This window comes from Ranitomeya variabilis, chromosome 3 (genome assembly GCF_051348905.1).
Source record: "Ranitomeya variabilis isolate aRanVar5 chromosome 3, aRanVar5.hap1, whole genome shotgun sequence".
Lineage (NCBI taxonomy): Eukaryota > Metazoa > Chordata > Amphibia > Anura > Dendrobatidae > Ranitomeya > Ranitomeya variabilis.
In genome coordinates, this window is record NC_135234.1 from 425816242 (window position 1) to 425888330 (window position 72089).

Here is a 72089-nt window from a genome sequence, read left to right on the forward strand (position 1 = left end):
ATACTTGTCTGCCCTTGCGGATCCATACTTGCCCACAATGCAGTTCCAAACCCAGGGCCGTATTTGCCACAAGGCACGTGAGGACACATGCCGAGGGTGCCAGGATGCGGGGATGGCAGTGTAATAATTATAGGGGATAACTCAGGAGACTCTTTGCGTGGAACAAGACAACTACAGGACACAGTCTTATAAGTGGTAAAATCTATATTATCACACGGTGATTCAAACAGGTGCAGAGAGAAACTCAAGTCTACAACACTTGGTGTAAATATTAAATGCAGCTTAACAGTCTGTAGGGAACTTCAGAGGAAAATGCAATCACGCAGAAAGTCTATGAAGCACAATGATACTTGAGGATACTTGACACGAATAAGTCCTTGTTTAGTCCACACACAGATAGATATGCTTATAAGGCAGTTCAAATAATATCTTAGCTCAACCAGGGAGGCCTGGGTAATAGTCTCAGGTTTTTGCAGAGCAGCAACAGCTTACATGTCCAGCAAATTCAGATGGAAGTAAACACGTGCAGCAGATGAAGGAGGATTACTGGAAACTAGTGCATGCAGCAGGAACTCAGAGCAGAGTAGCAGGATAACCACACAGATTCACAGGAGCATGTATATAGCCAGGGAGCCACCAGAGTCAGGAGCTGGATGCAAGGCAGAATACTCTAGCACAGACTGAAGGCTGGGGTGGAGTTTTATAGCAGTAAGACACAGTGCACATGAGACCAAAGACGCCATCTTGGAAAAGGGCAGTAATGCACAAAAGGTAATAAAAAATGTTCAGAGTCCTGACATTACTCCCTCCTTAGAAGCAGCCTCCGGACGATCCTGGACCTGGTTTCTCTGGGTCATCTCTGATGATAATAACAAGAAATCTTCTGTTGGGCATTGATGTTTTCCACAGGTTCCCAAGAGTCTTCCTCAGGCGGATATCCCTGCCATCTTATCAGATATTGGAGCCAATTCCTGCGAATCCTGGAATCAATAATTTCCTCCACCACAAATTGTTCTTGCCCATCAATCACCACAGGCTGCGGAGGTGGCACAAAACGTCCCTGGAAGGTATTAGGAGATACAGGCTTTAGTAATGATACATGAAAAACTGGGTGTACCTTCATAGTCCTAAGCAGCTTCAGCCGGCAGGTCACAGAGCTCATAATACCGTTGATCTTGAAAGGGCCAATGAATTTCTGTCCAAGTTTTTGTGAAGGAACGTTTAACTTCAGATTCTTAGTTGCTAACCACATGGAATCTCCTACCTTGAACATGGGTGCAGGTTTACGGAATCTATCAGCCGCTCTCTTATAACATTCTTGAGCTGTGGTCAGGGATTCCTTCAGAACCTCAAGATTTTGCCTCATCGCAGTCAGCCTTTCCTCCACTGCCGGAACCGGAGAATTAATTGGAGACCTAGGTAAGATACAAGGATGATAACCCAGATTGGCAAAGAAAGGTGTAAATTTAGTGGAGGCGCTCTGAGAATTGTTAAATGAAAATTCAGCTAACGGCAGCAACTCCAACCAATCATCCTGGAGATGGCTGACATAGCATCTTAGATATTGTTCCAGCGTCTGGTTGGTACGCTCAGTCTGACCATTTGTCTGGGGATGGTAAGCAGAAGAGAGACAGACATTAATATTGAGTGCAGAGCAAAACCCCTTCCAGAATCTTGAAGTGAATTGTACTCCATGGTCAGAGATGAACTCATCCGGGACCCCATGCAACCGAAAGACATTCTGTATAACCAAGTTCACTGTATCTTTAGCTTAGGGGAGGCCGGTGCACGGAACAAAATGAGCGGCTTTAGTCAGGCGATCAACTACCACGATGATTGTATTCATGCCCCCCGTTGTAGGCAGCTCCACAATAAAGTCCACTGATATAGACCCCCAAGGGCGGGATGGAACAGGTAATGGTTGCAGAAGACCCGTAGGTGCCACATGAGGAGTCTTGTAACGAGCACATACCTCGCAAGAGAGAACATAGTCCTTGGTATCCTTCAGGCAAGTTGGTCACCAGAAGAATCGGCTCAGGAACTCTTTTGTCTTCTGTACCCCCATGTGACCAGCCAACTTGGAGTCATGTAGAAACTTGAGGATCTGCAGACGGACGACCTCAGGGACATAGATACGTCGATCTCTGAACCACATGCCACCCTTAAAGACAAGATTAATATCCACAGGTGGGTTGGCCAGAAATACATCACCGTCATAAGCCTCCCTGCACTCCTTCCACAAGTCCTGATAGTGGATAACTCCGATGAAATTGGCATCAGATAGAATGGTCTTGGACAGGGCTCCAGGTACGGAATCCGCAGCATGGATTCGGGATAAAGCATCAGCTTTCCTATTACGAGAACCTGGACGGTACGAGATAACAAAGCTAAATTGATTTAAAAATAAGTTCCAATGAGCCTGACGAGGAGAAAGACATCTAGCGGATCTAAGGAACTCTAAATTGCGATGGTCAGTTAGCACTATGATCTGTTGTGCAGCTTCTTGCAGATTTGCAGATGATGCCTCCATTCTTTGAAAGCCGCAATAATAGCCAGCAATTCCTTGTCTCCCACGTAATAATTCTTCTCTGCTGAGGTTAGTCTACGGGAAAAGAAAGCACAAGGATGTAGCAGACCCTTCTCTCCAGTTCTTTGGGAGAGAATAGCCCCCAAAGCATTATCAGAAGTGTCCACCTCCACAATGAAAGAAAGTGTTGGATCTGGGTGTATCAACAGCGGTGCTGAGGTGAAACAGATCTTAAGCTGATCAAAAGCTTCTTGAGCCTGTGATGACCAGTTAAAGGGCTTTTCCTTCTTTGTCAAGAAAGTAATGGGATGGACAATATCAGAAAACTTTTGAAAAAAGCGTCTATAGAAGTTTGCAAAACCAATAAAACGTTGGACCTCCTTAATGTTCTTGGGTAGGGTTGAGCGACTTTTATTTTTATAGGATCGGGTCGGGTTTCACGAAACCCGACTTTCTCAAAAGTCGGGTCGAGTGAAATCGGCCGATCCTATAAAAAAGTCGGGGTCGGCCGAAACACGAAACGCAATGCAGTGCAATGGGATACTATGGTTCCCAGGGTCTGAAAGAGAGGAAACTCTCCTTCAGGCCCTGGGATCCATATTTAAGTGTAAAATAAAGAATTAAAATAAAAAATATTGATATACTCACCTCTCCGACGCAGCCTGGACATCGCCGCTGGTAACCGGCATCTTCGGTTCCTAAGAATGGCGCTTGAAAGACCTTTCGATGATGTCACGGCTTGTGATTGGTCGCGGCGGCCCACGTGACCGCTCAGCGACCAATCACAAGCCGTGACGTAATTCTCAGGTCCTAAATTCCTCATTCTAGGAATTTAGGACATGAGAATTACGTCACGGCTTGTGATTGGTCGCTGAGCGGTCACGTGGGCGGCCGCGACCAATCACAAGCCGTGACGTCATCGAAAGGTCCTTCACGCGGTCATTCTTAAGAAGGAAGGCTGCCGGAAAGAAGCCGAGGGTGAGTATATTCCTATTAGGTATATACTCACCCTCGGACGCGCCCTGCTTCTTTCCAGCAGCCTTCCTTCTTAAGAATGAGCGCGTGAAGGACCTTTCGATGACGTCACGGCTTGTGATTGGTCGCGGCGGCCCACGTGACCACTCAGCGACCAATCACAAGCCGTGACATAATTCTCATGTCCTAAATTCCTAGAATGAGGAATTTAGGACCTGAAAATTATGTCACGGCTTGTGATTGATTGGTCACTGAGCGGTCACGTGGGCAGCCGCGACCAATCACAAGCCGTGACGTCATCGAAAGGTCTTTCAAGCGCCATTCTTAGGAACGGAAGATGCCGGTTACCAGCGGCGATGTCCAGGCTGCGTCGGAGAGGTGAGTATATCAATATTTTTTATTTTAATTCTTTATTTTACACTTAAATGTGGATTCCGATACCGATTTCCGATATTGCAAACATATCGGAACTCGGTATCGGAATTCCGATACCAGATTCAGAAGATCGCCGACCTCATGGCCGACCCCACACAGGGGTCGGGTCGGGTTTCATGAAACCCAACTTTGCCAAAAGTTGGCGACTTCTGAAAATGGCCGACCCGTTTCGCTCAACCCTATTCTTGGGTACTGGCCAGTCAAGGATAGCCTGAATCTTACCAGAGTCCATGTTCAGCCCCTGGGGAGAGGTGATATAACCTAAGAACTGTATCTCAGAACGATGGAACTCGCATTTCTCTGGCTTAATATACAGATGTTTCTCTTTCAGACATCTTAAAGCAGTTTTGACATGTTCTTCATGTTCCTGTAGAGAGTCAGAAAAGATTAGTATATCATCCAAATAGATCACCACAAACTAGTCCAACAAATCTCTGAAAATGTCATTAGCAAGGTGTTGAAACGTTGCAGGAGTGTTACAAAGCCCGAAGGGCATCACAAGATATTCAAAGTGTCCATACCGGCATCTGAATGCTGTCTTCCACTCATCCCCTGGACGAATATGCACCAAATTATAAGCCCCACGAATATCCAGTTTAGAGAACACCTTAGCATGAAGGACTATTTCCAGTAATTCAGGAATCAGAGGCAAAGGGTAACGGTTTTGTATGGTTACCTTATTGAGTTCCCGATAGTCAACACAGGGTCTCAGGGTCCCATCCTTCTTTTTTACAAAAAATATAGTGCCCCTGCTGGTGAGGAAGAAGGACGTATGAAGCTTTTGGCCAGATTTTCATCAATATATTCCTTTAAGGCTTGAAGCTCAGGTGCCGCCAAAGGGTATACGTTACCAAAAGGAATAGCTGCCCCAGGAAGCAGTTCAATGGGACAGTCATAATGCCTGTGTGGAGGAAGCTGATCTGCATTCTTCTTGTCACAGATGTCAGAGAACTCTTTATATGCTGAAGGAAAAGTAAATACCTGTGCACGTGGTTCCGTAGCTGTGGACTCAGGGACAGCTTCTGTTAACGCTGAGTTGCTCCTTGTTGGAAAGGTAATCTCCTTGGTCTCCCAGTTGATAATTGGGTTCTGAAAACGCAACCAAGGAATGCCTAAAATCACAGGAAAATGAGAAGAAATTAGCAAGAAAGAAAGTTGAAAGTTTCACAAAGCCATGAAATTTGTCGCGATCACCATTAAATCTGAATGGGGGCAACTTAGGTGGGCTAGCTGGTGGTGGTTGCCCAGAGGGTAAAGTCGCTTGTGCAGCTATTTGCGTGCTTATGTCCTGAAAAGCCCGTCCATACTGGGACTCTATGCCAGCAAGTTTGTTTTCTTGGGCTGCCATGTGGGTGCTTAAGTCCTGCAAAGTTTGTCCAAACACTTGTTGATTGTGTTCAATGCTTCCAAACTTCTTTTGCAGACCTTCCACATCTTTCTGCAGTGATCTATTTATGGAAAACACCTGCTCTAATCTGCTTTCTGCAGTCATTGTTCCAGCAGCCTCCTCTTTTCTGGCTAGAGTATCCTGTAATAATTATAGGGGATAACTCAGGAGACTCTTTGCGTGGAACAAGACAACTACAGGACACAGTCTTATAAGTGGTAAAGTCTATATTATCACACGGTGATTCAAACAGGTGCAGAGAGAAACTCAAGTCCACAACACTTGGTGTAAATATTAAACGCAGCTTAACAGTCTATAGGGAACTTCAGAGGAAAATGCAATCACGCAGTCTATGAAGCACAATGATACTTGAGGATACTTGACACGAATAAGTCCTTGTTTAGTCCACACACAGATAGATATGCTTATAAGGCAGTTCAAATAATATCTTAGCTCAACCAGGTAGGCCTGGGTAATAGTCTCAGGTTTTTGCAGAGCAGGAACAGCTTATATGTCCAGCAAATGCAGATGCAAGTAAACACGAGCAGCAGATGAAGGAGGATTACTGGAAACTGGTGTATGCAGCAGGAACTCTGAGCAGAGTAGCAGGATAACCACACAGATTCACAGGAGCATGTATATAGCCAGGGAGCCACCAGAGTCAGGAGCTGGATGCAAGGCAGAATACTCTAGCACAGACTGAAGGCTGGGGTGGAGTTTTATAGCAGGAAGACACAGTGCACATGAGACCAAAGATGCCATCTTGGAAAAGGGCAGTAATGCACAAAAGGTAATAAAAAATGTTCAGAGTCCTGACAGGAAGCTGAGCAAGGTTTTTTTTTTAAGGTCTGGGGTCAACCGCTCACCCACCTCCCCCCGCCCGCCCATACTCACCCTCTTCCAGCGGTGCCTGCAGCTCCCATGGTCTCAGCGCCGGCAGCTCATCCTGTTCTCAGCGGTCACATGGTACCACTCATTAAGGTGATGAGGAGGGTGAGTATGACAGCCCACCACCCGGGGGAGGATGCAGGAGGACGGGGGAGGATGCAGGAGGACAGGGGAGAATGAAGGAGGATGGGGGAGTATGAAGGAGGATGGGGAGGATGCAGGAGGACGAGGGAGAAAGCAGGAGAACGGAAGAGTATGAAGGAGGATGGGGGAGTATGAAGGAGGATGGGGGAGGATGCAGGAGGATGGTGGAGTATGAAGGAGGATGGGGAGGATGCAGGAGGATGGAGGAGTATGAAGGAGGATGGGGTAGGATGCAGGAGGACGGGGAGGATGCGGGAAAATGGGGGAGGATGCAGGAGGACGGGGGAGGATGCAAAAGGACGGGGGAGTATGCAGGAGGACAGTGGAGGATGCAGGCAGATGGGGGAGTATGAAGGAGGATGGGGGAGTATGCAGGAGGATGGGGAGGATGCAGGAGGATGTGGGAGTATGAAGGAGGACGGGGGAGGATGCAGGAGGACGGGGGAGTATGAAGGAGGATGGAAAGGATGTAGGAGGACGGGGGAATATGAAAGAGGACGGGGGAATATGAAGGAGGACAGGGGAGTATGAAGGAGAACGGAGAGGATGCAGGAGGACGGGGGAGTATGAAGGAGGATGGGGGAGCATGCAGGAGGACAGGGGAGGATGCAGAAGGACAGGGGAGTATTATTGAGGATGGGGAGGATGCAGGAGGATGGGGAAGTATGAAGGAGGACGGGGGAAGATGCAGGAGGACGGGGGATTATGGAGGAGGATGGGGGAGGATGCAGGAGGATGGGGGAGTATGAATGAGGATGGGGGAGAATGAAGGAGGACGGGGGAGTATGCAGGATGACCGGGGAGTATGAAGGAGGACGGGGGAGGGTGAAGAATGATGGGGGTGGGTGAAGGAGGATGGGGGAAGGTGAAGGAGGATGGGGGAGTGTGAAGGAGGACGGGGAGGATGAAGGAGGACAGGGGAGCCACGCATATAAGGATGGCAGGGGAAAGCAGAACCACGCATATAAGGATGGGAGGGGGAGCAGAGCCACACATATAAGGATGGGAGCGGGGAGCAGAGCAATGCATATAAGGATGGGAGGGGGAGCAGAGCCACGCATATAAGGGTGGGAGGGGGGAGCAGAGCCACACATATAAGGATGGGAGGAGAGAGCAGAGCCACGCATACACGATGGGAGGGGGGAACAGAGCCACGCGTACAAGATGGGAGGGGGAGCAGAGCCATGCATACAAGATGGGAGGGGGGAGCCATGCATATAACAGGGGATCCACACAGAGCAGGACAAGAGGGGGAGCCACACATGATGGACAGTGATGAGGGGACAATACATACCCGGCTTATACTCGAGTCGATAAGCTTACCCAGGTTTTTGTGGCAAAATCAGGTGCCCCGGCTTATACTCGGGTCGGCTTTTACATGTGATCACACTGCTGACGTCGCTTACTTGTGCTGCAGAGGCAAACACTGGTGGTAAGTGCCCCAGTGGAGCAGAAGACACCAAAGATTAAGTACACGGGAGGGGGGGACAATTTGAGTGGGGATGGGGGGATTTATTATGTGTGGGGAGAATTGGAGTGGAGATGGGGGTGCTTAATGTATGGGGTGAGATTTAAGGGCACAAAATGAAGAGCAAAGGGGAGATGGGGAAACAGTACTGGGGGAATGGGGGCATGTATGAGGAAACAGTATGGGGAGATGGATGCAGACAGTATGGGGAACGAACGGGGGAATGTATGCAGACACAGTATGAGTAGTGATGTGAAAAATGTATGTGGACAGAGTACGGGGAGTGAGGGTGATGGGATATGTGCAGACACAGTATGGGGAGTCAGGTGAGCAGCCAGTATAGAAAGTGAAGGGTTAAATATATGAGGAGACAGTATATTGAACAGGGGGATGTGAGAGGACACAGTATGAGGAGGGAGGGGAATAGTGTGAGGAGACAATATGGGGAGAAAAGTGAGTGGACACAGAATGGAAACTGAGTAGTGGGGGTGTAGCATGGGGGGGACATTGTAAGGGCACAGCCAGGAGGGGACAGTATACCAAGGAGGGGGAGTGTGATGATAGAGTTCAGTATAAATACTGGGCCCTATAGGGGGGACACAGTATGAGTAGACAGTGTGAATAGAGGGCCGGTATGGAAAGGAGAGGTCAGTGTGAAGAGCATGTACCATAAGAGGGACAATGTGAAGTCATATTTTGTGCAGACAATATAGTGAGGGGCAATTTTTTATACAGGAGCATTATAATGACACTTATACCTTTAAGGGCATCGTGGAGATTTTCTGCAAAAGAGCGGAGAAGATGGAAGTCTGCAGAGACGAGCTGTGGATGAGAAAACTCATCATGGGGTCTGGACAAGATGAACAAAAGGAGAACGACTCCAGAGACAACGTCATCTATAAGGTACCTGGATGTAAATGTGATTTGTGATACTGACTAATTCTCATAATTTTATTTATGTTAGGAGAATTGAAGGGGTTGTTGTTATGATCCTTAGTGGCTGAGGATCACAGAATGAACTAGCTAAGTTACTGAACATAGAACGAGCTCTAGGGAGGTGGTAACTGGACTGACCGCAAACCTGATCCTAACCAAACACACTGAAGGTAGCCGGTGAACGTGCCTAAATTCCTGGACGTCTCGACGCAGCCTGAGAAACTTGCTGGAACAAATAGAGGAGAAAATCCAGCTTCCAAAAATATCAAAATTTATTGAAGATAAAATCCAAGATCCAAAAACATGGTTCACAGGAGAAGAAATGGCAGCATGCTACATGTTTCGAACAATAAGTTATTTTTCAAAGCTGCTCACCATGCACCAGAATGAGGTTTAAATAACAGCTGTGACACATCACAGTGAATCAATCTACCACCTGATGCAACAGTGATTATATACAATAAAAACGCAAAAGTATCACAAAAAAAACAAAACACAAAAAATATATAATGTGCACATATAAAAAACATACAATATAATTAAACAATGTAAATCTCTCAGTAATGAAACATAATTTCCTTGCGAGCATTTAAGCCCATGGGATAGCAAGTGTTAAGGCAGAACATCCAATAAGCTTCACGCGTCATTAGCCGTCTTTTCAGATCTCCTCCTCTGGGTGTCATTCCAAGCTTCTCAATACCAACAACCCGAAGGAATGCAGTGTTTCTTTGGTGACTGGTGATAAAATGCTTAGAGGCATAAGACACATTGCGATTATTATTAGTGAGAACAACAATATCAGTGATGTGTTCAGAAATACGCGTCTTTAACATGCGAGTGGTGCAGCCTATGTAGCTTAATTTACATTTAATGCATGTTATCATGTAAACTACATTCTTACTATTGCAATTAATAAATTGCTGGATTTTATGTTCTTGTTTATCACTGCTATCAGAAAAAGAGTGCGTGACAGCAGAATGGGCACATGTGCGACATTTGGAAGCGCCACAATGATAAAAACCTCTATGATGTAGCCATGTGTGGGAGACTTTACTAGATTTGAATAGGCTGGGTGAAAGAATGTCAGACAAAGTGGTAGCCTTTTTTGCAATCACCTGACAGCCAGAAGACAAAATTTCGGAAAGAATCTCATCCTCATACAAAATGGGAATGTTTTTCAAAATAAGAGACTTTATGTCGTTGTATTGAGGGCTATATTTGATAGAGCAAAAAGTTTTTTGATTTTGATACAATTTATTCTCCTTATTTTTTGGTAACAGCATATCGCTGCGTTTTTTTTTGTTGTACTATGTTTTTAGCTCTATCAAGAGACCACTTAGAATAGCCTCTTTTATCTAATTTTTTACAACACAAGTCAGTCTCTTGCTTTAAGATACTAGTATCATTGCAATTCCTAGTTATTCTGGTGAGCTCGCCCACTGGTATGGACTTTATTGTATGTCCAGGATGGCTACTGGACGCATGTAAGATGCTGTTACCAGATAAGGGTTTATGAAATGTAGAGGTGGTAATAACATGGCCCACAGTGCTGCGCAATGTCAAGTCCAAAAAAGAAATCACATGTGGATTATGACTACATGTAAAGCGAAGATTAAAATTATTAGAATTAAGATGGGTAAGGAACTCTGGTATGGCAGATACATCGCCACTCCATATGATGAGTAAATCGTCGATGTATCTACCATACCAGACTATGTCCATCAGAAATGGGTTACAGTCCGAATAAAAAAACAATTCCTCCCAGTATGACATAACCAAATTTGCAACGGATGGTGAGTGTTTACCTCCCATAGAAACTCCTTTACATTGGAGAAAAAACTGCTGATCAAAGGAAAAGTAATTATGAGTCATTAAGAAAAAAATAACCTGTATAATGTAATTGCACAAATCGCTAGTGTAATTACTGTACTTATGCAGATGAAATTCAAGTGCTTGAATAACAATATTTTGTGGAATACAGGTATACAATGAGATGACATCACAACTTATCCATTGAAATCCATCACGCCATACAGTATTGGAGAGCTGATGTAAAACATCTCTTGAGTCTCTCAGGAAACCTGGAACTCTCACAACCAATGGCTGTAAAAGGGAGTCCACCCATTGACTTAGATGTTCCGTTAGAGAGCCCATCCCTGATAGTATAGGGCGCATAGGTGGAGGTGTAGTACCTTTGTGTACCTTGGGTAAACCATATATAGTAGGTATAGTAGGGCAATCAACCTTTAGGTACTCGATATGTGTTCTGGTTAGAACACCCAAAGCTGCACCATCATCAATCAAGCTGAGCAGTTCCTTTTTATAAACCGATGTGGGATCTGAAGGCAGTTTTCTATACGTTGTACTATCGTTCAAAAGATTATTCATTTGATCTTTATAAGTCAATGTGTCCATGACAACGATCAGGCCACCTTTGTCTGCCTTCTTTATAGTGATCTCATCCATCTTTTTAATTTCTTGGAGAGCCTTGCGCTGTTTCCAATTTAAATTGCCTTTATATGTTTTTTGTTGGACATGTGTGTCTAAAGATCTCAAATCTCGTTCAATGACAGCTTGAAATCTGTCCATACAGTCCACTCTTGATTGAATGGGGTAAAATGATGGATTTTTTGTAATAAATTGGTAATAAAGATGTTACTTCCTGTTGCGGGTAGCCATGCGAGAGTTTCCTGCGGTGTTTGCGGCCCCCGCGCCTCTTGCGTTTTTTGAATTGAATCTTCTTGGTCTACGGTAGAAGTAACATCTTTTTCAGGTGACTTTTCTAATATTTTAAATATTTCTAGTTGTGATCTTTCAGTTGAACAATTGCAAGTGTTGTCCTTGGGACTTAAATATGCACCGGATCAACGGTTTGATTTATTTCATACACTGATGGATATCAACAGATTTATTCGTAATTTGACAGTCAAAAGACATTTTTTTAAACAGGAATCAACTGCCGCTGTGGATACTTCTGTTGTCAGGAATGAATTTTGTGACCTTATGTTTAATGAACAATGTATCTTGAGAAATCTGAATGACCTGAACGGTTCCAATGTATCCTTAATTCGAGATGTAAATCAAGCTGACCAATTTATTACAAAAAATCCATCATTTTACCCCATTCAATCAAGAGTGGACTGTATGGACAGATTTCAAGCTGTCATTGAACGAGATTTGAGATCTTTAGACACACATGTCCAACAAAAAACATATAAAGGCAATTTAAATTGGAAACAGCGCAAGGCTCTCCAAGAAATTAAAAAGATGGATGAGATCACTATAAAGAAGGCAGACAAAGGTGGCCTGATCGTTGTCATGGACACATTGACTTATAAAGATCAAATGAATAATCTTTTGAACGATAGTACAACGTATAGAAAACTGCCTTCAGATCCCACATCGGTTTATAAAAAGGAACTGCTCAGCTTGATTGATGATGGTGCAGCTTTGGGTGTTCTAACCAGAACACATATCGAGTACCTAAAGGTTGATTGCCCTACTATACCTACTATATATGGTTTACCCAAGGTACACAAAGGTACTACACCTCCACCTATGCGCCCTATACTATCAGGGATGGGCTCTCTAACGGAACATCTAAGTCAATGGGTGGACTCCCTTTTACAGCCATTGGTTGTGAGAGTTCCAGGTTTCCTGAGAGACTCAAGAGATGTTTTACATCAGCTCTCCAATACTGTATGGCGTGATGGATTTCAATGGATAAGTTGTGATGTCATCTCATTGTATACCTGTATTCCACAAAATATTGTTATTCAAGCACTTGAATTTCATCTGCATAAGTACAGTAATTACACTAGCGATTTGTGCAATTACATTATACAGGTTATCTTTTTCTTAATGACTCATAATTACTTTTCCTTTGATCAGCAGTTTTTTCTCCAATGTAAAGGAGTTTCTATGGGAGGTAAACACTCACCATCCGTTGCAAATTTGGTTATGTCATACTGGGAGGAATTGTTTTTTTATTCGGACTGTAACCCATTTCTGATGGACATAGTCTGGTATGGTAGATACATCGATGATTTACTCATCATATGGAGTGGCGATGTATCTGCCATACCAGAGTTCCTTACCCATCTTAATTCTAATAATTTTAATCTTCGCTTTACATGTAGTCATAATCCACATGTGATTTCTTTTTTGGACTTGACATTGCGCAGCACTGTGGGCCATGTTATTACCACCTCTACATTTCATAAACCCTTATCTGGTAACAGCATCTTACATGCGTCCAGTAGCCATCCTGGACATACAATAAAGTCCATACCAGTGGGCGAGCTCACCAGAATAACTAGGAATTGCAATGATACTAGTATCTTAAAGCAAGAGACTGACTTGTGTTGTAAAAAATTAGATAAAAGAGGCTATTCTAAGTGGTCTCTTGATAGAGCTAAAAACATAGTACAACAAAAAAAAACGCAGCGATATGCTGTTACCAAAAAATAAGGAGAATAAATTGTATCAAAATCAAAAAACGTTTTGCTCTATCAAATATAGCCCTCAATACAACGACATAAAGTCTCTTATTTTGAAAAACATTCCCATTTTGTATGAGGATGAGATTCTTTCCGAAATTTTGTCTTCTGGCTGTCAGGTGATTGCAAAAAAGGCTACCACTTTGTCTGACATTCTTTCACCCAGCCTATTCAAATCTAGTAAAGTCTCCCACACATGGCTACATCATAGAGGTTTTTATCATTGTGGCGCTTCCAAATGTCGCACATGTGCCCATTCTGCTGTCACGCACTCTTTTTCTGATAGCAGTGATAAACAAGAACATAAAATCCAGCAATTTATTAATTGCAATAGTAAGAATGTAGTTTACATGATAACATGCATTAAATGTAAATTAAGCTACATAGGCTGCACCACTCGCATGTTAAAGACGCGTATTTCTGAACACATCACTGATATTGTTGTTCTCACTAATAATAATCGCAATGTGTCTTATGCCTCTAAGCATTTTATCACCAGTCACCAAAGAAACACTGCATTCCTTCGGGTTGTTGGTATTGAGAAGCTTGGAATGACACCCAGAGGAGGAGATCTGAAAAGACGGCTAATGACGCGTGAAGCTTATTGGATGTTCTGCCTTAACACTTGCTATCCCATGGGCTTAAATGCTCGCAAGGAAATTATGATTCATTACTGAGAGATTTACATTGTTTAATTATATTGTATGTTTTTTATATGTGCACATTATATATTTTTTGTGTTTTGTTTTTTTTGTGATACTTTTGCGTTTTTATTGTATATAATCACTGTTGCATCAGGTGGTAGATTGATTCACTGTGATGTGTCACAGCTGTTATTTAAACCTCATTCTGGTGCATGGTGAGCAGCTTTGAAAAAGAACTTATTGTTCGAAACATGTAGCATGCTGCCATTTCTTCTCCTGTGAACCATGTTTTTGGATCTTGGATTTTATCTTCAATAAATTTTGATATTTTTGGAAGCTGGATTTTCTCCTCTATTTGTTCCACTGCCTTACGTGAAGACTGCACGTTATCCGGGCTTCCCCACAACAAATGCCTAGTAGGTGAGCTGGTTTTGTCACATTTTTTTTTTTCTTTTGAGAAACTTGCTACCCCTATAGAGAAAGTAAGACCTCACTTGCCTCAGAGAAATGACCCCAAAGATATAGTAAGCCCCCAACAAATATTAACGGTGAGGTAAGGGGAAAATACAAAACGTAGAAATGAAAACAGATTCAGCAAATGAGGCCCACTAATACTAGATAGCAGAAGACAGGCAGGGAACTGTGCGGTCAGTAAAAAACCCTATACAAAATATCCACGCTGAGAATACAAGAACCCCCACACCAACTAACGGTGTGAGGGGAGAAACTCAGCCCCCTAGAGCTACCAGCAAGCAAGGAAATCACATATTAGCAAGCTGGACAAGGACGAGTAAATAACCAAGAAACATATTGAACACTAATGAGCAAAAAATAACCAAACAGAAAACTTAGCTTCTCTTGGAGAGACTGATAGCGAAGGAATTCAGGAGAGATCAAGATAGCACTGAATACATCGACAGCAGGCAAACACTGAAAGTCCAGGTGAGCTAAATAGGAAACCAGCTAACAGATAATGAGACAGCTGATCCGCCTCAGACCTGCAGAAAGACACAAAGAGCCACCAGAGGGAGCCCAAAGACAGCACTCACACAGTACCACTTGTGACCACAAGAGGGAGCCCAAAAACAGAGTTCACAACAGTACCCCCCCATTGAGGAGGGGTCACCGAACCCTCATCAAAACCCCCAGGGCGATCAGGATGAGCCACATGGAAGGCATGAACCAAATCGGCCGCATGAACATCAGAGGCAACAACCCAGGAATTATCCTCCTGACCATAGCCCTTCCACTTAACCAAATACTGAAGCCTCCGTCTAGAAATACGAGAATCCAAGATCTTCTCCACCAAGTACTCCAATTCGCCCTCAACCAGCACCGGGGCAGGGGGCTCAACAGAAGGAACCACAGGCACCACATACCTCCGCAACAAAGACCTATGGAACACGTTATGAATGGCAAACGACGCTGGGAGGTCCAAACGAAATGACACCGGGTTAAGGATTTCCAAAATCCTATAAGGACCGATGAAGCGAGGCTTGAACTTAGGAGAGGAGACCTTCATAGGAACATACCGAGAAGACAGCCATACCAAATCCCCAACACGAAGTCGGGGACCCACACAGCGACGGCGGTTGGCAAAGCGCTGAGCCTTCTCCTGTGACAACTTCAAATTGTCCACCACATGGTTCCAAATCTGCTGCAACCTATCCACCACAGAATCCACCCCAGGACAGTCAGAAGGCTCAACCTGACCCAAGGAAAAACGAGAATGGAAACCAGAATTGCAGAAAAAAGGCGAAACCAAAGTAGCAGAACTAGCCCGATTATTAAGGGAAAACTCGGCCAATGGCAAAAAAGTCACCCAATCATCCTGATCAGCAGAAACAAAACATCTTAAATAAGTTTCCAAGGTCTGATTAGTTCGCTCGGTTTGGCCATTCGTCTGAGGATGGAAGGCCGACGAAAAAGACAAATCAATGCCCACCTTAGCACAAAAGATCTGCCAAAATCTGGACACAAACGGGGATCCTCTGTCAGACACAATATTTTCAGGGATGCCGTGCAAGCGAACCACATTCTGAAAAAACAGAGGAACCAAATCGGAGGAGGAAGGCAACTTAGGCAAGGGCACCAAATGGACCATTTTGGAAAAACGATCACACACCACCCAGATGACAGACATTCTCTGAGAGACTGGAAGATCCGAAATAAAATCCATGGAAATGTGCGTCCAAGGCCTCTTCGGGACAGGCAAAGGCAAAAGCAAACCGCTGGCACGAGAACAGCAAGGCTTAGCCTGAGCACAAATCCCACAGGACTGCACAAAGGAACGCACATCCCGTGACAAGGAAGGCCACCAGAAGGACCTAGCCACCAAATCTCTGGTACCAAAAATCCCAGGATGGCCTGCCAACACCGAAGAATGGACCTCGGAAATAACTCTGCTAGTCCATCTATCTGGGACAAACAGTCTCTCTGGTGGGCAACGGTCAGGTCTATCCACCTGAAATTTTTGCAGCACTCGTCGCAAATCTGGGGAAATGGCAGACAAAATCACTCCCTCTCTGAGGATACCAGCCGGCTCTGAAACTCCCGGAGAGTCAGGCACAAAACTCCTAGAAAGAGCATCAGCCTTCACGTTCTTCGAACCAGGCAGGTACGAGACCACGAAATCGAAACGGGAGAAAAACAACGACCAACGAGCCTGTCTAGGATTCAGCCGCTTGGCAGACTCGAGATAAATCAGATTTTTGTGATCAGTCAAGACCACCACACGATGCTTAGCTCCCTCGAGCCAATATCGCCACTCCTCAAATGCCCACTTCATAGCCAACAACTCCCGATTACCAACATCATAATTCCGCTCGGCAGGCGAAAACTTTCTTGAAAGGAAAGCACAAGGTTTCATCACAGAGCAATCAGAGCTTCTCTGCGACAAAACAGCCCCTGCTCCAATCTCAGAAGCATCAACCGCGACCTGAAAAGGAAGAGAGACATCATGCTGACACAAAACTGGAGCCGAAGAAAACCGGCGCTTCAGCTCCCGAAAGGCTTCCACGGCCGCAGGAGACCAATTAGTCACATCAGAACCCTTCTTGGTCAAATCCGTCAAGGGATTAACCACGCCAGAAAAATTAGCAATGAAGCGACGGTAAAAATTAGCAAAACCCAAGAACTTCTGAAGACTCTTAACAGATGTAGGCTGAGTCCAGTCATGAATAGCCTGGACCTTGACTGGGTCCATCTCAATAGTAGAAGGAGAAAAAATAAAACCCAAAAAGGAAACCTTCTGTACTCCGAAGAGACATTTTGAGCCCTTCACAAATAAGGCATTAGCACGCAGGACCTGAAATACCATCCTGACCTGCTTCACATGGGACTCCCAGTCCTCAGAAAAGACCAAAATGTCATCCAGATACACAATCATAAATGTATCCAGATATTCTCGGAAGATGTCATGCATGAAGGACTGGAACACAGAAGGAGCATTAGAGAGTCCAAAAGGCATCACCAAGTACTCAAAATGGCCTTAGGGCGTATTAAATGCTGTTTTCCATTCATCCCCCTGCTTAATACGCACAAGGTTATACGCACCACGAAGATCTATCTTGGTGAACCAACTGGACCCCTTAATCCGAGCAAACAGATCAGATAATAATGGCAAAGGATACTGAAATTTGACCGTGATTTTATTTAGAAGACGATAATCTATACAAGGTCTCAGAGAACCATCCTTTTTGGCCACAAAAAAGAATCCTGCACCAAGAGGGGAGGAGGACGGGCGAATATGTCCCTTCTCTAAAGACTCCTTTATATAACTCCGCATCGCGGCATGTTCTGGTACAGACAAATTAAAAAGTCGTCCCTTAGGGAACTTACTACCAGGAATCAAATTTATAGCACAATCACAATCCCTGTGAGGAGGCAGGGCACCGGATCTGGGCTCATCAAATACATCCTGGTAGTCCGACAAAAACTCAGGGACCTCAGAAGGAGTGGAAGAAGCAATTGACACCAAAGGAGCATCGCCATGAATTCCCTGGCAACCCCAACTTGAAACAGACATAGCTTTCCAATCCAGAACTGGATTATGGGCCTGCAGCCATGGTAGACCCAAAACGACAACATCATGCAAATTATGCAGCACAAGAAAGCGAATCACCTCCTGATGTACAGGAGTCATGCACATGGTCACTTGAGTCCAATACTGAGGCTTATTCTCAGCCAATGGGGTAGCATCAATTCCCCTCAGTGGAATAGGGAATTCTAAAGGCTCCAGAACAAAACCACAGCGCCTGGCAAACGACAAATCCATCAGGTTCAGGGCAGCACCTGAATCCACAAAAGCTATAACTGAGTAGGATGACAAAGAACAAATTAAAGTAACAGACAAAATGAATTTAGGCTGTATAGTACCAACGGTGACAGATTTAGCGATTTTTTTACGCGCTTAGAGCATGCTGAGATAACATGAGTTGAATCACCACAGTAAAAGCACAACCCATTTTGACGTCTATGATTTTGCCGCTCAATTCTGGTCAGAATTCGGTCACATTGCATAGACTCAGGTCTCTGTTCAGAAAACACCGCCAGATGGTGCGCAGATTTGCGCTCCCGCAAACGCCGATCAATCTGAATGGCCAAAGCCATTAAGTCATTCAGACTTGCAGGCGTGGGGAACCCCACCATAACATTCTTAATGGCTTCAGAAAGACCTTCTCTGAAATTTGCAGCCAGGGCACACTCATTCCATTGAGTAAGCACCGACCATTTCCGAAATTTTTGACAATACACCTCAGCTTCATCCTGGCCCTGAGAGAGAGCCAGCAAGGCCTTTTCTGCCTGGTTCTCAAGATTAGGTTCCTCATAAAGCAAACCAAGCACCAGAAAAAACGCATCCACATTCAGCAATGCAGGATCTCCTGGCGCCAGGGAGAAAGCCCAATCCTGAGGGTCGCCACGTAACAGGGAGATAACAATTCTAACTTGCTGAGCGGAATCACCAGAGGAACGAGGTCTCAAAGAAAGAAATAATTTACAATTATTCTTAAAATTCAGAAACCTAGATCTATCTCCAGAAAACAACTCAGGAATAGGTACTTTTGGCTCAGACATAGGACTGTGAACAACAAAATCCTGAATGCTTTGCACCCTTGCAGCAAGATGATCCACACTAGAAGTCAGACTCTGAATATCCATGTCTGCAGCTGAACTCAAAGCCACCCAGAGATTAAGGGGATGAGAGAAGCTGGACAGACTGCAGCAAAGGGAGAGGAAAAAAAAAATTGTACTCAGGACTTCTCTTATCCCACTTCTGCGATGCATTAAACACTTTTTGGCCTGCTGTACTGTTATGATCCTTAGTGGCTGAGGATCACAGAATGAACTAGCTAAGTTACTGAACATAGAACGAGCTCTAGGGAGGTGGTAACTGGACTGACCGCAAACCTGATCCTAACCAAACACACTGAAGGTAGCCGGTGAACGTGCCTAAATTCCTGGACGTCTTGACGCAGCCTGAGAAACTTGCTACCCCTATAGAGAAAGTAAGACCTCACTTGCCTCAGAGAAGTGACCCCAAAGATATAGTAAGCCCCCAACAAATATTAACGGTGAGGTAAGGGGAAAATACAAAACGTAGAAATGAAAACAGATTCAGCAAATGAGGCCCATTAATACTAGATAGCAGAAGACAGGCAGGGAACTGTGCGGTCAGTAAAAAACCCTATACAAAATATCCACGCTGAGAATACAAGAACCCCCACACCAACTAACGGTGTGAGGGGAGAAACTCAGCCCCCTAGAGCTACCAGCAAGCAAGGAAATCACATATTAGCAAGCTGGACAAGGACGAGTAAATAACCAAGAAACATATTGAACACTAATGAGCAAAAAATAACCAAACAGAAAACTTAGCTTCTCTTGGAGAGACTGATAGCGAAGGAATTCAGGAGAGATCAAGATAGCACTGAATACATCGACAGCAGGCAAACACTGAAAGTCCAGGTGAGCTAAATAGGAAACCAGCTAACAGATAACGAGACAGCTGATCCGCCTCAGACCTGCAGAAAGACACAAAGAGCCACCAGAGGGAGCCCAAAGACAGCACTCACACAGTACCACTTGTGGCCACAAGAGGGAGCCCAAAAACAGAGTTCACAACAGGTTGTCCAGGTTTGTAATGAGTCTGCAGTCATTCTTTGTGACTGCAGACTTCTGAGTTCTCACAGTGCGCACTGCACTCTGTCAGGATTCTCTCATGCTGGCGATTTACATACATGCGGTCACATGCTGACTAGACATGTGTGGCCCCACTCAATGAAAATGAACTGAGCGAGGCCGGACACTTCTAGTTGGAATGTGGTCAGAAGTATACAAATCACATGCTTGTGCTGACATGACTGTTCACCGGCAGGGGAGAATCCTAAAAGTGTGCAGTGCATTAGTTGTGAGAAATCAGAAGCCTGCGATGTCAGGATTCAGCTCTGCAGGTTCCAGTAGTGATCACATGGACACTTCACTCATATACGATTTTCATACTTGTGGTCCAGTGACAACGAGCTTCTCTTCCCACTTCTCTGTTTTTCACTGAACATTGAGAGCATTAGGGAGGCGAGGTCATTGGTACATGACTAAGTGTGCAAATCGCATATGTGCTGGGGGGGTGCCAAAATGAATTCTTTCCCTGGGTGCCAGAAAACCGACATACACCTCTGCCGGTATGCTACTGTGAGCGGTGATTACCGGGTCCAGTGCGGAGAGGTCTGTGCACAGTGCAGCACAGGCAGTGAGGCAGGGACTGAGGGTCTGCACAGAGAGAATGGAGACCCGGACACTGCCCTTCCCAGTCTACGCCATAGCCTGGAACCCACATTATCATAGGAATATGTCAGTTAAAGGGAACCTGTCACCCCAAAAGTCGTATATGAGATAAGGCCACTTGCATCAGGGGCTTATCTACAGCATTCTGTAATGCATTCTGGAATGCTGTAGATAAGCCCCCCGATGTATCCTGAAAAATGAGAAAAAGAGGTTAGATTATACTCACCCAGGGGCGGTTCTGCTGTGGTCCGGTCCGATGGGTGTCGCGGTGCGGGTCCAGCGCCTCCTATCTTCATACGATGACATCCTCTTTTTGTCTTCCTGCCCCTGCTCCGGCGCAGGCGTACTTTGTTTGCCCTGTTGAGGGCAGAGCAAAGTACTGCAGTGCGCAGGTGCAGGGCCTCTCTGACCTTTCCTGGCGCCTGCGCACTGTATTACTTTGCTCTGCCCTCAACAGGGCAAACAAAGTACGCCTGCACTGGAGCAGGGGCAGGAAGACAAGAAGAGGAAAAAAAACCACAAGTTCCGCACATGTCGGCAAGTCCCATAGGGAATGAATGAGGCCGAACACAGTGTTGCCGTAAGTGATCCGTTACGCGGCAGATGCGGAAAAACTGCCAGATCTGCTGCAAAAGGCTACTTTCACATCAGCGATTTTTGCCAAAGTCACTGCCGATAGTGTCATACTTACCAAAGGGGGAGGCAGCACTAAAAGTGCCTAGGGCAGCAGAAACTCTAAATACGGCCCTGTCCATACCAGTCCGCACCTATGGTTCCCTGTCTGTCCGCATCTGTCTGTCCGCATCTGCGGTTCCTTGTCTGCTTGCACCTGTGGTCCTATCCTCCTTTTAACAGTTCCTGTCTGGCCGATTACCCTGGCTCCAGTTCAGGTTCCTTGTCCCTCTGGGGTCAACTGCCATTGCTCTTGGCTCTGCTCTGGAGAAGTACCTGTGCTATTCATATGTTCATGTTTCATCACAAACCTTATTTCTGTGCAAAACTCCTGGAGACATGTCCATCTTTTGCCAATGAAAATTATAAATACAAAATTTACGCGGCCGTAAAAAACGCGTAAAGAACACGGTTGGCGTATTACATCCATGTGCTGTCCATGTTTAACTTTGCAAAGGATAGGAGAAGCTTTGTCATTTATTTGTCCACATGTGAAAACATTAATAACACACAGATGTAAGACTGTACACTGATGACCATACATAGGTGACATGCTGATTCAAAACATTGATGACACCGGAACCATTTTTTTTGCGTACACAAAAAATACTGATGCGTATGAGGCCTTAGGTCACATTTACAGTAGATGCCGTTGATTTTTCAAGTACGCAAAAAATGGTCTGAGTTTCAGCTATGGTTTTTATAAAAGTTTTATCTATTTGGTCAGCGTGTGTGTTTTTACCAGTTTTATCAGTGTTTGGTGAATTGAATCAGTTTTTCTTGGATGAACAAAATTATTAATTGGATTAATAAAAAGATGATGAGGTTTCATACGTTTCTTTTATCAGCCCATGAGTAATAGAAAGCACACGGATTGCATCTGAGTGCTGTCTGATTATTTCACAGACCCATAGGTTTGCATTGGTGAGTTTGATCAGAGATTTGGAACAAAATTGGCATGTCTTCATGATTTTGCTTGGGCCACAAAAATAGATGGACATGTGAACAGCACCATAGATTATAAGGGTATGTGCACACGTTGCGGATTTGCCTGTGGAATTTTCTGCACGGATTCTTCATCTCTTGGCAGAAAACGCAGTTGAAAATTCATGCAGATTTGATTAGTTTTTTATGTGCTTTTGATGCGGATTTTCATGCGTTTTTTTTCAGCAGATTTGTATGTGTTTTTGTAAGGTAAATAAAGATATATTATTTAGCAAAAAAAGAATTGTGATGTCATTTCTTTGTCCAACCTCTCCTTTTACATACTCCATTGAATACCATAATATCATCACATACCATGTTCAAATATAATATTCACACACACAAAACAAATAAGTGAATACGGTATCTATAGATAGACATATCTATAGATAGATATATCTATAGATATATAGATATGTATCTATCTATCTACCTATCTATATATATATATATAGATATATCGATCTATAGATATATCTATCTATCTAGATATATCTATCTATCTATAGATATATCAATCTATTTATAGATATATCTATCTATCTATACATATATCTATCTATAGAAAATAGGAATCCAAAAAACAGGAGCAGCACACCGTTATTTGTGAAAAATATCTATTTTATTTAGCCCATGATAGCAACGTTTCGGTACAAGGAAGTGAACCACAAGGTCTTAAAGGGAACCCATCACCAGTTTGTTAATGTCTGAAAAAATGCCTCCACTCACATGAGCGCCCTTTCTGCATTCCACAAACTTGTATATTATCTCCTGACTCCCTCTTTATAGCCCTTTTGAAATGCTCTCATGCTTTATGCAAATCTGGGCGGTCTTGACTAATGGGCGTCATTGCTGCGCCGTCTGTCCCTGCTGTCTGCTGCTAATCACCGTCATCTGGATTTTGATGGATGTGGATGACACTTCCTGCATCATCCACTTAGCCCAATAAAATCTCATGTCTGTGCAGGCACATTGCCAGCTCTCAAAGGCGCACTTTGCTTTGCCCTGTTGCGGGCACAGCATAAAATATAACAGGCGACACAGCAATGATGTTCATCGGATCGGACCATCTGGATTTACATATAGCTCAGGAGAAATTCAAAGGTATACAGGAGGAGTCAGGAGATAATATACAAGTTTGTGCAATGCAGTACAGGCACTGATAAAGGTAGTCGTATTTTTTCAGACACTAAAAAATTAGTGACAGGCTCCTTTTATTACAGGAACACTCTGATGTTAATTTATTAGTGAGTATAATCATGCTCTGATATGTTTATTTGGGTGATTTTCTCTTTATCCCTGTTAAGTCTTTTGTTATATAAAAAAAAAACTATTTTTAATTAATGATATGATGAAACAGCATGAGAGAGGTTTCTTTATAACTGCACATGTAGAGTTGCTAATAGGCTATGTTTAACATCATATCAGTTGAAGGAAGATACTATCACGCAACTTTTACGCAAGAAGAATAAATTAAAGTTTGCTTTTATAAAAATATGTTCAATACAATTTTCAAGTTTGGCTTAACTGTACTTGTGCCATAACATCATTACATACTAGATCACGAAACACTGGTTAAGAGGCAACATCAAACTTCACTCAATACAGAAAGGTTTGACTAGGGTCGGCTTCAAACTTAACTTCAAATAAAGAAAAAGTATGCAGTACTCACCAAGGCATGTGAAATTTCAGTCCTTTATTGTGTGACTTTCATATCAGATGGTCAGGTCATAGGCATGCGGAGGGGTCCGAGGAGAGGGTGAAGTACATTGCAGCAGTTAGACTTGGGTGCCAGCTGTATTAACACTGCTGACACTTTGCCTGTGTATAATAGGCTCAGTTCCTGAGTCTGCTCCATACATGCAGTGTGCACATCTGCTGTACATGTACCTATTTGAAATCTGAGAAGAATGGGCCTACTCGGTAGTTATGGGTTCTGGTATTTGCCCAAGTTTGCCTGGTACTGATGCTGGCGCTGGCCATGGGTTTCTCCATTAACATAACCCTCTATGAAAGTTTGTCATGTATGTTGAAAAGAATTACAAAATTATACATTATCATTACTTGTAAGCTTCTATAGACCTTTGTATATAGCATTTATTTGAGGTTATGAAATATCCCATAAATTTGCAGACAAAACCTCACTGTGTTCAATATTTGTCCGTTATTTCAATTTGTATCCTTCCTTGTTCATTCTCCCTTGATATGTTTAGCACATCCAACCTTTATTTCCCAATGACCCTTTCCTTCCCTCCTCCATCACATTGATTTTTTCATCTGGTGTTTGCTATTGTCCCTCTTCATCTATATTTACTTCATCTCACTCGCTTTGCCTTCCCTGACAGCTTCTGTGTTCTTCTGAAGAGCTCATTAATCAAAAGGCAATTAATTTCCAATCGGAGCAGGTAAATAACAAATAAAGTTATTTAACATTTACCTTCATAGCAAGTGAGATCTAAGGAGCATCCCAGGCAGAGAGGGGAGATTAAGTACTTCATTAAAGATCTGGAGGGAAAGAGCAGGAGGGGAGATATAAGTGGCTCACATGGCGAGAGATCCTGAATAGGACAAATGGCGTGTTCCCTCATTTCTGCTGAACACATGCAGAGCACAACATTACAAAACGTGTCACAGAAAAGAAATATTTGTGCCGTAGTGTGAGAAAAAAGCACTAGATCAGCTAATAAATAATGATACCGTATGTTACAAATTCTACTCTGCGGAATTGCATTTACAAAACGTCTTGATGTCAGTATTCGATACTAATGGGTTCACTTTTTTTGTGCCCAATTGGACTATTCACTAAAGTGGGTTTGTTAGGACAACATAGTAATCCAAAATTGATCAGTATTGCACTGGTAGTAGTAAAAAGAGTAGATAATGTAAAATCAAGAAAGTATCGACGCTCACATAGGCTTTTCCTTTAGTTAACAAAACTGGACATGTTTCAGCCCATTCAAAGCTTTCAACGGATTGCTGATGTCTAAGGAGTTACCTTTCTCCATGTGAAGACTGTCATGTCAGGCCTGGCATGTCAAAGTGAGGAGACTTAACCCCTTTCCGACATAGGGCGTACATTTGCGCAGATGTCAGACTCCCTCCCTTTGATGTGGGCTTCGGTGGTGAGCCCACATTTTTCGCAGCACATGTCAGCTGTATTGAAGAGCTGACACGTTCCCAGAACAGCCGCTGGTGGAAACTGTGATTATTAACTCGATTAATGCCTGTTGTGGATTCTGTTTGCGGGCTCCCTCTGGTGGTTACTGCTGGTACTGGGTGACTTTGGTGGGTTGCGGCCTTTGGTTTCCATCTGTCCATCAGAGGCTGGGTGTTTCCTATTTTACCTGGCCTTTCTGTCATTGCCCTTGCCGGCTATCAATGTGTTCAGATGTGCTCTGTTTGGTTCCTGCCTACCTGCTCCCAGATCTTTCAGGATAAGCTAAGTGCTGATTTTCAGTTGTTTGGTTTTTTGTCCAGCTTGCTTAGAATGTCTCTTTGTTAGCTGGTTGCTCTAGTGGACTGAGGTTCTCCCCATGTGCCATGAGTTGGCACATGGGTTCTTGTAATCTCAGGATGGTTTTTTTGATTAGGGTTTTTTGCTGACCGCTCAGTCCCCTTTTGTGTCATTCTGCTTTCTAGTTTTCAGCGGGCCTCTATTTGCTAAAACTATATACATCATCTCTATGTGTGTGCCTTCCTCTCATTTCACCGTCAATACATGTGGGGGGCAACTATATCTTTGGGGTTAATTCCTCTGGAGGCAAGTGAGGTCTTTGTTTTCTCTGCAGTACTAGTTAGCTCTTAGGCTGGTGCGTGGCGTCTAGAACCAACGTTGGCACGCTCCCTGGCTATCTCTAGTTGCGTTTGTCAGGCGTAGGGCAGCGGTCAGCCCAGGTTCCATCACCCTAGAGCTCGTCCGATATTTATTATACTTTGCTAATCCTGTGCTATCCCTAGCCATTGGGGATTCATGACAGTATAGCCGGCCCACAAAGTGTTAATTGTTTGGGCTGAAGCAGGAGAAAAAGAAGTGTTCAAGGGAAATTTTTTTTTTTTTTTTTCCTTCAGAGTTTTGCTGCCTAGCCCTTAATTGCTGTCTAGCTGCTTCTTACCTCCTCTTAACCCTTGAATGGCTCTGTTCTTAGCTGTTTATCATGGATGTCCAGAGTTTGGCTTCCAGCCTGAGTAATCTCGCGGCAAAGGTTCAAAACATACAGGATTTCGTTGTTCACACTCCCATGTCTGAACCTAGAATTCCTATTCCAGAGTTTTTTTCTGGAGATAGATCTACCTTCCTGAATTTCAGGAACAATTGTAAATTGTTTCTCTCTTTGAAATCTCGCTCCTCTGGAGACCCTGCTCAACAGGTCAAGATTGTTATATCGTTCCTACGGGGCGACGCTCAGAATTGGGCATTTGCATTGGCACCAGGGGATCCTGCATTGCTCAGTGTGGATGCGTTTTTTCTGGCATTGGGATTGCTCTATGAGGAACCTAACCTAGAGATTCAGGCTGAAAAGGCTTTATTAGCCCTCTCTCAGGGGCATGATGAAGCGGAAATATATTGTCAGAAATTTCGGAAATGGTCGGTGCTTACTCAGTGGAATGAGTGCGCCCTGGCTGCAAACTTCAGAAATGGTCTTTCTGAGGCCATTAAGGATATTATGGTGGGGTTCCCTGCGCCTACAGGTCTGAATGAGTCTATGGCTATGGCCATACAGATTGATCGGCGTTTGCGGGAGCGCAAACCCGTGCACCAGTTGGCGGTGTCTTCTGAACAGGCACCTGAGACTATGCAATGTGATAGAATTCAGTCCAGAAGTGAACGGCAAAATTATAGGCGGAAAAATGGTTTGTGTTTTTATTGTGGTGATTCAGCTCATGTTATATCAGCATGCTCTAAACGCACAAAAAGGGTTGATAAATCTTTTGCCATTGATACTCTGCAGTCTAAGTTCATTTTGTCTGTGACTCTGATTTTTTCACTGTCTTCCATTTCCGTCGATGCCTATGTGGATTCAGGCGCTGCCCTGAGTCTTATGGATTGGTCATTTGCTAAACGCTGCGGTTTTAGTCTAGAGCCTCTGGAAGTTCCTATTCCTCTGAAAGGAATTGATTCTACACCATTGGCTATGAATAAACCGCAGTATTGGACACAAGTGACCATGCGCATGACTCCCGTTCATCAGGAGGTGATTCGCTTCCTTGTACTGTATAATTTACATGATGTACTAGTGCTTGGTCTGCCATGGTTACAAACTCATAATCCTGTCCTGGACTGGAAAACAATGTCTGTGCTAAGCTGGGGATGTCAGGGGGTTCATGATGATGCACCTCCGATTTCTATCGCTTCATCTACTCCTTCGGAGATCCCTGCGTTTTTGTCGGATTATAGGGATGTTTTTGAGGAGCCTAAGCTCAATTCGCTCCCTCCCCATAGAGAGTGTGACTGTGCTATAGAATTGATTCCTGGCAGTAAGTTCCCTAAGGGTCGTTTATTTAATCTGTCACTGCCAGAGCATACTGCTATGCGGAATTATATTAAGGAGTCCTTGGAAAAGGGACATATTCGTCCATCTTCGTCCCCTCTGGGAGCAGGTTTTTTTTTTCGTGGCAAAAAAAGATGGTTCCCTGAGGCCTTGTATAGATTATCGCCTTCTGAATAAGATTACAGTCAAATACCAGTATCCATTGCCATTATTTACTGATTTGTTTGCTCGCATTAAGGGGGCTAGGTGGTTCACTAAAATAGATCTTCGTGGTGCGTATAATCTGGTGCGGATAAAACAGGGTGATGAGTGGAAAACCACATTTAATACGCCTGAGGGCCATTTTGAGTATTTGGTAATGCCTTTTGGACTCTCCAATGCTCCGTCAGTCTTTCAGTCCTTTATGCACAATATTTTCCGTGAATATCTGGATAAGTTTATGATTGTGTATTTGGATGATATTTTGGTGTTTTCTGATGACTGGGAGTCTCATGTTCTACAGGTCAGGAAGGTGTTTCAGGTTTTGCGGGCCAATTCTCTGTTTGTGAAGGGCTCAAAGTGTCTCTTCGGAGTCCAGAAGATTTCTTTTTTGGGGTATATTTTTTCTCCTTCTACTATTGAGATGGATCCCGTTAAGGTTCAGGCTATTTGTGACTGGACACAACCTACATCTGTTAAGAGCCTTCAGAAGTTCTTGGGGTTTGCTAATTTTTATCGTCGGTTCATTGCTAATTTTTCCAGTATTGTTAAACCTTTGACTGATTTGACTAAAAAGGGTGCTGATGTTGCTGATTGGTCTCCTGCGGCCGTGGAGGCCTTTCGGGAACTTAAGCGCCGGTTTTCTTCTGCTCCTGTGTTGTGTCAACCAGATGTTTCACTTCCTTTCCAGGTGGAGGTTGATGCTTCCGAGATTGGAGCGGGGGCGGTTTTGTCACAGAGAAGTTCTAATGGCTCGGTGATGAAGCCATGTGCTTTCTTCTCTAGAAAATTCTCGCCCGCCGAGCGCAATTATGATGTGGGTAATCGGGAGCTTTTGGCCATGAAGTGGGCATTTGAGGAGTGGCGTCATTGGCTTGAGGGTGCTAAACATCGCGTGGTGGTCTTGACTGATCACAAGAATCTCATTTACCTTGAGTCTGCCAGGCGTTTGAATCCTAGACAGGCTCGTTGGTCGTTATTTTTTTCTCGTTTCAATTTCGTGGTTTCATACCTGCCAGGTTCAAAGAATGTGAAGGCAGATGCTCTTTCCAGGAGTTTTGTGCCTGACTCTCCTGGAGACACTGGGCCTGCTGGTATCCTTAGGGATGGGGTAATATTGTCCGCCGTATCCCCAGACTTGCGACGCGCATTGCAGGAGTTTCAGGTGGATAAACCGGATCGATGTCCACCAGAAAGACTGTTTGTTCCGGATGATTGGACCAGTAGAGTCATCTCCGAGGTCCATTCTTCTGTGTTGGCTGGTCATCCTGGAATATTTGGTACAAGAGACTTGGTGGCCAGGTCTTTTTGGTGGCCTTCCTTGTCTAGGGATGTGCGTACCTTTGTGCAGTCTTGTGAAGTGTGTGCTCGAGCTAAGCCTTGCTGTTCACGGGCTAGTGGGTTGTTGTTATCCTTGCCCATCCCGAAGAGGCCTTGGACGCACATTTCCATGGATTTTATTTCTGATCTCCCGGTTTCACAGAAAATGTCCGTTATCTGGGTTGTGTGTGACCGCTTTTCTAAGATGGTTCATTTGGTGCCCTTGCCTAAGTTGCCCTCCTCCTCTGAGTTGGTTCCTTTGTTTTTTCAGAACGTGGTTCGTTTGCATGGGATTCCGGAGAATATCGTTTCTGACAGGGGATCCCAGTTTGTGTCTAGATTTTGGCGGACGTTTTGTGCCAAGATGGGCATTGATTTGTCTTTCTCGTCTGCATTCCATCCTCAGACGAATGGCCAGACGGAGCGAACTAATCAGACCTTGGAAACTTATTTGAGGTGTTTTGTTTCTGCTGATCAGGATGACTGGGTTGCTTTTTTGCCACTGGCCGAATTTGCTCTTAATAATCGGGCTAGTTCGGCCACGTTGGTCTCTCCTTTTTTTTGTAATTCGGGGTTTCATCCTCGTTTTTCCTCTGGTCAGGTGGAGTCTTCGGATTGTCCTGGAGTGGACGTGGTGGTGGACAGGCTACATCACATTTGGAATCAGGTGGTGGACAATTTGAAGTTATCTCAGGAGAAGACTCAGCAGTTTGCTAATCGCCGTCGCCGCGTGGGTCCCCGACTTCTTGTTGGGGACTTGGTGTGGTTGTCTTCTCGTTTTGTCCCTATGAAGGTCTCTTCTCCTAAGTTCAAGCCTCGGTTCATCGGTCCTTATAGGATCTCGGAGATTCTTAACCCTGTATCTTTCCGTTTGGATCTCCCAGCATCGTTCGCTATTCATAATGTGTTCCATCGGTCGTTGTTGCGGAGGTATGAGGTGCCTGTTGTTCCTTCGGTCGAGCCTCCTGCTCCGGTGCTGGTGGAGGGAGAATTGGAGTATGTTGTTGAAAAGATCTTGGATTCTCGTGTTTCCAGACGCAAACTCCAGTATTTGGTTAAGTGGAAGGGTTATGGTCAGGAGGACAATTCCTGGGTGGTCGCCTCCGATGTTCATGCGACTGATTTGGTCCGCGCCTTCCATAGAGCTCACCCTGATCGCCCTGGGGGTTCTCGTGAGGGTTCGGTGACCCCTCCTCAAGGGGGGGGTACTGTTGTGGATTCTGTTTGCGGGCTCCCTCTGGTGGTTACTGCTGGTACTGGGTGACTTTGGTGGGTTGCGGCCTTTGGTTTCCATCTGTCCATCAGAGGCTGGGTGTTTCCTATTTTACCTGGCCTTTCTGTCATTTCCCTTGCCGGCTATCAATGTGTTCAGATGTGCTCTGTTTGGTTCCTGCCTACCTGCTCCCAGATCTTTCAGGATAAGCTAAGTGCTGATTTTCAGTTGTTTGGTTTTTTGTCCAGCTTGCTTAGAATGTCTCTTTGTTAGCTGGTTGCTCTAGTGGACTGAGGTTCTCCCCATGTGCCATGAGTTGGCACATGGGTTCTTGTAATCTCAGGATGGTTTTTTTGATTAGGGTTTTTTGCTGACCGCTCAGTCCCCTTTTGTGTCATTCTGCTTTCTAGTTTTCAGCGGGCCTCTATTTGCTAAAACTATATACATCATCTCTATGTGTGTGCCTTCCTCTCATTTCACCGTCAATACATGTGGGGGGCAACTATATCTTTGGGGTTAATTCCTCTGGAGGCAAGTGAGGTCTTTGTTTTCTCTGCAGTACTAGTTAGCTCTTAGGCTGGTGCGTGGCGTCTAGAACCAACGTAGGCACGCTCCCTGGCTATCTCTAGTTGCGTTTGTCAGGCGTAGGGCAGCGGTCAGCCCAGGTTCCATCACCCTAGAGCTCGTCCGATATTTATTATACTTTGCTAATCCTGTGCTATCCCTAGCCATTGGGGATTCATGACAAATGCCGCTGTCAAACGCTGACAGCGGCATTGAACAAGCGCTTCTGGCCATCGGGCCGGAAATCCACCCACCGGTGACCCCCATCACAAGATTGCGGGGCACCAGTTCATTGATATGACAACCAGAGGTCTCCTGGAGACCTCTATGGTTGTCAGTACCAGCTTGCTGTGAGCGCTACCCAGTAGTCGACGCTGATAGCAAGTGAGCAATTCAGCTACATATAGGTGATCTGATCATCGCCTATATGTAGCAGAGCCAATCGAGTTATGGCAGCTTCTAGTCTCCCATGGAGACAAATGAAGCATGCCAAAAGTACTGTATAAAAATGTTTTTAAAAATATATATAAAAAATAAAAAAATAAAAGTTCAATCACCCCTCTTTCGCCCCATTCAAAATAAAACAATAAAAAAAAAATCAAACATACACATATTTGGTATCGCCCCATCTATAAAAAAAAAAAAGGATTAACCTGATTGCTAAACGGCGTAGCAAGAAAAAAAGTCAAAACACCAGAATTATGTTTTTTTTGGTCGCTGCAACATTGCATTAAAATGCAATAACGGGCAATCAAAAGATTGTATCTGCACCAAAATGGTATCATTAAAAACGTCAGCTCGGCACATAAAAAATAAGCCCTCACCCGACCCCAGATCATGAAAATTGGAGATGCTACGAGTATCGGAAAATGGCGCCATTTTTTAATGTTTTTACAAAGTTTGGAATTTTTTTCACCACTTAGATAAAACGTAACCTAGACATGTTTGGTGTCTATGAACTCATAATGACCTGGAGAATCATAATGGCAGGTCAGTTTTAGCATTGCACTTCTTTTGCAATTTCACTGCACTTGGATTTTCTTTGCTGTTTTCTAGTACTTAACATGGTAAAAGCAATGGTGTCATTCAAAAGTACAACTCGTCCTGCAAAAAATAAGCCTTGAATGATAATGCAAAACCAAAATAACCTTTGGTCGTTAAGGGGTTCAAAGCTATGCATGCTCCTCTGGGAAATTTAATATGCAATATTTTTCTCCAGAGAAGGAGTGGACTTGAACTCTAAAGCCACCTATTGGAAGCAGCAAATCTAAATGCAAGTCTCCTTGAAGGGTGGATATTGATTTTTAGGATTGTTGCTTCCAGTAGGTGGTGCTAGAGTTGAAGTCCTCTTCCTCTCTGAAGAGACAATTTGCATATTAGACTGCAGATGAAAGCTTTGGGTGGGCTGAAGCATGTACAATCTTGTTGAAAAAAAGGAACCAAGGAAGAAAATCTATGTGAGTGCCGGGACATTATTGATTTCATGTTAGCAAAACATAACTGCTCAAATCAAACTCAACACTTTGTAGAGGACATAGCCCTAATAAAAAAAATGTTCTTTTAGTGTCCAAATCCATTGCTGCATTTACCAGAATTTTTTTTTTCAAATATGTTAATGGCACAATTTTTGCTCCCTTGGTGTGTCTGAGCTGTCTAGTGCACCTTCTCCCCTATTTGTTATAGATCTCTTTCTGCCCTCTTCTTGTTCCTATGAAGCCAAAGAAGAGGGTGAGAAATAGCTGCAAAACAAGTAGGTGAGAAAAATGCAACTTGTGCAACAAAGTACAACATTAGCATATTTCAATAAGGGTACTTGTCCACCTTCAGGATGGCCGGCGGTTTGGACGGAGCGGCAAACCCGCTCCGCCCCCTTCTGTGACGCGATGATGCCGGATGTGTTCATTGCACACATCCGGCATCATCGCACCCCACACATAGGGCCCTGTGTTTTACCTTGCGGCGGCGCAGCGGCGCTGCAAGGTAAACGGACATGCTGCGATCTTAAAAGACGCGCAGCATGTCCGGAATCGCAGGGCCGCCAGGTGCGTGTTACCACGCATAGTGGAGACGGGATTTCATAAAATCCCCTCCACTATGCTGTAACATCTGGATGCTGCATGTTTGACGCTGCGGCTCTGCGCAGCGTCAAACACGCAGCGTTTCCTGAACGTGGAATCATACCCTTAGGAACAAGTTTTGGCAAACACAGCAATGGAATTGGATGCTAGAAGTATATATTTTTTTATTAGGACTATGTCTCATATAAGATGCTGTGCTTGGTTTGAACAGTCAGTTTGTGTAGACAGTGTTCATTTAAAGCAGTAAAGTCAAACTCATTGTCACTGAGTGTCACATCAGCATTATGGTTACCGATTACTTGTTTTTATAAGACTTTATTATTGTAGCTACTCATTATACCATATCACACACCATCCATATTCATTGATCATGAAAATAACAATGAAATCAAAACAAAATTCAAGCACTACAATTCAAATGTATAGCTAAAATGTAACTAAACTAGATATCTTGATTGAAATACATTTTATCTTATTTTTAATTCAGATTTTTAAAAATGCTTAACCAATTTGTTTTCTGGCTGGATGTCTAACAACGTTTTCCATTGGTCAGTGTGTCTATGTCTGGTTTTAGGTCTTGTGCTGTAGCAATTCGTAAAATAGAGTAGAGTTTGTCATCGGTGAAGTGTGATCTGTGATTAGGCTTGTATAGATTAATTATTGAAAATATCAGTTATACCTGGATAGAGCTCTCACTACTGTGCCCTGGGAAGGGCTCTCTGTGCACTGGGTTGGGCTCTCAGAGTTGTGCACTGGGTTGGGCTCTCAGATTTGTGCACTGGATTGGACTCTCAGAGTCTACCTGTGCTACCTGTGAGATGCTGGATGGGGCAGTATTAAGATTTGCACTGTAACTCAGAATCCAAAATGGAACTTGAAGCCTTTGCTGGAGCCACCACTTCTGCTAAGTGCTGGCTGCATCCCACATGCAGTCAGCAATCATCAGAGGTCAGCGCCACCACAGCAAATGGGTTCTGTTTTGGAATCTGAGTTCCGGTGCAGTAATCCACAGACAATGGACGCAGGACTGGTTCTCCACTTTCCCCTATGGATATAGTACACAGCTGGGCACATAAAATGACATGGCAAGGTGGATTTGGCCTTGAGTTTGACACATGTGCTTTAATGTATTAAATATAATGGATGGCATGATAAAATGGTTCAATCTATTTTTCCATAGTTGTAATTAGTAAATACTATTCTGAAAAGAGAAGGTGTTAAAAAAGCATATTGATCTTGTAATCACAAGAGCAAAGGTACCAAAAAAAATCTGTTCACACTGCTCTATACAGCACCAAAATAGTGCCAAGTACAAAAATATATAATTTATCACTACATAATTGTAAATTGATTCAAAAGTCTGCTTACAAGACTGGTGAATAAATTATCTTTTTTTTCTACCAACCACAAATGGGCAGAAATGCCGCATTATTAGACGTATTCTTTGGAAAATATAACTATTTACTAAGATTTAAATTTAATAGCAAATGTAAACAAAAGAATGCAAGAAAGAAACAGGCTCAAATATTATGCGCTTGAATATGGATGGACATGGACCAAAGCAATTGAACAGGATTCTACAGGTGAACAACTGTCTACGTTGATGGTGCAGTGAGCAACAGTTTGGGTTTCTTGTCCATGGAATGAATTACTTGTATGATGGACTACTTGATAGAGATGTGTTGCATCTTATGAAAACAGGAAAACACATATTTGGTAGATGCTACACTTATCAGGAGAGCTTTAAACTAGAGCAATATGGGATGGGAATTATACGGCCAGAAAAAAAATGCAGCTAATGAATTCTTTTGAGACCCTGTTATTAGAAGTGGAAATTAAGAAGACAAATAACAAACTCTGAATCAAAATAGAGGAGCAAGAGAAACCAACTACAAACTAAAATGTGTCTATATAAATGCATGCACAGAGCATGGGAAACAAACAAGTAGAATTTTAGCTGCTAACACAGGAAGAGATATTTGATGTCATAAGCATCACTGACATTTGGTGGGATGATACAAATGATTGGAATATAAACCTTGAAGGCTTCAACTTATTTATTAGAAGCAGGATTATCAAGAGGGGAGGAGGTGCTGCATTGTATAATAGGAAAATGTATATTTCCACAGAGATCCAAGCTTCAGAGTATGGTAGCTCTGTAGAAACTGTTTGGGTCAGAATGTAAAGAGAGATGAACAGAAATAACACTATTGTAGGTGTTTACTATAGGCCACCTGGACAGAATGAAGTTATTAATGAACTCTATACATCACAAGTCTCTGTTCTAAACAAAAATAACACAGTAATATAGTAGCATAGTAACATAGTTAGTAAGGCCGAAAAAGACATTTGTCCATCCAATTTGGCCTATATTCAGTCAGAAGAAATCCCCAGATCTACGTCCTTCTAAAGAACCTAATAACTGTAAGATACAATATTGTTACGCTCCAGGAAGATATCCAGGCCTCTCTTGAAACCCTCAACCGAGTTTGCCATCACCACCTCCTCAGGCAAGGAATTCCAGATTCTCACTGCCTTAACAGTAAAGAAACCTCTTCTATCTTGGTGGAAAAACATTCTCTCTTCCAGACGCAGAAAATGCCCTCTTGTGACTGTCACCTTCCATGGTATAAACAGATCCTCGGAGAGATATTTGTATTGTTTCCTTATATACTTATACATGGTTATTAGATCCCCCTCAGTCATTTTTTTCTAGACTAAATAATTCTAATTTTGCTAATCTCTCTCTGGGTATTGTAGTTCCCCCATCCCCTTTATTAATTTTGTTGCCCTCCTTTGTACTCGCTCTAGTTCCATTATATCCTTCCTGAACACCAGTGCCCAAATCTGTACACAGTACTCCATGTGCGGTCTAACCAGGGATTTGATGCTCTCATCATGTGTATCCAGACCTCTTTTAATGCACCCGATGATCCTGTTTGCCTTGACAGCCGCTGCCTGGCACTAGCTGCTCCATGTAAGTTTATCATTAACTAGGATCCCCAAGTCCTTCTCCATGCCAGATATACCCAGTGGTTTCCCACTCAGTGTGTAATGGTGATATTGATTCCTTCTTCCCATGTGTATAACCTTACATCTATCATTGTTAAACTGCATCTGCCACCTCTTGGCCCAAGTTTCCAACTTTTACAGATCCATTGTTACCACCTGCGATATTTACCTGGGCTCCTCTGTTCCACAGCAAGATGCTGTCCCTCTCTGCATCTCATCGGCACTTCCGGCTTCGCATCTGCTCTGGGGATCCCACAGTCTGTGCATGCGTGCTGGGCGGCATAGCTCACGGCTGCGTACTCCTTCGGAGCTTTGTACCAGGAGGAGGTCATGACCCAGAGGCGCCCTCCTGTCATGGCGGCGGCCACCGGGTATATCAAGCGCCTTCCTGCCTGGGAAGGTGCCTGATTATCAGTACTGTGTGCGCTAGCAATCTTGCTGGAGCATATTCTGGTTTGCTCAACCCCTGTCTGTCCTCTTGTGCTCTGCATGTCTTTGCCTTGCCCTGTACTCTGCCCTCTTGTGCTCTGCATATCTTTGCCTTGCCCTGTACTCTGCCCTGGTGTGCTCTGTGTGTGTGTTACCTATCCCTGTCCTCTTTTGTCTTGCAGTGTCGGCTCTCGCTGGGGCTCCATGGGGTTCTTGTCTTCTTCCCTTCTCCTTGGATCCCATCCTAAATCCTTCCCTGTCTGCCACTGATCCTACTCACTTGCAAGCTCCATTCCAGGATCCCTTAATCCACCAGTCCCCTTTCTGACCTTTGCTTTGTCTTCCCTTGTCCCCTACGAGCCGTCCCTTTGGTACCGGTCGTTGTAATATTAAACTTCCTTGGGCCTGTCCCTGATGCTCCCTGCATAGGGGGTGCGTTCACTAGGGTTGCTCACCAAGGGGGGCTCTGGAATCACGACCCAGAGGGTCCACTCTTGGAGATGCTTCAGAAGCATAACATCCATCTGTAGCAGAATATTATCTTCTCTTGTATTGACTGCTTTACATAGTTTTGCATCATCTGCAAATATCGATATTTTACTGTGTAAACCTTGTACCAGATTGTTAATAAATATGCAGAAGAGAATAGGTCCCAACACCACCCCCTGCGGTACTACACTGGTCACAGCGACCCAGTTAGAGAATATACCATTCATAACCACCCTCTGCTTTATATCACTAAATCAGTTACTTACCCATTTACACACATTTTCTCCAAGACCCAGCATTCTCATTTTGTGTACCAACCTCTTGTGTGTCACACTGTCAAACGCTTTGCAAAAATCAAGATGTACCACTCCAATGACTCATCTTTGTCCAGTCTATAGCTTACCTCTTCATAAAAACTGATTAGACTGGTTTGACAGGAGCAATTCCTCATAAACCCTTGCTGATATGGAGTTATTCTCATTGAGATAATCCAGAATAACCCCTCAGAAACCCTTCAAATATTTTACCATCAATAGAGGTTAGACTTACTGGCTTATAATTTCCAGGTTCACTTTTAGAGCTCTTTTTGAATATTGGTACCATATTTGCTAAGCACCAGTCCTGTGGAACAGACCCCGTTGCTATAGAGTCCATAATATAAGAAATAGTGGTTTGTCTATTACATTACTAAGTTCTCTTAATACTCGTGGGTGTATGACATCCGGACCCGGAGATTTATCTATTTTAATCTAATTTAGCCGGTTTCGCACCTCTTCTTGAGTAAGATTGGTAACCCTTAATATAGGGTTTTCTTTGTCTCTCGGCATTTCACCTATCATTTTATTTTCCACTGTGAATACCGTGGAGAAGAAGGTGTTTAATATATTAGCTTTTTCCTCGTCATCTACAACCATTCTTTTCTCACAATTTTTTAAGGGGCCTACACTTTCACTTTTGATTCTTTTACTATTGATATAGTTGAAGAATAGTTTGGAATTAGTTTTACTCTCCTTAGTAATGTGCTTCTCTGTTTCCTTTTTGGCAGCTTTAATTAGTTTTTGAAATAAGGTATTTTTCTCCCTATAGTTTTTTAGAGTTTCAACGGTACCATCCTGCTTTAGTAGTTTAAATGCTTTCATTTTACTGTTAATTGTCCCTTTTACTTCTTTGTTTAGCCACATTGGGTTTTTCCTATTTCTTGTCCTTTTATTCCCACAAGGTATAAACCCCTTACAGTGCCTATTTAGGATGTTCTTAACCATTTCCCATTTATTATCTGTATTCTTATTTCTGAGGACATTGTCCCAGTCAACCAAATTAAGGGCATCTCTAAGCTGGTCAAACTTTGCCTTCTTAACCCCTTTACCCCCAAGGGTGGTTTGCATGTTAATGACCAGGCCAATTTTTACAATTCTGACCACTGTCCTTTTATGAGGTTATAACTCTGGAACGCTTCAACGAATCCCGGTGATTCTGACACTGTTTTCTCGAGACATATTGTACTTCATGATAGTGGTAAAATTTCTTTGATATTACCTGCGTTTATTTGTGAAAAAAATGGAAATTTGGCGAAAATTTTGAAAATTTCGCAATTTTCCAACTTTGAATTTTTATGCAATTAAATCACAGAGATATGTCACAAAAAATACTTAATAAATAACATTTCCCACATGTCTACTTTCCATCAGCATAATTTTGGAACTAACATTTTTTTTTGTTAGGGAGTTATAAGGGTTACAACGCCATTTTTTTTAGGGACCGCATCTCATTTGAAGTCATTTTGAGGGGTCTATATGATAGAAAATAACCAATTGTGACACCATTCTAAAAGCTGCACACCTCAAGGTGCTCAAAACCACATTCAAGAAGTTTATTAACCCTTCAGGTGTTTCACAGGAATTTTTGGAATGTTTAAATAAAAATGAACATTTAACTTTTTTTCACAAAAAATTTAATTCAGCTCCAATTTGTTTTATTTTACCAAGGGTAACAGGAGAAAAAGGACCCCAATAGTTGTTGCACAATTTGTCCTGAGTACGCCGATACCCCATATGTGGGGGTAAACCACTGTTTGGGCGCATGGCAGAGCTCAGAAGCGAAGGAGCGCCATTTGACTTTTCAGTGCAAAATTGACTGGAATTGAGATGGGATGCCATGTTGCGTTTGGAGAGCCCCTGATGTGCCTAAACATTGAAAACCCCCACAAATGACACCATTTTGGAAAGTAGACCCCCTTAAGGAACTTATCTAGATGTGTGGTGAGCACTTTGACCCATTAAGTGATTCACAGAAGTTTATAATGCAGAGCCGTAAAAATAAAAAATCATATTTTTTCACAAAAATGATGTTTTTGCCCACAATTTTTTATTTTCCCAAGGGTAAGAGAAGAAATTGGACCCCAAAAGTTGTTGAACAATTTTTCCTGAGTACGCTGATACCCCATATGTGGGGGTAAACCACTGTTTGGGCACCGTTTGACTTTTCAATGCAAAATTGACAGGAATTGAGATGGGACGCCATGTTGGGTTTGGAGAGCCACTGATGTGCCTAAACATTGAAACCCCCCACAAGTGACACCATTTTGGAAAGTAGACCCCCTAAGGAACTCATCTAGATGTGTCGTGAGAGCTTTGAACCCCCAAGTGCTTCACTACAGTTTATAACGCAGAGCTGTGAAAATAAAAAATCCTTTTTTTACACAAAAATTATTTTTTAGCCCCCAGTTTTGTATTTTTTCAAGAGTAACCGTTGAAATTAGACCCCAAAAGTTGTTGTCCAATTTGTCCTGAGTATGCTGATATCCCATATGTGGGGGGGAACCACCATTTGAGCGCATGACAGAGCTCGGAAGGGAAGGAGCGTCATTTGGAATGCAGACTTAGATGGATTGGTCTGCAGGTTTTACATTGCGTTTGCAGAGCCCCTAATGTACCTAAACAGTAGAAACCCCCTCCACAAGTGACCCCATATTGGAAACTAGACCCCCCCAAGAAACTTTTCTAGATGTGTTGTGAGAACTTTGAACCCCCAAGTGTTTTACTACAGTTTATAACGCAGAGCCGTGAAAATAAAAAATCCTTTTTTTTCCACAAAAATTATTTTTTAGCCCCCAGTTTTGTATTTTCCCAAGGGTAACAGGAGAAATTGGACAACAAAAGTTGTTGTCCAATATGTCCTGAGTACGCTGATACCCCATATGTTGGGGTAAACCCCTGTTTAGGCGCACGGGAGAGCTCGGAAGGGAAGGAGCACTGTTTTACTTTTTCAACGCAGAATTGGCTGGAATTTAGATCGGACGCCATGTCGCGTTTGGAGAGCCCCTGATGTGCCTAAACAGTGGAAACCCCCCAATTATAACTGAAACCCTAATCCAAACACATCCCTAATCCTAATCCCAACGGTAACCCTAACCACACCCCTAACCCTGACACAACCCTAACCCTAATCCCATCCCTATTCCCAACCGTAAATGTAATCCAAACCCTAACCCTAACTTTAGCCCCAACCCTAACCCTAACGTTAGCCCCAACCCTAACTGTAGCCTTAACCCTAGCCCCAACCCTAACCCTAACCCTAGCCCTAACCCTAACCCTAGCCCTAACCCTAGCCCTAACCCTAGCCCTAACCCTAGCCTTAACCCTAGCCCTAGCCCTAGCCCTAACCCTAACCCTAGCCCTAACCCTAACCCTAATGGAAAGTAGAAATAAATACATTTTTTTATTTTTTTATTTTTTAATTTTTCGCTAACTAAGGGGGTGATGAAGGGGGGTTTGATTTACTTTTATAGTGGGTTTTTTAGCGGATTTTTATGAATGGCAGCCGTCACACACTGAAAGACGCTTTTTATTGCAAAAAATATTTTTTGCGTTACCACATTTTGAGAGCTATAATTTTTCCATATTTTGGTCCACAGAGTCATGTGAGGTATTGTTTTTTGCGGGATGAGTTGACGTTTTTATTGGTAACATTTTTGGGCACGTGACATTTTTTGATCGCTTTTTATTCCTTTTTATTTATTTTTGTGAGGCAGAATGACCAAAACCCAGCTATTCATGAATTTCTTTTGGGAGAGGTGTTTATACCATTCTGCGTTCGGTAAAATGGATAAAGCAGCTTTATTCTTCGGGTCAGTGCGATTACAGCGATACCTCATTTATATCATTTTTTTATGTTTTGGCGCTTTTATACGATAAAAACTATTTTATAGAAAAAATAATTATTTTTGCATCGCTTTATTCTGAGGACTATAACTTTTTTCTTTATTCTTTGATGATGCTTTATGGTGGCTCCTTTTTTGCAGTTCAAGATGACGTTTTCAACGGCACCATGGTTATTTATATACGTCTTTTTGATCGCGTGTTATTCCACTTTTTGTTTGGCGGTATGATAGTAAAGCGTTGTTTTTTGCCTCGGTTTTTATTTATTTTTTGCGGTGTTCGCTGAAGGGGTTAACTAGTGGGACAGTTTTATAGGTCGGGTCGTTACGGACGCGGCGATACTAGATATGTGTACTTTTATTGTTTTTTATTATTATTTAGATAAAGAAATGTATTTATAGGAACAATATTTTTTTGGGGGGGAGAATTTTTTTTGGGAATTTTTTTTTATTTTTTTTTCCACATGTGAATTGTTTTTTTTACACTATAACATTGCCCCAGGGGGGGCATCATGGTATACTGTAAGATCGCTGATCTGACAGTTTGCACAGCACTCTGTCAGATCGGCGATCTGATGTGCACAGCTCCTCCAGTCTTTCCGGCGCCTTCTCTGAGCAGGCGCTGTGAAGCCACCTCCCTGCAGGACCCAGATGCTGCAGCCATTTTGGATCCGGGCCTGCTGCAGGGAGGAGGAGGTAAGAGTCCCTCGGAGCAAAGCGATCACATCGCGGTGCTCCGGAGGTCTCAGGGAAGCCCGCAGGGAGTCCCCTCCCTGCGCGATGCTTCCCTATACCGCCGGAACACTGCGATCATGTTTGATCGCAGTGTGCCGGGGGTTAATGTGCCGGGGGCAGTCCGTGACCACTCCTGGCACATAGTGCCAGATGTCAGCTGCGATAGTCAGCTGACACCCAGCCGCGATCGGCCGCACTCCCCCCATGAGCGCGGCTGATCGCATATGACGTACAATCCCTTCGGTGGTCATACGGGCCCACCCCACCTCGACGGGCTAGTACGTCCAATGTCAGAAAGGGGTTAAACTTCAGTGTTTTTGTGACTCCCTGACAAGTCCCCCTAGCGAAAGACAAGAGAAACTGTACAATATTGTGGTCGCTATTTCCTAAATGCCCTACCACCTGCAGATTTGTTATTCTGTCAGGTCTATTACGCAGATAGTATAAGGTCTAAAAGTGCTGCTCCTCTGGTTGGATTCTGCACCAATGTGAATGATATTTTTCTTGGTTATTAGCAGAAACCTGTTGCCTTTATGGGTTTTGCTGGTCTCTGTTTTCCCAGTTAATATCTTGGTACTTAAAGTCCCCCATAACAAGGACCTCATTATGGGTTGCAGCTTCATCTATATGCCCTAGTAGTAGACTTTCCATGATTTCTGTTATATTTGGGGGTTTGTAACAGACCCCAATGATAATTTTGTTACTATTTTTCCCTCCATGTATTTCAACACATATGGACTCGATATCCTCATTCCCTTTGCTAATATCCTCCCTTAAAGTTGACTTTAGACAAGACTTTACATAAAGACAAACCCCTCCTCCTCTCCGATTTTTACGATCCTTTCAAAACAGACTGTAGCCCTGTAAGTTAACTGCCCAGTCATAGCTTTCATCTAACCATGTCTCGGTTATTCCCACTATGTCATAGCTACCTGTAGATATTTCTGCTTCTAGTTCTTCTGTCTTGCTTTGTTCCAATCTCCTCCCTGTGGATTGCTTTAGAAATTTTCTTACCTCCCTTCTGAGTATGTTGTCTTGTGTCTTCTTTGCCGCACCTCATATTGTTCATTATTATTATTATTATTATTATTATTATATATTATTATAGCGCCATTTATTCCATGACGCTTTACATGTGAGGAGGGGTATACATAATAAAAACAAGTACAATAATTTTAAACAATGCAAGTCAAGACGGGTACAGTAGGAGAGAGGACCCTGCCCACGAGGGATCACAGTCTACAAGGGATGAGTGAGAATACAGTAGGTGAGGGTAGAGCTGGTAGTGCAGCGGTTTGGTCGATCGGTGGTCACTGCAGGTTGTAGGCTTGTCGGAAGAGGTGGGTCTTCAGGTTCTTTTTGAAGGTTTGGATGGTAGGCGAGAGTCTGATATGTTGTGGTAGAGAGTTCCAGAGTCGGGGTGATGCGTGAGAGAAATCTTGCATGCGATTGTGGGAAGAGGAGATAAGAGAGGAGTAGAGAAGGAGATCTTGTGAGGATTGGAGGTTGCGTGCAGGTAAGTACCAGGAGACGAGGTCACAGATGTATGGAGGAGACAGGTTCTGGATGGCTTTGTATGTCATGGTTAGGGTTTTGTGCTTGAGTCTCTGGGCAATGGGGAGCCAGTGAAGGGATTGACAGAGGTGAGAGGCTGGGGAATAGCAGGGGGACAGTTGGATTAGTCGGGCAGCAGAGTTTAGAATAGATTTGAGGGGTGCAACAGTTTTCATCAGTAAATTTTCTGGCTTCATGTTCGTGGCTAAAGTTTTTCTTCCCATCCCCTCTTCTTCTAGTTTAACACCCTAGTGATGAGTGTAGCGAGTCTTCTGGCGAATGCGTGTTTCCCAGGTTTGTAATCCGTCTCTGGCGAGGAGTCCGTCGTACAGGTAATTCACACCGTGGTCCAGGAATCCGAATTCTTGCTGTCTGCACCATCATCTTAGCCAGTTGTTTGCATCAAGAATCCTGCTCCATCTCCTGGTGCCATGCCCATCTACTGGAAGGATAGAAGAAAAAACTACCTGTGCATACAGTTCCTCTACTTTCTTGCCCAACTCTTTAAAGTCCTTGCAGATTTTCGGTAGGTCCTTCCTTGCCGTGTCATTGGTGCCATCATGTATCAGTAGAAATGGTTGGACGTCCTTGCAACTGATGAGCTTTGGTATCCTATCAGTCATATCCTTGATCTTCGCACCTGGGAGGCAGCATACTTCTCTTGCGGTTACGTCCGGTCTGCAGATGGCTACTTCTGTGCCTCTCAGTAATGACTCTCCCACCACTACCACTCTTCTTCGCTTCTTGGCTGTACTTTTTGTTGTCACTTCTGGGTGTTGCTGTGTGCCCTTTTCTTCTTTGCTTGCTGGTAGAGCCTCATCCTTAGGTATGCCATATTCATCCTCCACAAGGCCTTGGTATCGGTTTCTCAGTTGTGTGGTTGGTGATGTCTCCATGGTCTTCTTGCTTCTTTTGGTCACATGCTTCCACTCGTCTGCTTTTCTCTGACACTTTCTGCACCTTCTGTGACCAGTAGACATGCTTCTGTTCTGTCTAGAAAGTCTTCATTTTTTTTGATGAGTTTCAAAGTTGCAATTCTTTCTTCCAGACCCCACACTTTTTCTTCCAAAAGGGCCAGTAGTCTATACTTTTGGCAGGTGAAGTTGGATTCTTCTTCTGGTTGATCTGTGAACATGTAGCACATGTTGCCGCTCACCATGTAGGTTCTCACATCTGCCATGTTGCTACTAGATCCTGCTGACTTGCTGTTTGTAACCTTTTTGTGTAATCTGTTGTGTCTTTCCTTCTTGTGTAATGTACTCAATCAGCCAAGCTTTCTTGCAATAATGTCCGAGAGGCAAAAATTTGCATGGCGTACCCAACAATCTTCTTGCAGAGGGAGACTCTTCGCTTTTCCCAGAAGGCACCTGGAATTTGCAAATTATCCTCCTCAAGCTTCAATCCCTGGTTTGGCGATGCTTTCAAAGCAGCTGGTCCTGGCTGTACCCAACGATCTTCTTGCTGACGGAGACCCTTCGTTTTTCCCAGAAGGCACCTGGAATATGCAAATTGTCCTTCTCAAGCTTCGAACCCTGGTTTAATATGAGATAGTGATAATAGAATATTTTAATATTCCAGATATTTGTTGGAAATCTCTATCAGGTAAAAGTAGAGAGAACAAGAGGATCTGTAATCTTGAACTTAATTCTTACTAACAGGGAGGAAATAGTTGAGGAAGTAAAGGTCGCTGGGAATTTAAGAGGCAACAATCATGCTAATTTTGGATTACAAGAGGAGGAAGACAAGCAAGGACTCAGACTTTAAAGTTGAACTTCAGAAAGGCATATTTTAATGGACTCAGAAAGAGGATAGGAAAGGTCTAATGGGTAGATGTTCTAAAGGACAGATATGTCCAAGAAAGAATGGAGATTTTGCTAAATTAAATTCTCACTGCACAATTGGTAATAATCCTGACAAGAAGGAAGAATTGTAAGGCTAGGTTCCCATTGCGTTAATAGGTGAGCGCTAACGGACAGCGTTGCACGGCGAAATTAACGCCATGCACCGCGTCCGTTAGCGCTTCCATTGCCGGCAATGTTTAAGCGCATTGCTAGCGCGTGTCATTTTCGGCACACGCTAGCGATGTGCCGTTCTTTTGTAGCGCGCCTCGGACGCTGCTTGCAGCGTCCGCGGCGCGCCCGAGGTCCGTTCCCCGCTCTGGCAGATCGGGGATCTGCGCTAGCGGGGACGTTTAACGCGACCCCTTAAAAGACATTGCGTTAGCGCAATCCGCTAGCGCTTAGCGCTAAACGGATTGCCCTAACGCAATGGGAACCTAGCCTTAGCATTTAAAGAGACCAGGATGGATGAACACAGAACTTAATCACTAAAAAGGAAAAAAGAATTGTCTATTAAATGGTAGGCATGGGGCATATCTAAAGAAAAATATAATGTTGTTTGCAGGGAATGCAGGGCAAGTTAAAGAAAGGCAAGTTAAAGAAGAGTTAAAGCCAGCAATGAAGTAAGGCTTGCAAGGGTGACCAAAAGCAGTAAAAAAAGGCCAAAAATGATGTTGAGAAGGCCAAATTTTCAAATTCCCATTTTGCATCTCTGTTCTCTGAGAAAGCAATTGTAACATCAACTGATCTTCACCATGCCATCAAAGGAAAAATAATTACACTTTCTATAAACAGAGAGATGGTGAGGGAACACTTAGCTAATTTAAATGAAGTTAAATCTACTAGCCTAGATGAATTAATCATAGGGTACTGAAAGAGTTAGCAGAAGAAATTGCAGAACCACTAGCCAGAATCTTTGAAAAAAACTGGAAAACAGGAGAAATCACAGAAAATTGGAGAAGGGTAAATGTTGTCAATATCTTCAAAAATGGAAATTACAAGCCAGTGAGCCTTACTTCTGTAACAGGAATGATCTTTAATAAATTATTAAACAGCGTGTATGTAAGTACTTGGATAAGAATACAGTAATTATCTAAAGCCAGCATGGGTTTGTAGCAAGCAAGTAATGCCAGACTAATCTAATTTCCTAATGCAGTAGACATAGTATATATCAACTTCAGCACAGCATTTCATAAAGTATCTCAAACTATCCTTATTGAAGAAATGAGCAAGTATGAAATCGATAGGCTATGGTTAGGTGTATTCATAACTAGTGTTGAGCATTCCAATACCGCAAGTATCGGGTATTGCCCGATACTTGCGGTATCGGAATTCCGATACCGAGATCCGATACTTTTGTGGTATTGGGAATCGGTATCGGGATTAATATCAATGTGTAAAAGAAAGAATTCAAATAAAAAATTGGGATATACTCACCTCTCCGGCGGCCCCTGGACTTTACCGCCAGAACCGGGAGCCATTGTACCTAAGAATGCGCGCTTGAAGGGCCTTAGATGACGTCACAGTGCTCTGATTGGTCCGTAGCGGTCGCGTGACCTAAGGTCTTTCAAGCGCTTGAAAGACCTTAGGTGACGTCACGGCTTTGTGATTGGTCGCGTAGCGGTCACGCGACCGCTACGCGACCAATCAGAAGCTGCGGACGTCTTCTAAGGTATTTCAAGCGCTTGAAAGACCTTAGGTGACGTCACGGCTTTGTGATTGGTCGCATAGCGGTCACGCGACCGCTACGGACCAATCAGAGCGCCGTGACATCATCTAAGGCCCTTCAAGCACGCATTCTTAGGTACAACGGCTCCCGGTTACGGCGGTAAAGTCCAGGGCGCGTCAGAGGGTGAGTATATCCCTATTTTTTATTTTAATTCTTTCTTTTACACATTGATATGGATCCCAGGGCCTGAAGGAGAGTTTCCTCTCCTTCAGACCCTGGGAACCATACAGGATACCGTCCGATACTTGGTGTCCCATTGACTTGTATTGGTATCGGGTATCGGTATCGGATTAGATCCGATACTTTGCCGGTATCGGCCGAAACTTTCCGATACCGATACTTTCAAGTATCGGACGGTATCGCTCAACACTATTCATAACTGGTTTAGTGATCGTACTAAAGAATGGTAATAAATGGCTGCACATCCAATTGGAAGAGTGTTTCAAGTGGGGTACCAAAATGCTCTGTCCTGACCCCAGTGTTGTTCAACATTTTTATTAACGATCTAGATAAGGGAACTGAAGGTAAACTAATCAAATTTGCAGACAATGCAAAGCTAGGAGGGATAGCTAACACTAGAGGAGAAATAATTCAAAAGGAGCTAGCTTGAACAATGGACAACGACTAATAGAATGGCATTTAACAGGGAGAACTGCAAGATTCTACATCTGGGTAAGAGAAATGAAAATTATATCTACAGAATGGGAGGAATGTAAATAAGCAACAGTATGTGTGAAAAAGACTTGGGCATACTAATAGATCACAGACTGCACATGAGTCAACAGTGTGATGCAGCAACAAAAAAACAAACACAGTTCTAGGATGTATTAAAAGAAGCATAGAGTTTAGATCACATGATCTAATTATCCTCCTCTATTCTTCCTTGGTCAGGCCTCATCTGGAATACTGTGTCCAGTTCTGGGTACTACATTTTAAAAAGAGGCACTGAAAAACTGGAGCAAGTTCAGAGAAAAGCTACCAGGATGGTGATCAGACTGCAAAGTATGTTCTACGAGGAACTATTAAAGTATCTGGGAATATTTAGTCTGCAAAATAGAAGGCTAAGAGACTTAATAGCTGTCCACAAATATCTGAATAGATGCAGCAATGTAGAGGGATCATCCTTATTCTCTTTTGGGCATGGAAACTCGAGAAGCAGTGGAATGAAAATGAAAGGAGAAGGAAGATACAATAATGTCTACTGATTACATACTGTCTTCTGATTAGTAGTGTTGAGCATTCCGATACCGCAAGTATCGGGTATCGGCCGATACTTGCGGGTATCGGAATTCCGATACCGAGATCCGATACTTTTGTGGTATCGGGAATCGGTATCAGGATTAATATCAATGTGTAAAATAAAGAATTAAAATAAAAAATAGGGATATACTCACCTCTCCGGCGGCTCCTGGACTTTACCACCGTAACCGGGAGCCGTTGTACCTAAGAATGCGCGCTAGAAGGGCCTTAGATGAGGTCACTGCGCTCTGATTGGTCTTGAAATACCTTAGAAGACGTCACTGCTTTGTGATTGGTCGCGTAGCAGTCACGCGACCGCTACGCGACCAATCAGAAGCTGCGGACGTCTTCTAAGGTATTTCAAGCGCTTGAAAGACCTTAGGTGACATCACTGCTTTGTGATTGGTCGCGTAGCGGTCACGCGACCGCTAGGGACCAATCAGAGCGCAGTGACCTCATCTAAGGCCCTTCAAGCGCACATTCTTAGGTACAACGGCTCCCGGTTACGGCGGTAAAGTCCAGGGGCCGCCGGAGAGGTGAGTATATCCCTATTTTTTATTTTAATTCTTTCTTTTACACATTGATATTAATCCCGATACCGATTCCCGATACCACAAAAGTATCGGATCTCGGTATCGGAATTCCGATACCGCAAGTATCGGCCGATATCCGATACTTGTGGTATCAGAATGCTCAACACTAGTAGAGAGATAAAAATGTTCTCCACCTTGCCTATAATATTAGTCTGTGAAAATCGGACCACACTCCGACCACACTCACATGTCATCCAAGTGTGATCCAATTTTTTCCATGAACCCATAGAGTTATATGGGTGAGTGTCATCCAATTCTCAGAGGCAAATTGTGCATGATGCAATTTTTTTCCTTGACCACTTGGTCTGAGAAAAAAATTGGAAATTCAAATTAATTAAAATGGACACCACTTCAATGGCATAAGTCATACCAGGACTTGGAGTTATAAGATCAGCCTAATTCAATACGAGTAATGTGCCTCTTAACCTCATGGCAATGTTCTGTTTTTACACTTTCATTTTCTCATCCCCTTCATCCAAGAGCAATAACTTTTTTTTATTTTTTCTGGTGACATTGCATGAGGGTTTGTTTTTTTGCAGGACAAGTTGTACTTTTGAAAGAAACCATCCATTTTTATCATGTAATTTACTGGAAAGTGGGTAATAAATTCCAAGTCTAGCGAAATAGTGGTAAATGCACATTTCCACAATATTTTGGATGTTTTTAATTTACAGCATTAATTATATGGTAAAAGTGACCTAGCAATATGGTTCTCAAGGTCAGTATGCTTATGGCAATACTAGACATTTTTAATATAAGTGTCATGACTCTGGACATGATTGTGCCACCTCCATCCTGATCAGGTCAGGGTTAATTTTAGTCTTCCTCTCTTTGGTTCGGGGGCGGCTGTTTAATGTTGGCAGTTCCAGGATTGTGTTGATGATACTTCCGTATACTCGGCTTGTGGTTGCTGACCCAGGTTCTCATCTGTAAACGTTGTGCCTCTGTGCTAGTGTGCCTTGCTGTGTAGAGTCGGTTTTGTTCTCTGACTTCCGTCTTTCCATTCTGCTTTGTAGTACTCTGTCTCTCCAGGTTATCAGACCCCTTAGCTTGTCCCTGTTTACTCTTTGTCTTATCCATAAGGTACTTCACTCCCTCCTGGCTTTGACCCTCAGCTCTATTTGACTATGTTTTCAGTCTGTGCCCTGCACACTGTGTGTTCAGTGTCATTCCCTACACTCACGTGCTGTGGCTCCACCCCCTGGTCACGTGACTGCGCTGTGCCAGGTCCTGTGCTCACTGCATTAGAGTAAGGTCCTTGAGTTCGGAGTGACTTGTTTCTGCGCTCACTACGTTTATTCATGCTCCCCTGATAGCGCCCCCTAGGCAGCACCAGTGACACCTTAGGTGTCAGGACAATAAGTGGGAAAAAAATGTGGATATTTGTACAAAAATTTTACTTGTAGCCATATTCTGAGTGGTGTTATGTTTTCAATTTTCAGGAGATGGAGCTGTGTGAGGGTTTGCTTTTGTGCCCTGAGCCAACATTTTTACTAAAAATTAGGTGATTTGAATTTTTATACTTTTTTACTTTTTTTTCACTTTTTGTTGTTTTTGTTAATCCTCATAGGGGCTGATCACTTGTGCTATATACAACAATATTGTACTGCTGTAAATAATAAAATAATGGTTTCTTATGAATGCCAGTCACAAGCTAGTTTCCATAGTAGTACAGTCACAACAGGTATGGGGGTCTTAGCTGTCACAACAACATATTACTATATATATATATATATATATATATATATATATATATATATATATATATATATATATATATATATATATATATATATATATATATATATATATATATATATATATATATACACACACACACACACACACACAGTATATAGTAATACATTTCCCCACTCCACTTCACGTTGAAGAATACTTTTCTTTGGCTTTGGCAAACCATTTTCTTCAGGTAGAAATGACAATAGCCTTGCATTTAAATGTTCATTTGTATGTATACTCACAGGCAGGAAGAAAAAGCCTTAAGAGGCCAACGAGGAGGAAAAGACTCCTAATTCATGAGAATATATTTTGAAAAAGACATAGATACATTTTAGAAGAATTGCAATTTAAGATATTTGAAGAAAGTGACCTTCAAGGTGCTAGTAATATAAGCCTGAAATGATCTATGTTATATATACATCCAAATAGGATGGTCTTTGAATGGTGATATAATACAGTTCAATTTATTTGATTAACTTAGGCCAACAAATAAAAAAAAACTATGGGAATCAAAAGTAAAAATAGAAATAAATCACTAGGAAATCAGAATTTAGATTGGCAGATATTTACTCCTGCTTATAATTCTGTATGGTATTAGCACTATGCTATACCCTATTTACAATAAAATGTCTTTAATACCTGATCAGCAGGGTACAGCAGAGCTTTTTCATGAATCAAAGGTTTACTATAGCTTCATCACACTTTTAATGTCTTTAGAATAGATAGTGGAATGAGCTCAGTTCAAGATTTCCAGTCTATGATAAATGGAATTTGAAAATATTCACTCATGTATATAGGATTCACAGTTCATCAGATAGATTCATCTCATGGAGAACCAATGGAGAAGAACATTTTCAAAGAACCACTTATCTCTAGATTTTATCACGACTAAATAGATATGAAGCAGTGTGATCACTCTCAACTCTTTTAATACTTCCACTAAAGCTCTGAGTACATAAAGCAAGCTTCACTTGACACCGTTTAAAGGGGTTGTCTGGTCATATAATACTGATGTCTACTTCTTGAGTTACAGCAGGTCATTAAAGGGGTTGTCCACCTTTGGGGACATTTTTTCTTACTTAAATACAAGCAATGTGGGCTAAAACTCATTGTTGGAATTGGGTTTCATTAAAACTGTTGCACTGTTTGCCTCCTGTAGCCTCTGTACTGCACAACATGTCACTGGCTGCAGAATGAGCTAACAGGTTGACCATATTACTTTTTGTGCACAATTAGTATTATATAGACAGGACAGTTTGTCCTACTGATCTTGTTAGTGCACAGCTCTCCAGGTCAGCATGTGACCAGACCTGAAATCTGCCTCCATGGCACTGTTGCCCAAACAAAAAAAAGGTTCTGATTTGGCTGTAATAAGTGTTACAAACACATTTGAATGTCTGCCATCATAAAAAACTACAGTAAGTGTAATAATGCACTCTTCAACATTGTAATTGATAAACAAAGATAAACGATTTGTGGCACTATAGAAATCACAGGATTGATAAACATTTTAATGGTTTTGCAAATAATGAACATTTTTCAAAAAAGCTTGACATGCTCAGTATTGAATATGAGTGGAGATGGGCGGACACCTGGATGTTTGGGTCTGGCAGGTTAGGATGAACAGTTACAAAAAGTTTGGGTTCGGTACCAGTACAGTACCTGGACCCGAACTCTGGCCCATTCGCTTGAATTGGGGGCCCGAACATCCAGTGTTTGTCATGCTGTCATGACAACGCAGCAAACACCACTGCTGATCTGCAGTCAAATCATCCCCGCCAGTCAGAGAGCCGCAGTTCCCACGCTGTCAAAAGACAGTGTGAGCGCTCAGCTGTGATCGGAGATATAAAGTTTACTCCGGTCACTGGTGTCAGCGGATGGGACTACTGCTCTCATCATTCGACACCTGCTGCTAATAACTGCGAGACCAGAATCGGCTGATGGGAGTATTCATTAGCCAGCTCCTGTGCTGTAAATAAATAATTTAAAAAAAAACAACAACATTAGTTCTCCTGTATTTTTGATAACCAGCCAGGCAAAACTCACAGCTGGGGCCTACAACCCTCAGCTATCAGCTTCAACAAGGCTGGTTATCAAGAATACAGAGGTCCCATGCCATATTTTTGAATTATTTAAAGAAATAATTTAAAAAAACGGTGTGAGGTCCTTCCCATTTTTAACAACCAGTCTTGGCAAAGTAGACAGCTACAGGCTGGTATTCTCAGGCTGGTAAGGGGCCATGTATATTGGCCCCAAGCCTAAAAATAGCAGCCCACAGCTGCCCAGAAAAGGCAAATCTTAATATATACTTGTTAGGGCTAGCGTAACGCACCGAGTAAATATAGATGTTTATTATTATTGATGCGTTCGCAGCCCGGGGTCCACCGTGCAGGGGAACCTGCTGCTAGTAAATGGTGGCACTATTTGGCGGTATAGACTAGCTCTGTTACCTCACAAAGTAGCCAAGAAAGGAAAGCTCTGCGCTCTGTTAGACTTCACAGGAGCACAGGTTAACTGCCCATCAGAGAGCAGTCAGTGGTCATGCAAACATACAATCTCCTCACCGGAGGAGCTGGTATTCTAGGGGCTTATTTCAGCTGGGGCCCTAAATCCACACACACAATCTCCTCGCCGGAGGTGCCGGCATTCTAGGGGCTTATTTCAGCCGAGTCCCTGAACACACATAAATGACCACACTGGCGCATGCACGTAACAGATTCAATACTAGCGCATCCAATATCCAATGAACAGTGCTCCACTCAGGTGTAGAAGTCTCCAAAGTGCTTTATTTAGCCATGATACAGCAGCAACGTTTCGACCAACACTTGGTCTTTATCAAGCATACATTACAACATACTGGGTTGTTTTAAATAGTGTGGATGACACATAGTGCACCAATCACCATCAAGTACCACCCCCATATAACAATTAACAAATATCAAATATGAAACAAACATCAGATATAAACATATACATTCTCAATAAACAACCACATATACAAATCATATATAACCATAATAATAAATATATCGTAAAAGATCTTCCTTTGTTTACTTTATGGTCAGCAAATCCGCTTCATGCATCATCATCTCCATAGGAACCCCCAATGAATCAGCCGTTCTCTGTCCATTTAGTCATAGATGATATACAGCCCAATCCAGGATCTCGGCGCTAAAAAGTTCAACGCCCTATCACCACACATGGTTCATAAAGCACCAAAGTGCTGTCCAATATACAAGGCTCCCTCATTCAAATTGGCGTCCCACACCACTTACCTAGATTTACTGCTGGGTCAAAGACGCCCCAAGGGCGCGCACGCCCACAAAACACTGGACGAACCCCCACCACGTGACCGCAGCAGAGGCACGCCCACATTGCATGGCGCGTACACCCCAAGGGAGCGCACGCGCACAAACCACCACTTGGCCACCACATACAAGCGCAGTAAAGCAAATCCTCAGGCAGCCCATATGGCAGATCAGGACAGCACTGCAGATGCGCAAGCGCGTCCCACCCAAGATGAAACTCTTTGAAACCAGAGTGCGTCACGGCAGTATAGCGCGCATGCGCAATCCACATACATCCACAAACGTCTCAATCCATCCAGCCACCGACGGATGGATTGAGACGTTTGTGGATTGATTAAATTGGTTGAATAAATTATTTAATAAATAGATTATATATTGTCTTTCCCTCCTGTGCCTTCCGACTGCCTCATTGTAATTTATGACTTATTTATTTAGATGTTTATTATGGTTGGGGTTTATATTCTTGTGTTTTCACAATTTTGTATCAGTGATTATCTTATATGTGTGTTTTGTTTGTATCACATGATGCTTCATTATTTTTTCATTATTCTTATGATATGGATACAACAGTCATGTATGTTCTCTGCTGTAATGTGGATGGGATGAATGTATGTGGGTTGCGCATGCGCGTTATACTGCCGTGACGCACTCTGGTTTCAGAGAATTTCGTCTTGGGTGGGACGCCCTTGCGCATCTGCAGTGCTGTCCTGATCTGCCGTATGGGCTGCCTGAGGATTTGCTTTACTGCACTTGTATGTGGCGGCCGAGTGGTGGCGCGTGCGCACTATGCAATACGGGCATGCCTCTATTGCGGTCACGTGGTGGGGGCTCATCCAGTGCCTTGTGCGCGTGCACTCCCTTGGGGTGTACGCGCCGTGCAATGTGGGCGTGCAATGCTGCGGTCACGTGGTGGGGGTTCGTCCTGTGTTTTGTGCACGCGCGCGCCCTTGGGGCGTCTTTGACCCGGCAGTAAATCTAGGTATGTGGTGTGGGACACCGATTTGAATGAGGGAGCCTTGTGCATTGGACAGCACTTTGGTGCTTTATGAACCATGTGTGGTGATAGGGCTTTGAACTTTTTAGTGCCGAGATCCTGGATTGGACTGTATAACATCTATGACTAAATGGACAGAGAACGGCTGATTCATTGGGGGTTCCTATGGAGATGATGATGCATGAAGTGGATTTGCTGACCATAAAGTAAACAAAGGAAGATCTTTTGCGATATATTTATTATGGGCAGCATGGTGGCACAGTGGATAGCACAGCAGCCTTGCAGCGCTGGAGTCCTGGGTTCAAGCCCCATCTGCAAAGAGTTTGTACATTCTCTCCATGTTTGTGTAGGTTTCCTCTTGGTACTCCAGTTTCCTCCCACATTCCAAAGACATACTGATAGGGAATTTAGATTTTGAGCCCCAACAGGGACAGCAACAATAATGTGTGCAACCTGTAAAGCGCTGCAGAATATGTTAGCGCTATATAAAGATTATTATTATGGTTATATATGATTTGTATATGTGGTTGTTTATTGAGAATGTATATGTTTATATCTGATGTCTGTTTTATATTTGATATTTGTTAATTGTTATATGGGGGTGGTACTTGATGGTGATTGGTGCACTATGTGGCATCCACACTATTTAAGACAACCCAGTATGTTGTAATGTATGCTTGATAAAGGCCAAGTGTTGGTCGAATCGTTGCTGCTGTATCATGGCTAAATAAAGCACTTTGGAGACTTCTACACCCGAGTGGAGCGCTGTTCATTGGATATTGGATGGTCTTGAGTATCCAGGAAGGTTCCCTGGACATAGAACTGGCGCGCCAATAGAGTGAGTGCTGTCAGCCCCTTTGTGTTTTTTTCAATACTAGCGCATGGCCGTGCGGTCATGAGAGCCTTAAATAGCTGCAGCAAGTGCAGGACCTTCCTAGAAGGACCAATGAGAGGTTGCTACAGAGCCTGAGCACCTTCAGGACCTTCATGGAGGACCAATGGATTTAGCTGCAGTATCTGAACATGTGACCCTCGATCTCCACTGAGAGATCTTACTCTGGGCATGCTCAGAACGAGAAAAGCAGGACTTAGTCCCAGAAGCATCTGCTCGCCGCTGCCCAGCACTGACTTCAATGGCAGAAGCTAGAAAACAGCAGTAACCCTTTGTACAGAGTCAGACTGAATGAGACGCTGGGACTGATGTCTCCGCTGAGCAGGCGCCACTGCGGCAGGAGAAGAATGGGAGACCGCAGCGGAGATGGCCCGAGATTCCCGATGTGCAGAGGCGGGAACTTGACCCCTAACAATACTTACCTTGTAATGTCTTCACATCCTGTTCTGTCCAGATGTGTCTGGATCCCAGAATTCCAAGCGACGGAAGTTCACTGACCTCCCAAGTGATGGGTGTCTCAATATGGAAACTGCTGGTGGTACCAGCCTCTTGTACAGTACCACCAACGAAACACTGTCGCACCACACACACATGTAGGGGACAGGGACCTGGTGAGCTGTGCAGACGGGTGGAACCATTGTTGCCGGGAGTCGGGGTTCCGGGGGACGGATTTGAGGGGTGCATGGGAAGCCAGGCTCATGTGACAGGAGGAAGAGTGACGCAGGGAGAGGAGAGGATAAAAAGCAAAACGCGCGAAAGCAGGGGCAGAGAAGCGCGGGAAATCTCTGAGGAGAGGAAACTGCAGCGCAGTTGTTGTGAGTGTGCAGGCCGCAGTGAGACTTGCTGGAAGCAGGGGGAAAACGTGCAACAGACACTGCGGGCAACTACCAGAGCCCCCAAAAAGAGGCGCATTCGTCGTCAGCGACCCCCCAGGCAGAGGGGTAGTGCTGACCAGCTCAGGGACAGTATTACCGCGCTCCCTGAGAGCACCTTGCCAGAGAGTGCTACGGACTCGCATGGTTTCGTCTCAGCTGTGACTGATACTGATTATTCTCCTAATCCGCCTCAAAAAGACTCTTCTCTGGACTGGGAGGCTGTTACCTCGGATCAACGTCCGCCTGCAGGAGGGAACGCAGCACCGCAAAAGACATTCTGGACTCGACTCTACGCCTGGGCCCGTCGCCAGAAGACACCTCCTTCCTCCGCCATCAGGACTACGGCGTTGTCGGAGCCTCACCGTCAGGACTACATCGCTGAACCAGCACTGATAAGTGACCGTTGTTGACTTTATCTTAGTAGAGAGTCACTAGTGAGGCGCTGCCGCGTTCTACGGGTATAGTACAGGGCAGTCATATAGTAATTAGGATTTACTGCGAGATTGTGTTCTTGTATATAAGTTCCCTGCGTGGAAAAACGTTTGTCATCTTTTTGGTTGGAAGTTAAAAAGAAAGTTAAAAACGCTATTTGCTTTCTGGCTCCTATTTGTCCCTGCATCCTTCTTTACCTGCGGTCCCTACATTTGGCGTAGTCGGCAGGATGCAGGATCCAAAGAAGGAGCCAGAAGATACGGAGGATGGGGCTGGGCCTAGAGCTTCTCTCTCATTGGGGCCATGTTAAACAATTTGCCCAAGTTTAATGGGAGCAACATGTTGTTGTGGAGCTGGACTGAAAGGATGAGGGGGCTGTTGAGAATGCATCCTATGACCCCAGCCCTGGAAGCAGAGGTGGCCATTATGGCCTTAGACGGAGAGGCTCGGGATTCAGTGATGTTGAGACCCTCCACAGAGCGGAATACTTTTACCGGGGTGTTACATGTGTTAGAGGGGACGCACGGGGATCCCACCGACATGGGAGAGCTGCGGGCCCGGTTGTTTGGACGGCGACAAAAAGAGAGCGAGACTGTCACTCAGTACATGAATGCTCTGCAAGAGCTAAACATTGCAATCGTGCGGAAAGATGGTATGGGGATGGGACATGTTGACGTGACCCTGCGCGACCAACTGGTGACGGGACTGCGGGATGAGTTGACCAAACAGGCTCTACGTGAACGAGTGCGGGTCGACCCGCGCCTGACTTTCTCCGACATAGGCAATGAGGCCCGCACCCGGGAGCAAGAGAGGGGGGTGACGGTCCTGACAGGAGAGGCTCGGGTTATCCAGACCGCTGCACCAGGAGGGGGTGAGCCGTCGTGGGTTCAGGAGATGCGGCAGGAGCTCAAACAAATCCGAGAGGAACTGGCCGAAGTTAAAAAAAATGCGCGAAGCCCAAGGGAGCTACCCCGGGGGCAAAGGTCTGGGAGTCCAGCTCGTGGCGCTCGTTCAGGATATTATCCGGTCCCCGGTGCTTGCTATGGTTGCGGGGAGGCAGGACATTTCGCACGGGAGTGCCCCCGGAGAGGGAGGGCCTCGTCACGGCGGCCGTTAAACTAGAGGACTCCGAGCTAAGGGGACGACGCTCGGAGTCAGAATCCCCGCGGATGGGTGGTGAAAGTCCCGAAAATTTGGTTGCCAGCTGCCCCCTGGTTTGGGCAGAGTTTGAAGGGCGGGCTGTACGTTGTCTGGTGGACACCGGATCTCAAGTCACGACGATGCCCGAGGCCTATTTTAGAAAACACTTCCCTGTGTCAGTCAGACCCCAATGGGGCCCCGTAATCCGGTTGCAGGCCGCCAATCAGCTGCCCATCCCAGTGGAAGGGGTCACCTGGATGCAAATATCTTTATGTGGGAAAGACCTGGGCCGCCGGGGGGTTGTGTTGACGGGGGGGGATCCCAGCCCACAACATATCGTGACTTTGGGGATGAATGTATTGAAGGACTTTGGCAGTTTGCTGTTAGGGGAGACCACACAAGAGACACTCAATCAGTGGGGGACCAGTACACCTCAAGGCTCCGTGTTCAGACAGTTAGTGAGGGAAGTCCGTGTGCAAGAGACCTTTCAGGAGGGAGACATACTAGGGAAAGTAATCACCTCCCCGACAGCAGAAGTGACGTTTCCCCCAGGACAGACTGTTATATCCCTGCCCATCCGAGCTCGCATCCCTCTGGAAGGAGTGCAAGTGCAGGTTGAGCCCACCTTTACGTCCCCTTTGCCCACAGGACTGCTGGTGGCCCGATCTCTGGCTACTGTTAAAAATGGGGTCGTACCAGTGCGATGTGTGAATGTGGACGAACACGATGTCGTGCTACGGGTCCGAAGTGAGATGGCCAAAGTGTTACGACCGTTAGAAGTGATGCCTCCTCCAGATACTTTACAGTTAAAGGTGGATTCCCCTGATCCCTGGATGGTCAGTGTCCGGTCTACACAGGATCCTGAGCTGATAGCGTTCCGAAAAGGTCAAACTATTCTGGAACATATGCGAGCAGAATTACCGGGTCTGGATCCATCACAAGTCTCGCGAGTGCAGCGGCTCCTTGGACACTATGCTGAAGTGTTTGCGCAACATGAAGATGATTTTGGCTGTACCACGGCCATCGAACATGGAATTCCGACCGGAGATACAGTGCCCATCAGGGAGCGGTACAGACAGATTCCCCCGCAGATGTACCAGGAAGTAAAGACGTTGTTAGGCCAGATGCTACAAAAGGGAGTGATCCGCGAGAGTCAGAGCCCGTGGGCTGCCCCGATCGTGCTGGTGCGGAAAAAGGACGGCACGCTCCGGTTCTGTGTGGACTATCGTAAGCTAAATGCATGCACCGTCCGAGACTCTTATCCACTTCCCCGTATCGAGGAGTCTCTCTCCGTGCTGGGTCGGGCCAAATATTTTTCCACCTTAGACCTAGCCAGCGGATACTGGCAGGTCCCGATGACAGAAGCAGATCGTCCTAAGACAGCGTTCATCCTTCCCATGGGACTATTTGAGTTCAATCGAATGCCGTTTGGGCTGGCCAACGCTCCAGGCACCTTCCAACGATTAATGGAGCGGTGTCTGGGGGATTTGAACTTCGAGGCCACTCTCATTTATCTGGATGACATCATCATCTACGCCCCAACATTCGAGGAACATCTGTGCCGACTGGAACAGGTACTAGACCGGTTGCTGAAATACGGGCTTAAGGTGAAGCCCCAGAAGTGTCACTTGTTCCGGGAACAGATCGAGTACCTGGGGCATGTGGTGTCCGCCGAAGGAGTCCGGCCATCGCAGGAGAAGATTGCTGCAATCCAGGAGTGGCCCACACCGGAGACCGCTAAGGATGTACGGGCGTTCTTGGGCCTCGCTGGGTACTACCGGCGCTTCGTGAAGAATTTTGCTCGCCGTTCTCACAATCTACAAGTCCTGCTGAAAGGAAGCTCCCCCAAGGAACGGGGAAAGAAGATACAATGGCAGGAGTCACAAGAAGCAGCGTTCCGGGACTTGAAGACAGCTCTCATGGAGCCGCCGGTGTTGGCTTATGCGGACTTTTCGCAACCGTTCATCCTACACACCGACGGCAGCTCTCAGGGATTGGGGGCTGTGTTGTCTCAGGTTCAGGATGGGCGGGAGAGAGTGATCGCCTATGCGAGTCGGTCTCTTCATGACTCTGAGTTGAACCCAGACAATTACAGTTCTTTCAAGGTGGAGCTGCTGGCCGTGGTGTGGGCTATGACGGAGCGGTTCGCTGAGTACCTGGCCGGTTCCGAGGTGCTGATACGCACGGATAACAACCCATTGGCACATCTGGAAAATGCAAAATTGGGTGCCCTAGAACAGCGCTGGGTAGCCCGGATGGCCAAGTACAGATACCGTATCCTTTACAAGCGAGGAGCGGAGAATGTTCATGCTGACGCATTATCTCGTCTGCGGAAGAATCCCCCAAGGACTAACCGAGATGAGGAGCTGGAGGGAGAAGAAATCCCCTACGCCATCGGGGGCGCTACTCGGACGGCTGTGAGCCGGGAACAGACCGGGAACGGAATGGCTACAGGACTGTTGGTTCAGAGTCGGGACGAATGGATACGGCTGCAACAGGAAGACCAGGAACTAGCTCCATTGCGACAGTGGATAACGAATGGTCTATTGCCCGTGAGAAGCCCTGGACAAACTCTCCCGTCAGACCTGAACCTTCTTCTGCGGCAGTGGGAGCGCCTAACTCTTCAGGACGGGCTCTTATGCCACTTAACCATGGCTCAGGCAGATTCCGAGCCGACCTGGCAGATGGTCTTACCAGGGCCCGTGGTGGCCGCAGTTGCTAAAGAAGCTCATGAGTCCGGGGCACACTTCGGAGTGAAGAGGACGTTTAAGTGGCTGCAAACTCGGTTCTATCATCCTCGGCTGCTTGCGGAAGTACAAATTGCCTGTAGACAATGTCGACAATGTGAGCTAACCAAGTCACCGGAGGAAAGGGCGCCTGTGCAGAGCATCACGACGTCTGCCCCTTTTGAAGTATTAATGATAGACTACATTACCATTGGGGCAGCGCATCAAGGCTACGAACACTGCCTCGTTATGGTAGATCATTTTTCAAAATTCGCGGTAGTCACCCCTACCCGTGATCAGACAGCTGAGTCGGCGGCGAGCGCTATCTGTAAGAACTTTATTCAAGTTTACGGCTGTCCGAGGCGAATACATTCGGATCAAGGCGCCTGTTTCTTGGGCAAAGTCATGGAAGAGCTGCATCGCCTCTACGGCATTGATAAGTCACGCACCACACCGTATCATCCCCAGGGAAATGGGGCTTGTGAGCGGTTTAACCGGACTTTGCTTCAAATGCTGCGTGCGCTAGAACAAGATCAGAAGGCCCGCTGGCCGGAGTATGTGTCGGACCTAGTGTGGGTCTACAACAATAGAGTTCATCAAGTCACAGGACGCACCCCGTATGAAGTGGTCTTTGGGCGCCCAGGAAAAGGCATGACAGATCTGGAACTGTCTTCGGAGGAAGAAGGCCCCCGAACAGGGATGGCTTCGTGGGTGCGTGATCATCGGCATCGGCTGCAGACCTTACACCGACTGGTACACACTCGAATTCAGGAAGTGGAGCATCGGAGCACCCCTACAGCAAAACCCCCAGAGTTCCGGCCAGGTGATCGAGTACTCGTTCGAGAGCAAAGACCGCAAAACAAGTTAGACCATCGTTGGGAAAAAACACCCTATCGGGTGCTTCGCCGTATAGACCCGCATGGACCTGTATATGAAGTGCAGTCTGAGGCCCTCGGAAGTACAGGTACTCGCATTCTTCATCGCAACATGCTCCGGTTGTGTCGCTCTGTTGACTCGGACACCCCGGAATCCGCAATCAGGGAAGAGCCACCTACGACTGAATCCCCCAACAACCATTGGTGGGATGAAGAAGATGATGAAGAAGAAGAACGGCGTCAAAATACTCCCCCTATCTCGACTACTACACTACCCCTGACCCGTCACTCTTCCGCTGACGACATTTCCCCAACACCCCCTATACAAGGACCCGAGCCACGACGTTCTGAACGTTCTACTGCCGGTAGACCCCCAACTCGCTACAGTCCTGACTTACACACCAGACAGACCCAAGTGTGGAACAATCCGTTAGGTGGGCGACCTGTCAGTGCGAAGGCCTCGCCCAGGGACTGGCGAGCATACAGGGTGGGGGAATGTAGGGGACAGGGACCTGGTGAGCTGTGCAGACGGGTGGAACCATTGTTGCCGGGAGTCGGGGTTCCGGGGGACGGATTTGAGGGGTGCATGGGAAGCCAGGCTCATGTGACAGGAGGAAGAGTGACGCAGGGAGAGGAGAGGATAAAAAGCAAAACGCGCGAAAGCAGGGGCAGAGAAGCGCGGGAAATCTCTGAGGAGAGGAAACTGCAGCGCAGTTGTTGTGAGTGTGCAGGCCGCAGTGAGACTTGCTGGAAGCAGGGGGAAAACGTGCAACAGACACTGCGGGCAACTACCAGAGCCCCCAAAAAGAGGCGCATTCGTCGTCAGCGACCCCCCAGGCAGAGGGGTAGTGCTGACCAGCTCAGGGACAGTATTACCGCGCTCCCTGAGAGCACCTTGCCAGAGAGTGCTACGGACTCGCATGGTTTCGTCTCAGCTGTGACTGATACTGATTATTCTCCTAATCCGCCTCAAAAAGACTCTTCTCTGGACTGGGAGGCTGTTACCTCGGATCAACGTCCGCCTGCAGGAGGGAACGCAGCACCGCAAAAGACATTCTGGACTCGACTCTACGCCTGGGCCCGTCGCCAGAAGACACCTCCTTCCTCCGCCATCAGGACTACGGCGTTGTCGGAGCCTCACCGTCAGGACTACATCGCTGAACCAGCACTGATAAGTGACCGTTGTTGACTTTATCTTAGTAGAGAGTCACTAGTGAGGCGCTGCCGCGTTCTACGGGTATAGTACAGGGCGGTCATATAGTAATTAGGATTTACTGCGAGATTGTGTTCTTGTATATAAGTTCCCTGCGTGGAAAAACGTTTGTCATCTTTTTGGTTGGAAGTTAAAAAGAAAGTTAAAAACGCTATTTGCTTTCTGGCTCCTATTTGTCCCTGCATCCTTCTTTACCTGCGGTCCCTACACACACACACACACACACACTGTATACGCTATACGCCGTGCCCACCACACACACAAACACACACTTTATGCCATACGCACCACACACACACTTTATATGCCGTATGCAACACACACACACACACTATATACACTGTACCCAGCCTCTTGCGTGGTACCATCAGTGGAACACCGTTGTGAACACACCGCCATCGTGATCAGCCAAATGATTCACTGACCACTGCCAGCTTTGTACAGGAGAAGCGCATGCGCAGTTGTAATGTGACCACCGCTATCTGTCTGCACAAATATGGCAGTGGTCTGATTTACTGTGCCTGCACGAAAAATGTCTCAACTTCTCATTTGTAAAAATGACTTGAACACTGGTTGGTTATATGATCAATTCAGTGCAATGAGGAGCTCCTAGTGTACCTGGAATAAAGACTAGAGGGGTCTGGCTACCGTACATATTCCACACAATAATCTCAGGAGTAGGATTAGTGTGGTATTCCCTAATGAAGGTCTCTTCATGGCATTTCTCAGATGGTCTCCAGACCAATCACAGGCTATCATTGCATGCAAAACAAAAGCGGGCCCCAACAATAAAAAGGACAGACCTCTTTTCCAGCCTCCATTGCCATCTTGTCCTGCGATATGATAGTCTTTCAGTGTTGTTGCTTGAGGTTAAACACCTATAGCTTGATGTCATACCCAATGTCATGTAAACACTTTCTGGGTGTATCCTCTCAATATTGGTGTATTATTAGATCTGTGCTACATATACTACAATCCATGAGGATAACAGCATAAAAGGCAAAAGATTTCATAAGGTCGAAAGGCTATTCAGCCACATAAGAAAACACCAGTATTGTGGCACATATCAGTTGGAGGACCCTGGCTCTGAATTTCCATGGGGTTTAAGTTACTCTCTGCTTTAAACTATTTCATTTCTACCTATAAGTCTGTTTGTAAGTAAATAACAGTAAATGTATATTGGCCACTTTTTTTGTGCTTTCATTCTTTTCCATAATCAGCTTTGTTTTATGCATCTTGAGAATCACAATGCAAAGGGTATTATATTTATTTTTCCCTGAGTAAATTCAAGAAGAGAATCAATTTAGTCTAACATGTATGCCGAAGTCCCTCTGGTGTGAAAAAAATTTCATTCAGGGAAGTGCAAATTCTCAACATGGCTTTACTGATATTGATTTCTAAACAGTCCGGGCGTGTGCTGTGACCCAGAAATGAAGAATGAAGCAGTGCACAAGGATGAAATCAGAAGCATACACAGAAATAAAAGACAAATAGATATGGAAATAAGACAGAGAAAGAATGGTCAGGGGTGGAGGAACACATATACAAAAGAGAAGGGACATTTTGTTATATATATTTTTAAAGAAGCTGGTAAAGTGATTTCATTTTTTTGCAAGGAATTTAATTTAGAGCCCAAATCACATATATATTTAATAATATTCACTTAATATCTATTTTGAAATTAAATCATTTGTATTGCAAAAAATGATCTTGGAAGCATATTAGCCAGTGGATAGGAAGAAAATCAAAATTGAGAGTCTATCAGTGGTTGATACCTTTTAATGGCTAACTGAAAAGATGGTAACGGATAGGAAACTTTCGATCCTACTCAGTTCTCTTTATCAGGCAGAGTTTAACACAACATATTAATAGTGTAGAAGAATGGGTTAAACCTGCACTGCCTGGACAAAGGAGTGCAGGGACTAAGTTTGTCTTTGATTTGTCCTGAAAAAGTGTGAAAACTTTGAAACACGTTGACAAACCGCGCCTATCTACATTAGTCCCTGGACTCCTTTGTCCAGGCAGTGCAGGATTAACTCATTCTTCTCCACTATTAATATATTATTTTAAACTCTGCCTGATGAAGAGAACTGAGCAGTGTAGGATTAACCCATTCTTTTCCACAATTGGCACCTCAACATCCTTGTGGGTCTACAGCAGTCTTACAGTAAATGGTTGTGGTACTCACCCTTGGCCGGTGAGCAACTCTCTCTATTTCTTGTCACTTTTTACTCAGATAAAACCCTATTTCTTGCACTGTTGTCTTTCCAGTTTTTTCTCTGCCATAACACAATATATTGGGATATTGGGCTATTGTGTTAAACCATGCCTGTTGAAAAGACCTGAGTAGTCTGGAAAGCTTGTTATCCGTTATCATCTTTTCAGCTATCCATAAAGCGTATTAATGAGCACATGACATCTTTTTTGGGGCAGGCATACCCAACTAGTTTTTAAACAGGAATATGCTTCAGAAAAAGGCCGATTATATTCTTTCACAAAAATGATCCATTAGTCCCAATTTTTTCATTTCCACAAGGGCAACAGGAAAAAATGGACACCACAATTTGTTGTGCAATTTCTCGTAAGTACACTTATGTGGTCGTAAAGCATTATTTGGTCACACGGCAAGTCTCAAAGTGGAGCTAGCACTTTGTTACTATTTTTGGGTACATAACATTTTGGATTTCTTTTAAGCTTAGGTTCAAATCGATATATTGCTGTATTCTGAACACGTAAAGGGAACCTGTCACCACTTCTTTTGCTCTATCAGCTAAAAATATAATTTAATTGCTTGTCAGGTATGCATTCCACATCTACATTTGAAACCCCCCGACACCCCATGCATCACCAATAAAAAACCTTTTTAATTTGTCCCGCGCTGTATGTTAATCTGTTCAGTCTGATCCGATGGGTGTTGCCTCTGTTCCCCCACTCCACCTTCCTCGACTTGCTGTACACATTCTTCGCCGTGAATCTCGCAGAGCACGTACAGACTTTGCGCATGTGCATTGCAATGTGACCTCGCATGTGCGCAGTATGCTTTTCCCAATTGCGGGCAAAGCCGGAAAGCAGTATGGCGCATGCGCCAGTACTGCACCGTACTGCTTTTTGGCTTTGCCCGCCTTTGGGCAAGCATACTGCGCACGCACGAGGTCACATTGCAATGCGCACGCGCAAAATCTGTACGTGCTCTGCGAGATTCACGGCGAAGAATGCGTACAGCAAGCCGAGGAAGTGGTGACAAGTTCCCTTTAAGTTGGGGATTCTGTCTAAATCTCCAAAATATGTGATTCAGACAGAACAATTTACTATAATATTTCTGTGCATGCCTAAAAAGAAGGAACTCTTCCAGAAAATAGACTAAATAGAGTCTAAAGTGACAACCTCATTTCAGTGAATATTTACATGGATTTCTGTCTGAATCCTCTTTCTTTAGAGCTTTAGAAAGATGCCCTGATGTGTGTCAGGTCCTCACTTTCTGAGGTGTTCTTCTGCTCTCGGTTTGTGAGAGATGGCAACTGCTGCAGTTGTTTCACCCTGTGGCCACATACTATCCGATAAAACAACATACAGACAAGGAAGGAATCAGTCCAGAATATAAATATAGAGTAAATTGAACTTGATAGAACTTATCTACAGTGGCTTGTACAAATTTGGGCACTCTTGGTCAAAATTACTGTTATTGTGGACACTTAAGTAAGTTGAAGATGAAATGATCTCTAAAAAGCCTAAAGTAGAAGATGGCACATTTCCATTGTATTTTAGGGAACAATATATATGTTCATCTTTTACAATTTAAAAATTACAAAAAGGAAAATGGGCTGATGCAAAAGTTTGGGCACCCTGCATGGTTAGTACTTCATAGCACCCCCTTTTGAAAGTATCGCAGCCTAAAAACACTTTTTGCCCCCAGACAAGAGTCTAATCATTCTTTCTTGAGGGATTTTCATCTATTTTTTCTTGGAAAATTCTTCCAGTTCTTTGAGATTCCTGGGTCATCTTGCATGCACTGCTATTTTGAGGTCTAGCCACAGATTTTCAATGATGTTCAGATTAGGGGACTGGGGGGATCATTGTAAAACTTACAGCTTGCACCTTTTATGTAGTCTATAGTGGATGTTGACTTGTGTTTAGGATCATTATTCATTTGTAGAAGCCATCCTCTATTTGACTTCAGCTTTTTTTACATGTTATTTTTGCATCAAGAATTTACTGAAATTTAATAGAATGCATTCTTTTCTCTACTCGTGAAATGTTGCCCGTACCATTGTCTGTAACACAACCCCAAAGCATGATTGATCCACCTCCATTCTTAATGATTAGCGAGACGTTCTTCTCCTGAAATTCTATGTCCTTATTTTTTTGTGAGCGCAGCATCAGTGACCACCGGTGACATCATTGAGGTTACCGCAATTTCCAGCTGGGTTCCTGAACTGCGGTGATCTCTGAACACCATAAGAAAAAGTAATTGAGTTCACCGCAGTGCAATCTCAGTGATTTCACAGAGGTGAACTCAGTGAACTGAACTGTGGTGAAGTCATTAAGCTTTAACTGCGGTTAACTCATTTATTTTCTCTCACTTTGCTGAGGTGATGCAGTTCAGAGGCCTGGCTGGGAATGCAGCCTCAATGACTGGCAGTAACCTTGATGGCGTCATCGCTAGTCACTGACGCTGCCCAACGCACCAGCTCATTCCTCAGTGGTTCTCTACCTGGACGGTCATATATTGGCACCGTCCAGCTTGAATACTGTTTATCCCCAGACATGCATTACGGCATGGGACAGAACGACGGCCTGGTGAGGTATATATTTTTTTTAATTTTTATTTTATTAAAGGAGAAGAGGGCTTCAATGTAATGGGCGATAGATGAATATAACTGTGTTTGTTATTTTTAAATAAAAAAGGAAAAGAGTGTTTTTTTATTTAAAATAAAGGATTTTATTCTGGCTGTGTGTTTATTTATTATAACTACAACACTAATAATAAATAGGTGTCTTATAGACACCTCACCATTACTAAGCTGTGGGCTTGAGCTCACCTTAGAATACAAAGGTGACACATCCCCTCAAATATGAACCTCACGTGCAACCATCACTGGGCAAGTGTGAAGAGGTGGGCAATGTGCCAAAATTGGCTAATCTAATAGATACACCTTTTCTGGGGCTGATGTGGGCTGCTATTTTAGGCTGCGGGGGCCCTTACCAGCCTGAGAATACCAGCCCCAGCTGTCAGTTTTAACTTGGCTGGTTGTCAAAAATGGGGGACCCCTCTATTCATGATAGCCAGACTTGCTGAAGGTGACAGCTGAGGGTTGCAGCCCACAGATGTCAGTTTTTCCTAGCTGGTTATCAAAAATAAAGGGGAATCCCAAGTCATTTTTTTAATAACCAGGAAAGGCTAAGTATACAGCTGTGAGCTGATATTAATAGCCTGGGAACCTTTATGAATATTATTATGGTCTCTTTCCCAGAATACTAACTTCAGCACTCAGCCTTCAGCTTTCTCTAAGCTGTTTATGAAAATTACCCCATTCCTTTTTTTTGTTTGTTTATTTTTTACTTTTGACAAGTACAGTAAAATATACACCCAAGGTAACCTTAGTTCACAACCTTCAGGTGTTCTGGAGAATTCAGTAATCTTAAAATGTCCTAAAGTTTCATATGAGGTTTCTGGGCCTCGCAGCTGCCAAGAGACCTGATGGCTGTGAACTCTGGTAACCTTTAAGGTTGTCTGAGTTCAAGCCACTGGGTCTCACAGTAGTTCCAGTGCCAGAGTGCCGAGAGCTGGACTCTCGGGTGTTTATCAGTCCAGAACTGGCACTTGCAAGGCAAGAAAAATAGCTGCTATGAACTCAGGTGACCTTACTGTTCCTGTTGACAATTAAACATGTAATTGAAAAAAAAACATGGGGGGTCCCCATCAATTTCATAAGCAGAGGGAAAGTCAACAACAGGGAAAGAGACAATATTCATAAAGGTAACCAGACTGTTAATATCAACTCACAGCTGTATACTTAGCCTTTCCCGGTTATTAAAATGGGGGACCCACAAAAAAATACATAAGGTCCTCCTATATATAATTACCAGCAAGGGCTAGGCAGACAGCTGTGTGCTGATATTAATAGTTTAGGAAGGGGCCATGAATATAGGCCCCCTCCGAGACTAAAAAAACAGCTCTAAGCTGTCCCACAAATGGTGCACACCGAGCACTCGGAGAAAAGGAAGCACACTTGTTTTGAGCAAGTCACTTTTCTGTTTACTCATACAAGAATGCAGAATTTTATACCATTTGCAGCAATGTAACTCAATGTAACTCATAAAGCCCCCCGTTACCCAGGTCATGATGAATTTATTTACCATGTACCCAAAACATGCTTTTGCAGACTCTTAATAACATTGCATATGAGATGAGAAGCATAAAATCCTTGAATACGACAAGATAAAAACAAAAATTCTAGCAAAAGAAAGAAAAACATTAACCCTTGTAGATCAATTTCCCCTTTTGTACATGGTATAACCTTTTGCCGCAAGGTTAGTTGGTGTCCACAAAGGAGCTACTGTCTCAAGAGTCTAGTACCCATAAGGGGGTTTTCTACCTGCTTCACCCATCCACCCTCAGTGTGGACACCCACTTCCCCCATCAGCAGTGGTTATCTGGAGTCTTTGATACACTATGGAAGGTTCAGCCTTAGATTCTTTTTTTACACATACACTATTCAATAGCTTAGGTAATACATATATCAACGCTTTTACAGCTACATAGAGCAATAAACAAAACAATAAAATCTGCATGCAAGTCAGTACAATACCAGAAACCCATCCTGTTAGACCACTAAACCAGTTGACTGGAGTTAAAAAGGAGAATGTATTACCCCACCAGGAGTCTCTGTTTGCAATGTGTTGCTTTAACCATTGGTCTCTAAGTTCGCCTATTTTGTCTATTCTGGCCCTGACCTGGAGATTGCCAGCAGGGTCAATATAATTGCAACAGGTGGGACCAATTGTTTTGCTGTCAGATAATCTAGCCCTATAGTATGTTGGTTAGTAACTATCATTAACTGTCTCTGTATTGTATTAGTCTCATTAAGAACCCCAAGAACCTTGAAAATGTGATCATCCAGGCAGTCAGTAGCTTCCACTAACTTATCCCACATTTGTGTTATCAAGGGGTATACCACTGAATATTTTATTTGTTATCCCCATTTCTACTAAATGACACCTACCATGTGTCCAGGGTTTATTGTCTGCAGCCTTTGCATACAAGGTGTAAATTGGGACTGATGCTGTGTCTATTTTACTATGAGGAACTATGAAAGTGGCTGGTGTTAGTTTTGCAAGAGTGCAAGCCCCTATTATATCCGTGCTCACCCACCTGTAGGCATGATGTCCGCAAACTAAAAATGCACCTTCTGGGAGAACACAAATGTGACCACCAGGTGTCTGTATTAGTGTTGAGCATTCCGATACCGCAAGTATCGGGTATCAGCCGATATTTGCTGTATCGGAATTCCGATACCGAGATCCGATACTTTTGTGGTATCGGGAATCGGAATCGGAAGTTCCCAGTGTATGGTTCCCAGGGTCTGAAGGAGAGGAAACTCTCCTTCAGGCCCTGGGATCCATATCCATGTAAAAAATAAAGAATTAAAATAAAAAATAGGGATATACTCACCCTCTGACGCACCCTGGTAGTAACCGGCAGCCTGCTTTGCTTAAAATGAGCGCGTTCAGCACCTTCCATGACGTCACGGCTTCTGATTGGTCGCGTGCCGCTCATGTGACCGCCACGCGACCAATCACAAGCCGTGACGTCATCCCTCAGGTCAGGGCCGGACTGGGACTAAAATTCAGCCCTGCCATTTGAAGTCACACAGGCCCACTTGTCGCATGGTGACTGTATAATATCTTTGTACACTTGTAGGCTACAAGAAGTGAGGGGAGTGTAACACGACTATATAACATATAATCACAGCTGTATCCAGCATTACAGCTCAGTCCCCATAGAATGTAATACAGCACAGCCCCATAGACTATAATACAGCACAGCCCCCATAGAATGTAATACAGCACAGCCCCCATAGAATGTAATACAGCACAGCCCCCATAGAATGTAATACAGCACAGCCCCCATAGAATGTAATGCAGCCAGCCCCATAGAATGTAATACAGAACAGCCCCATAGAATTTAATGCAGCACAGTCCCCATATAATGTAATGCAGCACAGCCCCCATAGAATGTAATGCAGCACAGCCCCCATAGAATGTAATGCAGCCAGCCCCATAGAATGTAATGCAGCACAGCCCCCATAGAATGTAATGCAGCACAGCCCCCATAGAATGTAATGCAGCCAGCCCCATAGAATTAAATGCAGCACAGCCCCATAGAATGTAATACAGCACAGCACCATAGAATATAATGCAGCACAGCCCCATAGAATATAATGCAGCACAGCCCCATACAATATAATGCAGCACAGCCACCATACAATGCAATGCAGCCAGCCCCATAGAATATAATGCAGCACAGGCCCATGGAATGGAATGCAGCCAGCCCCATAGAATATAATGCAGCACAGGCCCATGGAATGGAATGCAGCCAGCCCCCATAGAATGTAATGCAGGCAGCCACCATACAATATAATGCAGCACAGCCCCCATAGAATGTAATGCAGGCAGCCCCCATAGAATGTAATGCAGGCAGCCCCCATAGAATGTAATGCAGCACAGCCCATAGAATGTAATGCAGCACAGCCCCATAGAATATAATGCAGCACAGGCCCATGGAATGGAATGCAGCCAGCCCCATAGAATATAATGCAGCACAGGCCCATGGAATGGAATGCAGCCAGCCCCATAGAATATAATGCAGCACAGGCCCATGGAATGGAATGCAGCCAGCCCCCATAGAATGTAATG